General features: G+C 48.7%; 11 protein-coding genes and 1 non-coding gene across 18 annotated transcripts in view; 3 read left to right on the plus strand and 9 right to left on the minus strand.

The window, feature by feature from the left end:
* Positions 1–3,996: 3,996 nt before the first annotated feature.
* LOC104583359 lies at positions 3,997–6,874 on the minus strand. Its single transcript, XM_010235267.1, has 3 exons — positions 6,491–6,874; positions 4,661–5,149; positions 3,997–4,116 (listed from the first exon to the last, which is right to left on the minus strand). Exons 1-3 carry the CDS (start codon positions 6,872–6,874, stop codon positions 3,997–3,999), a joined length of 993 nt encoding a protein of 330 aa, XP_010233569.1.
* Positions 6,875–12,158: 5,284 nt separating this feature from the next.
* LOC106866174 lies at positions 12,159–13,006 on the minus strand. The gene is made up of 2 exons (XM_014898927.2): positions 12,928–13,006; positions 12,159–12,853 (listed from the first exon to the last, which is right to left on the minus strand). Exon 2 carries the CDS (start codon positions 12,799–12,801, stop codon positions 12,397–12,399), a length of 405 nt encoding a protein of 134 aa, XP_014754413.1. The 5' UTR covers positions 12,802–12,853; positions 12,928–13,006; the 3' UTR covers positions 12,159–12,396.
* A 7,928-nt stretch (positions 13,007–20,934) lies between these two features.
* Positions 20,935–26,229, minus strand: LOC100827150 (zinc finger CCCH domain-containing protein 62). The gene is made up of 10 exons (XM_003567299.4): positions 25,339–26,229; positions 25,081–25,154; positions 24,489–24,603; positions 24,301–24,359; positions 23,818–23,869; positions 23,589–23,724; positions 23,407–23,505; positions 23,197–23,324; positions 22,609–22,695; positions 20,935–22,437 (listed from the first exon to the last, which is right to left on the minus strand). The coding sequence occupies exons 1-10, from the start codon at positions 25,587–25,589 to the stop codon at positions 21,198–21,200; spliced, it is 2,241 nt and encodes a 746-aa protein (XP_003567347.1). The 5' UTR covers positions 25,590–26,229; the 3' UTR covers positions 20,935–21,197.
* Positions 26,230–26,263: 34 nt separating this feature from the next.
* LOC100832630 lies at positions 26,264–27,029 on the minus strand. Its single transcript, XM_003564763.4, has one exon. The coding sequence runs from the start codon at positions 26,833–26,835 to the stop codon at positions 26,497–26,499; it is 339 nt and encodes a 112-aa protein (XP_003564811.1). The 5' UTR covers positions 26,836–27,029; the 3' UTR covers positions 26,264–26,496.
* A 4,093-nt stretch (positions 27,030–31,122) lies between these two features.
* LOC100832940 (signal recognition particle subunit SRP72) lies at positions 31,123–35,642 on the plus strand. Its single transcript, XM_003564764.4, has 6 exons — positions 31,123–31,328; positions 31,417–31,553; positions 32,695–33,074; positions 33,369–33,465; positions 33,577–33,864; positions 34,440–35,642. Exons 1-6 carry the CDS (start codon positions 31,202–31,204, stop codon positions 35,406–35,408), a joined length of 1,998 nt encoding a protein of 665 aa, XP_003564812.1. The 5' UTR covers positions 31,123–31,201; the 3' UTR covers positions 35,409–35,642.
* Positions 35,643–36,068: 426 nt separating this feature from the next.
* LOC100833252 (DNA-directed RNA polymerase III subunit RPC4) lies at positions 36,069–38,924 on the minus strand. 6 transcript variants are annotated; one of them, XR_730995.3, is made up of 10 exons: positions 38,776–38,924; positions 38,081–38,148; positions 37,926–37,990; positions 37,768–37,822; positions 37,616–37,655; positions 37,349–37,449; positions 37,183–37,231; positions 37,010–37,099; positions 36,663–36,917; positions 36,069–36,572 (listed from the first exon to the last, which is right to left on the minus strand). XR_730995.3 is itself a non-coding variant. In XM_010234372.3 (10 exons), the coding sequence occupies exons 2-10, from the start codon at positions 38,132–38,134 to the stop codon at positions 36,423–36,425; spliced, it is 864 nt and encodes a 287-aa protein (XP_010232674.1). In that variant the 5' UTR covers positions 38,135–38,148; positions 38,776–38,921; the 3' UTR covers positions 36,069–36,422. The 6 variants fall into 6 exon arrangements, 4 of the variants coding, with proteins under 4 accessions (XP_010232674.1, XP_003564813.1, XP_010232673.1 ...); XR_730994.3 differs by having other exon boundaries at positions 38,752–38,906; XM_010234372.3 differs by having other exon boundaries at positions 36,663–36,881; positions 36,969–37,099; positions 38,776–38,921.
* On the minus strand, positions 38,363–41,059 carry LOC104583360 (SH3 domain-containing protein C23A1.17). The gene is made up of 2 exons (XM_010235268.1): positions 40,130–41,059; positions 38,363–38,374 (listed from the first exon to the last, which is right to left on the minus strand). The coding sequence occupies exons 1-2, from the start codon at positions 41,057–41,059 to the stop codon at positions 38,363–38,365; spliced, it is 942 nt and encodes a 313-aa protein (XP_010233570.1).
* Positions 41,060–43,976: 2,917 nt separating this feature from the next.
* On the minus strand, positions 43,977–45,133 carry LOC100833560 (probable NADPH:quinone oxidoreductase 1). Its single transcript, XM_003564766.4, has 3 exons — positions 44,913–45,133; positions 44,600–44,797; positions 43,977–44,506 (listed from the first exon to the last, which is right to left on the minus strand). The coding sequence occupies exons 1-3, from the start codon at positions 45,010–45,012 to the stop codon at positions 44,208–44,210; spliced, it is 597 nt and encodes a 198-aa protein (XP_003564814.1). The 5' UTR covers positions 45,013–45,133; the 3' UTR covers positions 43,977–44,207.
* A 5,691-nt stretch (positions 45,134–50,824) lies between these two features.
* LOC100833869 (LOB domain-containing protein 6) lies at positions 50,825–53,664 on the plus strand. Of its 2 annotated transcripts, none has more exons than XM_010234373.3 (4): positions 50,825–51,145; positions 51,481–51,939; positions 52,032–52,383; positions 53,350–53,664. In XM_010234373.3, exons 2-3 carry the CDS (start codon positions 51,517–51,519, stop codon positions 52,359–52,361), a joined length of 753 nt encoding a protein of 250 aa, XP_010232675.1. In that variant the 5' UTR covers positions 50,825–51,145; positions 51,481–51,516; the 3' UTR covers positions 52,362–52,383; positions 53,350–53,664. The 2 variants fall into 2 exon arrangements, with proteins under 2 accessions (XP_010232675.1, XP_003564815.1); XM_003564767.4 differs by having other exon boundaries at positions 51,484–51,939.
* A 2,349-nt stretch (positions 53,665–56,013) lies between these two features.
* Positions 56,014–56,087, plus strand: TRNAI-AAU. The gene has a single exon. It is a non-coding gene; the product is annotated as a tRNA-Ile (tRNA).
* Positions 56,088–57,866: 1,779 nt separating this feature from the next.
* LOC100834180 (rhodanese-like domain-containing protein 4A, chloroplastic) lies at positions 57,867–60,740 on the minus strand. Its single transcript, XM_003564768.4, has 4 exons — positions 60,042–60,740; positions 59,146–59,248; positions 58,694–58,948; positions 57,867–58,260 (listed from the first exon to the last, which is right to left on the minus strand). The coding sequence occupies exons 1-4, from the start codon at positions 60,665–60,667 to the stop codon at positions 58,207–58,209; spliced, it is 1,038 nt and encodes a 345-aa protein (XP_003564816.1). The 5' UTR covers positions 60,668–60,740; the 3' UTR covers positions 57,867–58,206.
* Positions 60,741–62,614: 1,874 nt separating this feature from the next.
* LOC100827464 (G-type lectin S-receptor-like serine/threonine-protein kinase At2g19130) overlaps positions 62,615–66,763 on the minus strand; it is a 4,606-nt gene continuing 457 nt past the window's right edge. Inside the window, exon 2 of the mRNA XM_024459748.1 lies at positions 62,615–64,978. Coding sequence (XP_024315516.1) covers positions 62,778–64,978 — 2,201 coding nt within the window. The 3' untranslated portion in view covers positions 62,615–62,777. The remainder of the gene's footprint in view (positions 64,979–66,763) is intronic.

The following is a 66,763-nucleotide window of genomic DNA, read 5'->3' on the forward strand; positions in this document are numbered from 1 at the left end:
CTCGCGGTGCGTCCGGATGCCTGACCCGTCAAGCAGAAGATTCGCCGGCAAGCACAGAAGCGCAAAGGCTTCATCAAGCAGGAGGTGGAGAAGCTTAAGGTTGCGGGAGCTATCAGGGAAGTTCTGTACCCCACTTGGTTAGCTAACCCTGTAGTAGTATCCAAGGCGGGAAATAAGCTTTGCATGTGTGGAGATTTTATTGATCTTAACCGTGCATGTCCCAAGGATCCTTTCCCTATACCCCGTATCGACCAAATAGTTGATTCCACTGCTGGGTGTGATTTGCTGTGCTTTTTGGATGCTTTTTCCGGCTACCATCAAATTAAGATGGCAGTCGAAGACGAGGAGAAAACGGCGTTCATCACCCCGGTTGGCTGCTACTGTTATGGATGCGTGCCTTTCGGGTTGAAGAACGCGGGCTCAACATTCCAGCGCGCTACGTGAGTGTTTGGGACCACAGGTAGGCCGCAACGTGGAGGCCTACATGGACGATATCGTCATCAAGTCAAAGCACGGGGACTCGCTGATTGATGACTTGCGGGAGACGTTTGATAACCTCCGCAGGATCAAATTCAAGTTGAACCCTGAGAAGTGCACCTTCGGTGTAGACTCAGGCCAGCTTCTGGGTTTCTTAGTTTCACACAGGGGGATATAAGCCAACCCACAGAAGATAGAAGCTATTGAGAAAATGGAGGCTCCCGCAAGGTGAAGGATGTCCCGTGCCTCAACGGCTGCGTTGCCGCGCTGGGCCGCTTCATCTCAAGGTTGGACGAACGCGCCCTGCCTTTCTTCAAGGTGATGAAGAAGAAGGGTCCGATTGATTGGACCCCCGAGGCCGAGGCGGCGTTCCAGGATCTCAAGCAATACCTGAAGTCGCCGCCCGTCCTCGTCGCCCCCAAGCCAGGCGAGCCGCTGCTACTCTACCTTGCGGCGACTGACCAGGTGGTTAGCTCGGTGCGGGTTGCCGAGAGGGAGGAAAACGTTCCGGGGACTGAGGCTGCGGGGCAGGGGGCTGAACGGCCCCCGGCAACCGCCTCGGACCCAGGGACCACCCCCGAGCCGGCAGCGTCAGCACCGCGCAACCGGCTCGTGCAGCACAAGGTGTACTTCATCAGCACGGTGCTACGTGACGCCCGTACAAGGTACTCGCAGGTGCAGAAGCTCCTGCTGCGGATTCTGCTCGCGTCCCGCAAGCTGCGCCACTACTTCCAGGCGCACCGCGTCATGGTGGTGTCGGGGTTCTGCCTTGAGCGAGCCCTCACCAACCGTGAAGCCACCGGGAGGGTGGCTGAGTGGAGGATGGAGCGGTCGGAGTTCGATCTGCACTTCACCAACTCCAAGAGCATCAAGAGTGCGGCCCTGGCGGACTTCGTCGCGGAGTGGATGTCGACGGGTGTAGAAGAGGAGGAGCCGGAGACCAGCCTGCCAGGCAAGCTGGACGAAGGCCACTGGATCCTGTACTTCGACGGCGCGTTCAGCCTTCAGGGAGCCGGCGCTGGGGTCATCATCGAGTCACCGACGGGGGATCAGTTGAGGTTTGCTATCCAACTCGATTTTCCGAACTCCACTAACAACACGGCAGAGTACGAGGGTTTGCTCGCCGGGTTGCGGGCAGCAAACGCCCTGGATATCAAGCGCCTGGTCGTTCGCGGGGACTCCCAGCTCGTGATCAACCAGGTCAACAAGGACTACGATTGCCCGCAGATGGCACCGTACGTGGAGGAAGTCCGCAAGCTAGAACGCAAGTTCAAGGGTTTGTGATTCGAGCATGTCAAGCGGAAGGACAACTTCGCGGCTGACGAGCTGTCCAAGATGGCAGCAGAACGCCGGAAGCCTCCGGTGGGGGTGTTCTGCCACAAGCGGGCGGCGCCTTCAGTCGCCCCCAAGCCGGTCGCCGGGGAAGCCCCTCCGACAACCGAAGGAAACCCCGCAACAGCGGAGGTCCATGCCGCTGACGTAGCGGCATGCGTTGGCAGGGAGACCCCTCCCTGGGCGGTGGAAATCGCCTGTTACCTGAAGGGAGAGGCCCTCACGGAAGACGACGTCGCGGCGGAACGAGTGGCCCGGCAAGCCAAAATGTAAACCGTGGTAGACGGGAACCTCTACCGTAGGCGTGCGAATGGAGTCAAGCTCCTCTGCGTGCCCCAAGACGAAGGGCGCGCACTGTTGGAGGAGATACATCGAGGCACATGCTCCCACCATGTGGCCTCCAGGGCGCTGTCCGGCAAGGCGTTTCGGCACGGTTTCTACTGGCCTACTGGCCCACGGCCCTGGCCGACGCGGAGCGGCTGGTGAAGACGTGTGAGGCGTGCCAGTTCCACGCGAAGAAGAGCAACCAGTCGGCGCAGGCCCTGCAGGTCATCCCATCCTCGTGGCCATTCGCGGTCTGGGGTTGGATATCGTTGGCAAGCTACCGAGAGCAGTTGGCGGCTACGAGTATTTGCTCGTGGCCATCGACAAGTTCTCTAAGTAGGTGGAAGTGGAGCCAGTTTGAAAGGTGACTGCCCAGGCGGCCATCAAGTTTTTCAAGGGCATTGTGTGCCGGTTTGGTGTGCCTAACAGCATCATCACTGACAAAGGCACACAATTGATGAGCGCGGTGTTCCAGGCCTACTGCGAGGGCATGGGTACCAAGATTCACTTCGCGTCTGTTGCTCACCCGAGGAGCAATGGGCAGGCGGAGAGGGCCAACGCAGAGGTGCGGCGGAGGCTCAAGACGAGAACCTTTGACAAGCTCAAAGGCCACGGGAAGCACTGGATCGAGGAGCTTCAGCCCGTGCTGTGGTCGATCAGGACCACACCTAGTCGGGCAACGGGCGATACTCCTTTCGCCCTTGTCTACGGGGCAGAAGCGGTGTTGCCCCTCGAGCTCAAGCACGGATCTCTCCGAGTACGCGCGTACGGCAACTCCAGCCAACACGAGCAAAGGGTTGACGATCAGAACTTCATCAAAGAGCTTCGATGCCGGGCTGCTGTGCGAGCCGTGCGCTATCAGCAGGGACTTCGTCGTTATCACGACAGGCGAGTCCGTCCCCGGGGGCTCGAGAACGGAGACCTTGTCATGCGCCGGATACAAGGAACGAAGGCCAGGAACAAGTTGACTCCGAAATGGGAGGGCCCCTTCCGGGTAGTGCAGGTGACCAGGCCGGGGGCTGTCCGGCTGGAAACCGAAGAAGGCTTGCCGGTGCAAAATAGCTGGAATATTGAGCACTTGCGCAAGTTCTATCCGTGAAGCGGTGGAGCCCGACCCTCAGGTGATGCCGCCGATCTATACCTCTCGAAGTAGTGTAGCCGGGCAAGCCCCGTTTGTAAACCACTAGTTGCTGTGAATAGAGATAAGTGCTTTTTCTCGAATTTCAAGATTGCCTCGTTTATTTGCAAGTTCCACCCCCTTCCGTCTCCTGCTCTAGGTGCACAGAAGTCTCTTTCCATACTTGGTTGTGAGAAGGGGCTGACGGAGCCTCGAAAACGTTAACCCGTTGCCGGATCACTCCGGCACAGGGCATGCAGTTGCCGGGCTTCCCGCAACGTGCATCACGCGGTCGCTGCGTCTGGGAAATAAAAGTGCTCACATCCAAGTTTGGCATCGACCCTTCTGTGCCTAGGGGCTGGGAGGCAAAAGAGTTATACATACTGCTCTGTGTTTTTGTGAATTTCAAAAAAAAATTGTAGCATTTCGGGCTTAGTAAGAATCTAATGTGCAGGGTAAAGGTGGAATCTTGCGCACTGTAATGCTCGTGGACCACCCACGGGCCGTGGCGTGTAGCGGCGCCTTGTGGTGTGGAGTGGCCGCATCACGAGGGACTCGCCGCACTTCGAGGCCCCTGATTCAGGACGAAGCCGCCACATGTGCCACAGCAACTTGGCATGCAGAGTGGCGAAGACCGTACCGCACTTCAAGGGGCAGGAAGCCGCGTGAGCTGCAGTGATTCGGCGTGCGCGGTGGCAAGCCCCTCCCCTGCGCCTGTAAAGGGGGCGTCCCGGCCATGGAACAGCTCAGAGCGAAGCCAAGGAAGAGGCTGCGAAGGCGAGCGGTGCCGCAGAGGCGCGATGGTGGTGCATTCCTCCCGCGCTCGTCGCCAGCGGGTGCACTGCCATCGCGATGGTGGTGCATTCCTCCAGCACTTGGACTAATAAGACAGTAATTGTTCAAACGGCACCAAGCGCCACACTTGCAGGGAACGAAAACAAAAGAAGATAACACAAGGAAACGGCAAGGGCCAGCAGGGGGCTGCGGCGACTAGTTGCCGACGTCCTCCGCCGGGGGCTCCGAGGACGGCTCGGGGTCTGACTCCTGCCGCATCCGCTCGACCACCTCGTCGACAAACCCACTCACCGCCTGAGTGTGGGTGGGTTCATCCTCGCTGTCTGACTAGACGTCCAGCAGCGTCTCGAAGGGGAACTCCGGGTGTCGGAGGTGCACCCTCGGAAGGATCGTCCCGGCAACCTCCCGGGCGCAGTTGGCGACCTCGTCGGCACCGAACATGGAGATCCAGACGTCGAGCACCGCGAACTTCCCCACCAAGTTGGAGAAGAACGGGATCAGCGTGGTGACGTCCGTGCCGTCCACCTCTGAGGCCTGCAGCTCGAACCGAGGCAGCAGGTCGCGCAGCGTTTGGGCGATCTTGAGCAGCTTCTCGGTCTCCAACTGCCGCTGCACAATCAGCGTGCCGTGGTGAAGCCGGGCGTCGAGCGCGGCCTTCTTGGCCTTGCGAACGAGGCCCGCCTGCGACACGAGCTCCGCGGCCTTGGCCGCATTGTCCTCACTGGCCTTGGTAAGCTCCTCCCGGACAGCGGCCCGCTCGGTCTCGAGCCGGGCCACCTTGTCCTTGGCAGCGTTGAGCTGGATCTCGTGCCGGGCTGCCGCGGTCACCGAGCTTTCGGTGGCCTTGGTCTGCACCTCCAGCTTGGCGCGCAGGCCCTGGATCTGGCCGGCGTAGCGGGTGATCAGGTCGCTCTTCTTGTCGAGGCGGGCTTGGGCCGTGGCGAGCGCCTTTCTGTGCTCCTCCTTGGCCTTCGCCTGCGCCGCCTTCAGCGCGCTCAGGGCGTCCTGGTGCTCGGCGCACTGAGCCTCCAACTGCAGGTGGAGCTCCTCCTCGGGGACGACCGGGACCGTGGCCTCGTCTTGGGCTTCCCGGGCGAGGCGAGTCTCGTCCCGCAACCGGGAGAGCTCTTGTCACTCCTTCTCCACGGCCAGCCGCACCTCGCCGAGCTGACTCATGGCGATCGCATGGTGCTCCTTCACCTGGTTGAAGGAGGTAACGAAGGCCAGCTGCGGGTCCTTGACAGCGTCAAGGAACCGGTGCCCCCGATCGAAGACGCTCGGATCCCAAGTGATGGGATTCCAAGCCACCCCGGCAAGCGTGCCGAGGTCGGTGCTGAAGGTGGCGGCCGACAATGACGAAGCCCCCGCCGCCACCGTATGGCTGGGCGGTGGGTCGTCCGCTTGCGGCGGAGCATCATGCTCCTCCTCCTCCGCAACCTCCCCCTCACCCGCACCTGGGGACTGCGGGGCTGGTGGGGTTGCCGTGCCCCTGGCAGGGGCCGCCTCCTGCTCGGTAGCAGAAGAATCCGCGCCGGCGCATTGTCGGACGCCGTTTCGGGGGCGGCGAGGGTCGCCGCTGCCGCTGCGGCCGGCGCAGCTGGGCTTGGCACGGGGGCTGCCTCCGACTCCTCTGCCGTCCCCACGACCTCGACGTCGGAGTTGAGGTCAATCACCGTAGCGCCCGCTTCCGGTGCGGGCGCGCTTGGGCCTGCAACAGCGGAAAGGGTGAGAATCGGGAAGCTAAATGAGTTGCCCGGAGGCAGACGCGGGGGCTTTGGATGAGTACCTTGCGGGGCCACTGGGCCTGCCGGGGGAGCCTCCCCCTCTTCCTTCGTCCCGGTAGGTGTCGCAGGGGGGTCTGTTGCGGGCGGAGCGTCGCCTGCGAAAAAGAAGGTACAGTTGCAGGATTAACTAGCAAATGGAAATGCAAGTAAGGAAGCGGGGAGGGTGATGTACCTGTTGCCGGCGCCACCTCCATCGGGGCTGGGCCGCGGGCACATGCGGGGACGGCACCGCTGGCCCCTGTGTCAGCCAGGTCGGTGCCTTCTTGCTCGGCGCGGCAGGCGGAGAATCGTCCCTCCCCCTTTTGCCGGCGCTTGCCGACAAATCGGCCTTCGGGGGGTTGCGTCGGAGCACGAAGCCCTGGAAGATCCCTCGCGCGGGTGGGGACGTGGGGGCCCATGGGTTTGCCACGGCCCGGGGCGCCGCGGGAACCATCGGCGGCCACTGCGGGTGTGGCTACCGCCGCGGCTCCGGCGACTGCTGCAAGGGTAGTCACCGCCGGGTCACGGGCGGTCGCCGCCGGGGGCGGGGCGACGCTGTGGCTTTGGCGACCGCGGCGGGGGTGGTCGCCGCCGGGGTGCCAGGAGCCGCCGTGGGGGCGGTTGCCACCGCAGCCGTCGTGGAGGTAGCCGCGGCCGCTGCGCACGCCCTTGATCTGCGCACTATCAGGGGCGTGTCGTCGTCGTCCTCCTCCTCCTCATCATCCACGGGGATGACCTCCCGGGTGGCGGCAACCCGGCCCACCTCGTCGGAGGAGGACGAGTCGTGGGGCTGGCCGGCCTCCGACTCGCTCCCGCTCTCCTCCTGCGCCTGCTTCCCGCGAGGTGCAGGCGGAGGGGAGCGCAGGGACTGAGTGGGGGAATCGTCCATCAGCCCCCACTCGTTGCAGGGTGGGAAGGAGCTGATGATGCTGCTCAAGTCAGGGACGCCGGCGTGGAGGGCGAAGACCCCCGGCAGCAACTTCGCAAAGGGAGCATCCTCGCCAGAGATCCCCCTCACCCACCCCTGGAGCGACTCCTTGTCCATGCCCTCCTGGCGGAGGCGCATCCTGTCTCCGGCCCCCGTGTACGCCCACGCGGGGAGGGAACGCCACTGAAGCGGCGCGATGCGTCGGGTGATGAAGACCCACGCCACGTCGAGATCGGAGAGCCCGGCTAGCCGAAGGGCCTAGATGTTCTCCACGATGGGGAGGAGGTCAGCGTCGCGGTGGTCCTGGTCCCGCCAGCCGGGGGCCTTCAGCGGCAACTCGATGGGCGGAAAGATGAACTCCTCGGGCTCGTCCACACGGACCTAGCACCAGTCCGTGCGCCACTCCTTCTCGATCTTCTTGTCCGACCGGATGATGAACTATGATTTCATCCGGTCGCTGGCACGGAACACCACCCCCGACGACATCTCTTTCTTGTTCTCGATGCGGGGGTAGAAGTAGTGCCGGAACAACACCACCGATGGCATCACTCCGACGAATCCCTCGTAGAGGAAGGAGAAGATGGCAAGGAGGTAGAGGAACATGGGGTGGAGCTGCGCCACCCACAGCCGGTACGTCTCCATGAGTGCGTGGAGGAATAGGGAGAATGGAGGCACCAACCCGGCGAGTATGAAGCGCGTGAACACCTGGAAGTCGGTGGACTGGACGTCGGCGCCGGCGGGGAAGATCAAGGTCTTCCCGTGCTCGTTGAAGTCCGAGGCGACGGCGTGCTGGAGCTTGCCCAGCGCCTCGCCGTTGTAGCCGGACCGAAAGAAGGCAAGCGTGGCCCGCATCTCCTGCTTCTTCAGCTCTTTCTCTTCGACGGCCTTGGCGGCCGCTGCGCTCGTGCTCTTCGAGGGCTTTGCCTCCTCCCCTTTCCTGGTTGTGGGTGGGACCCATGGGAGCGTGGGTGGGAGATTGGCAAGGTTCTCGGGCGCAAGATGCAAAAAGATGGAAGAAGAAGGCTGGGAGGCTAAGTGTTTACCCCTCAGCGCAGCAATGAAGCTTTATAACACTCCGCCGTTCGATAACGGTCGTTTCCGCACCCAGCGGGTGCGCTGGAATAACTACAGATCGTGGGGATAATGCGGTAAGTGGCCTTAACTTTCCTGTTTAAGGAGGAGGTTACGGCGGAAATCTCGCACCCACCCCTTCGCCCGTAACGGCGGGGTCACTTGAAGACGAAGAGACACGGGCCCGAGACGAATCGGGACCCACGCGTCGGTTGGGGCGTAGCCCGGCAACCGGCCAGGGAAGGGTTCTCTCGGGAACAGGTGCGACGCGTGGGTCGCATCGCTTGGTCCCTGGGAGGATTGCACCCCGGGCGGCAACGTGCAAGCTGCCCGGCAAGCTACCAGCCCGGCAGGACTAGCGGGGCTTCGGGGAATAATCTCGCCTGGGCGCTTCCCGGGAGGTAACTTGCTGAGAGGAGGCGTTCCCGGGCGCAGGTTTCTGCTGCGAAGGCGGGCCGAGGAAACAGAGCAGCAGCGCCACGTAGGCGCGCGGGCGCCCAGTGTGCAAGGTCACCGGGACGAGGAGTATAGCGCAAGACACATTTAATGAGCCGACAAGAGGGGGGTTATCCGTCTAGTCAGGCAAACAGTGGCTGCCCAGAGCTAGTTTATAGGGTATTAGACCCCTAGTCGCGGGGCTGGCGCTCTTGCATGTCTGCCAGCGCACCGAGGAGGAGATGCCCAAGCTCCCTGCTCGCCACTTGTAATCCATGCACCGTGGCACCTGTGGTATCCTTTTGGCTATAAAAAGAGGACCCCCGCTAACGGTCAAGGGGGTCGGTTTTTTCGTTGGACTAAGTCACTGTTTACTACTAGCCTTAGCCCAGAGTAGCAAGGAGCACTTAGCCAAAAAGAGAGCACCCGGGGACCCTCCCCCGGCAACTTGTAAACACTCAATCTTTCGATAATGCGAGCTCAGACAAGTAGGACGTAGGGTTTTACCCGGAGGTAAAACGTGCGTGCATGTGTTCATAGCGTTTTTGCAGGCCACGCATCGGCCCCGCCAGCGATCGCCGGAGCGATCCCCGTCGCCCTCTGCCGAACCTAAAAAAGGGGTGCCCGCACACCCCCGGTGTCAAAGCCTCGTGCTGCGACAACCCTGGTCTATAATACTCCCTCCGTTCCATTATTTTTGTCGAAATATTACATGTATCTAGACATTTTTTAGAAATAGATACATCCAATTTTGGACAAATTTGAGACAAAATTATGGAACGGAGCGAATAATTTTGTTTGAAGGAATAACAGTAATAAAAAGGCTTTGGAGTTGAGTGAAGGTCCTGTTTTTCCCTCCTTTTTTTCTTTTTTCTTCTGACCAATCTCTTTAATAAGTTTTTGGGTAGTTAGCCCGGAGCTTATGGTACCGGTCCCAGGAGCACAGATCCGGTGTCTTTGCAAAAAGACTATGATTTGGCATCGTGGTAGAAATTGGGAGCAGCGAGAGATAATCACGTGATTTACTAGTAATACAAAAGGTTTTATTAGATAGTTAGATAGGAATATTACAAGCGCTAGGCAGGACCGGAGCGAATAATGGCATGCGCATCACATGGTCGGGTTGGAAAGGATGGCCAAAGAACAAAGCGATGACGTGTGTACTATCCGAATCGGAAGCTTCCTCGTCAGTGTTCCACATGTATGGAGACACGAAACACTAAACATGGAGAATCCGTTCCGGGCGGGGATTGGGTGCTCCGTCAGCCAAGGGTGTAGTACCAGCATTTTTGCCTTGGATCCACGCGCACGACAGGGACTACAGCCTACAGCCCTACAGGTGATCTACTGCTGCTCAAGAATCGAATGGTAGATGGGCACGCTAACGTGCTTTGAGTACTAGGGTGACAACTTAGGTTTGGACAGACGGGCTCGAGCGGTTCAATACCATATCTGCATCCGTCATATCCGGTCGGCTACAGATTTCTACCAATTTACACACCCTTGTTTTTCTTTACCAAACCCAAATCTTAATCTGTACCCCGTGAGGTATGCAGGTACCGGGTACTCATTGAGATCCATAGTCATACGGCAGAGAACGAGAAGTGCCGATGCACTGACTCCTGAGCAATGCACATGTATAATTGCTATTCTCTCCGTTTCATAATTCTTGTCGAAATATTACGTATATTTAGACACATTTTAAGAATAGATACGTCCATTTTTAGGCAAATTTGAGAAAAAAATTATGAAACGGAGAAAGTAGTATCTTTACCAAGCACAGACAAACTTTGACTTTTTTTTGATGAAAATTTGACATTCTGGTAACTCCGAGCCGGCATGACCCTCAGTTTCGAAAAATAAACTGGCATCACCCCGCAAAAAAGAAAAAGAAAAAAATACTGATGACTCAGGATGGGCCTGCCCCTGTACATCTTTCCGCAACCCGGATCAGCCGTAGAGCGCAGGCGGTCCATGATGCGAACAAAGCTGTAAAGGCTGGACCAGATAGGGCCGATTCCTGATTGGGTCTGGTCCGGCCCTCCTTGCCTGCCTGACCCAACAGGCCAACACTGCGTGCCCGATCAAACTCACGTCACGGGCCAGCGGGGTGATGATGGCTAGCAGCGATCACCCCGATCCGCGAGAGGCCCAGAGCCCTTGTCTGCAGCTTTCCTCCATTAAACGAAACTTCAGCAGATTTGTCCCAAACAAAAAACAGAAGAAAAAAATGAAGCCATGCGGGTCTATGGTCTCTTCACCGCCACTGTTTTTATTAGGATCATCCGAGTCAATAACATCTGAAATCCTAAACCATGCACAGACGCACTGCTGAGGTTCACTGTTCGAACTGTGGTGAGTTTATTTGTCCTGAAAACAGCAGAGCTGTCACGGGAGACATGGACGGGGACGGGGGGAGGGGGGGCAAAGCCCAGGGAGAGAAGACATGGGTTTGTATTGATTCCATCTGCTCCATGGATCGAACGATCTCAGATGGTTCGCCAGTACTTATACTTACGTCTACGAGTACTCCCTCCGATTCGTTCCTTCTTCACGTGCGGCGCAGACGAGAGCCGAAAACCCAACGGTGTCCCTATTGTCCGTACCACCGTCGGGTTAAAATAAGCGTTCAAAGGAGCGAGCTGGCATGCATTCCTTTTCCCCGAGTTCCCAAAACGCAACTAACCTGTCTCCACGTCGATGGCATTTAGCAGCATGTTGTTTATCGCTCCGGAATAATATCACTGCCGGCTCATTTGCATGCTATAAATAGTGGTAGCGCGGTGCAGTGCTTGGAGTGGTACGAACAAGTCTGTGGTGCAGCGCAGCACGTACTGCTTGCATTTTGTCCGTGCTGTTTATAGACTCAAGTATATATAGGCATATACATATAGCAATGTATACAATCGAACAACTCCAATCATCGTGGCCTTATCGATCAGCTGTTGCCATGACGTAGTAATACCCTTACTAAAGTACTCCATATCAACTGACTTAAATTTGCCTAAATATGAATGTATATATGTCTAAAAGACGTCTAAATACATGTAATAAAAAGTCACTTAATATGAGACGGAGGGTAGAAAATACTCCCTCCGTTCCTAATTCTTGTCGTATTTAGATGTTTTTTTTAATAATAGATACATCATTTTTTGATAAATTTGAGATAAAAATTTATGAACGGAGGGGTTACCGCTGGATGGATTCTTCGGCTCGGGGATTGAAGATGCATGGACCGGGACCGCCCGGCACGTACTCCCAGTCCCTGGGCTGGGCACGAACCAATTCACCCTTTGATCGTGCAACGGCAATCCATTTGCATTAGCGCTTCGTTTCCAAATATATAAGCGCAGTATTTGGCATGCAGTTGATAAACAAACAATTTCTACAGCCAACTCACTGTGGCAGGATGCTCTGGTACCGGCGAGCCTCGAGCAGCAGAAATGAACATGTCCGTTCCTTGACGCTGTTTTATTGCAAATTATTTAGACTAACTACTGCTCGTCTCGGGCTCGTTAATTTCTGTTCCGCGCCACCGAGCACGAGCAGGACGTACAGTCAACCCTGTCTTCTCTGACGGCCTGACCACGCGCCTCACTCTGTCACTCATGTGCTGGGTGAAATGCATGCCAAATGCAAACCAAGCCCCTGGCTGGGCCTCCTATTAATCCCAGCCTTCATGCGTGTACAGCACGCGCGCAGACCATACAGCTAGCGATGCGATGCTATGCCACCTGCTCCACCATTGCATTGCCATTTTGACTGGCGGCTCCTCGAACGATGTACAATTGTACGGGAATGGAAAGAAGATAACTAAATATATGTTTTACTGGTAACCCGGTAGACTTTAGAAAAGCGTAGAATGATGAGTGTTGATCATGGACATGGGTACATATGGCATGTCAAGTGTAGTGGATTGGTGTCGATCAACCAGAAAACCCATTCTGCTTTGCATGCCATTTTGTATCGTCACATCGCCCGCAAGTCCCACAGATCGAACTAAAAACGGGCAGCAGGGACCTAAAAGAGATCACTAGTTGAGTGCTACTACCATTCAAAAATTCCAACACACGAAAATTCCTAGGGAAGAACTAACGAGGAAAGAAAATTTACAGCGTGCAGCAAGAGTGCAAAGTCGGCCCATCTCTCAGGAGTCACGACGCACCGCCACTGCCACTGCCCTCCCCTCGCTCCGTTCCTTCTTCACCTTCAGGCGGCTGCACTGCTGCCGCGGCGTCACCTTCTTCCACGCCGGCGGCCGCGGCAGGCCCGGTGGAGGAGAACATGCCGGCGCCGACGCACGTCCCGCACTTGCGCTCCACCCAGGCCTCCAAGTCGTGTCCGCCGCCGCCGCCTGCCTGGCCAAGCCCGCGGCGCCCGAAGCAGAGCCGCCCCACGGCCACGGCCGCCGCCGCCAGCACGGCGAGGACGGCTAGCATTGCGATCACCGGGCCGTACGATCCCTTCGCCGCCGTCGTTCCATCGGCCCCGCCGTACGCCGCCGGCACCATTATCTGCGGCGGCGGGAATGCCGGCGGCGGGGGGATAAGAGCCGACATTGCCGGCCAGAGCTAGCTATTTCCACGCCTCTACAGCGCTACAAGCCTACAGCTACAGGAGCAGAGATCGAGTGAGCGAGGCTGTGAAGGAGGGTTGCCGGGAGAAAGAAAGGAAAAGGAACTAACCTCACCTCACTGCCTGGCGGTAAACATTTAAGCGCTGTGCAGCCCAAGGCGAACTACTGGCTGGCGATAGCGAGCTCCGTAAAATGTCTCGAGTTTTTTTTTTTTTTTGGCTCCACCGCGAGGAGACCTTAATTTCCCCTGCGACGCACGGCTGTTTCTCGCGGTTCGTACCGTTAGCAAGCGTTTTTAACGTGCTGGGAGTACGTTTTCGTTTCACCTGGCACCAAGCATGAATGCATGGGCTCACACTTCACCGGGGAAATCAGCAATTTTCTCATGGACGTCCCGTCCCGGCAACGAGCGCAGGGTGGAGTACAGTCTTAACTAGCCGCGAGATACGCCCTCGGGATACGCGAGATCCTCGACATCGACGCCTGTCAGGGCAAGCTAGCTAAGCTAGGTGGGCATCCTCGCCTTGACCTACTGTGCAATCACAGGACCTGTCGACTGCCGGGCAGCGCCACTAGCTAGCCGATCGATGATGGCTAGTAGTAGTACTCCCCTTCTGAGTTCTGACGCGGGGCGCTTAATTACGTATCTCTGGGCCTGGCAACATTTCGGGGGCCAACCAGCTGCGTAGCGCTCATGCAGCGGGCGCAGAGCTAGCTAGCCATGCACGCTGACAAAGATCAAAGATGGGCAGTAGTACTGCGAGTAGCAGCAGCTGGGCACAAAGTTCTACCACCGTTGTGTTAAATTTTGGGTTAGCCCCGAGGCTCAGCCCGAAATTAATTTCTGTAAAATCTCGAAAGCCCATTCATGAAGTGGGACGAGAAAGTGGGAATAGTCCCACCTTACCAGTTTAGGAGGAGTTCGACCAATATATAAAATATGTTGGTTCTCACCTGTTGAGCAAATGAGAAAGAAAATCCCGACGCGCTCCTCCTCCTCTCGCCTCGATTTCGAGCTTATCTTTTTGGCAGTCGGAATCCGTTGCGGACGCGTAACAAATCCCGATAATTGCGGATTCAGTTTTGGGACCGAACCGAAGTCCGCCTGCGTACCTATATAATAAGACGACCGCGGTCTCCGGACAGAACACGCGACAACCCTAGCCGTCACGCCCATCTCGCTGTTCGCGTGGAGATCCCGCGGGTCAGGCTGCCGCTCTAGCTCAGCAGCAGCAGGCTGCACAACTCCAAGCCTAGGCAACTGCTGCTGCACCGGCAAACGCAGGCGCTGACAGCTGCCCAAGAGGTAGTCAAGGTGGCTGCTGCTCACAGCGTGAACATCGACGCTGCCGGACTCGTCACCGACCTCAACAAACAAACACAAGAAAAGAGTACAGCACCGTACGTAATCTGCTCTTTCTTGTTGATTTTGATTAGTAGTTCTATTATTCATGCCCTGACATTAGATGAGTTTTATTAATGTGCGTTGCTATTTATTTGTCTAGTTTGCATGATATAATATGCTACATGTTTTACACTTTTTTTTTCTGGACTAAATATTCATCGAAATTACTTAATTACTCAGCAATCCAAAAACCTTATACGTGTAGGCAATTTTCGATGTCTCAATTTGCTGTCGCATTGAAACCACCTGTGTTTATTGAACTGCACTTTAAGAGGTGGCAGTATAAATGTCATATGTGGCTCGTGGATATGGTCACATGATGGGCGGTACAACACGGGAAGACTCAAACAATTGCTCCTCAGCAGTTGTATGTTGAGACTTGTGTTGTAGTCGTCGGTGTGAACTGTACTGTGCTGGGAGATAAGCTCGTTGATGCTTATCTGCACTATCAGGATGCCAAAGAGTTGTGAAATGCGCTCGATGCTAAGTTTGGCGCACCTGACGCTGGCAGTGAGCTGTACTTCATGGAGCAGTTCTTTGACTATAAGGTGGTTGCAAACCGATCTGTAGTGGAACAAGCTCATGAGTTACTGACTATGGCTAAGAAACTTGAGCAATTCAAGCGTCCACTACCCGACAAATTTGTCGCCAGGAGCATCATCGCCAAGCTTCCTCCCTCGTGGAGGAACTTTACTACTTCACTAAAACACAAGAGACAAGAAATCTCTGTGGAAAACCTGATTTGGACTCTTGATGTTGAGGAGAAGGCGAGAGCAAAAGATGCTGGCCCCAAAAGCAACACACAAGAGGGTACGTCCACTGCCAACATGGTTCAGAAGAACAACCACAACAATAGTAACAACAAGGGAAAGGGAAAGGCATTCAACAATGCAGGTCCAAAGAACACCACCACTTTCAAAAAGAAGAAGAAAGGAGGCAACAAGGACAAAGATCCTTGCTTTGTGTGCGGAGGACTCAGCCACTGGGCGAGTAACTGCAAGGAGCGCAAAGGAGGACAGTTTCGGCAAAAGTTTGCTAATTTGACCATTGGCAACAATGAAAATGCAGGCGGGAATGATAATTTATTTACTGTATTTTCTGTATGCCGGTTCACCGATTGGTGGGTCGATACAGGTGCAACTATTCATGTGTGTGCTGATATTTCCTTGTTTTCTTCATAACAGGCCATCAACTCCTCAGTGACGATGGGGAACGGCATCCATACTTCTGTTCATGGTGTTGGCACGGTGGATATGAAGTTTACTTCGGGAAAGATCGTGTAGCATGTGCCCTCCATTTAGAAGAATCTTGTTAGTGGATCCCTCCTTTGCAAGGATGGATTTAAGTTAGTGTTTGAGTCCAATAAAGTTACTGTGTCTAAGTATGCACAGTTTATTGGTAAAGGTTATGAGTGCGGAGGCTTGTTCGCTTATCCCTTTCGGATTTTTGTAATAAGGTCGTGAACAGCGTCAATTCTATTAATATTGAGTCTAATGTTTGGCATTCACGACTTTGTCACATTAATTTTAATTGCATGATGCGATTAGCAAATTCGAGTTTAATCCCTAAAATCACTGTTGCTAAAGGTTCAAAGTGCCAAACTTGTGTGCAAGCGAAGCAGCCTCGCAAGCCTCACAAGGCTGCTGAGGAGAGGAATCTAGCACCGTTAGAGCTCATACATTCTGATCTTTGTGAGATGAACGGTGTATTAACCAAAGGTGGAAAACGTTACTTTATGACTTTCATTGATGATGCAACTAGATTATGTTATGTGTATTTATTAAAATCAAAGGATGAAGCATTGCATTATTTTAAGATCTATAAAACTGAAGTCGAGAATCAACTTGAGAAGAAAATTAAACGTTTGCGGTCTGACCGCGGTGGAGAATATTTCTCCAGTGAGTTTAATTCATTTTGTGAGGAACATGGCATAGTCCATGAGAGAACGCCTCCCTATTCGCCCCGGTCAAACGGGGTTGCTGAGAGGAAAAACCGCACGCTGACTGACTTGGTCAACGCCATGTTAGACACTGCTGATTTATCCAAGGCATGGTGGGGGGAGGCGCTATTGACTTCGTGTCATGTCCTAAATCGTGTTCCCACAAAAGATAAAGAAGTCACCCCATACGAGCTATGGGAAAAGAAGAGACTCACACTTTCTTACTTACGGATTTGGGGTTGTTTGGCGAAAGTCAATGTGCCAATTACCAAGAAACGTAAACTTAGACCAAAAACCTTTGATTGTGTCTTTCTTGGCTACGCACTTCGGAGTGTTGGCTATAGATTCTTGGTTGTAAATTCTGGAGTACCTGACATGAGCGTCGGTACAATTATGGAGTCCAGGGATGCTTTTTTCTTTGAGGACATATTTCCCATGAGAGATATGCATAGCACATCTAGAGAGGATCATGATGTATCTGCTGAACCCGTCACTTCAGAGGAACATCAGGATCATGGTGTAGCTCCTGAACCCGCCATCCCAGTGGAAAATCTTGAACAAACACTTGATGAGATTCCTGAGGAGTATGATAATGAAACCCCTATTAGGGGTAAGCGCTAAAGGATTGCTAAATCCTTTGGTGATGATTTCATTGTGTACCTTGTGGATGACACCCCTAAAACCATTAATGAGGCATTTGCATCTCCGGATGCAGACAATTGGAAGGAAGCCATTCGTAGTGAGATGGATTCTATCATGGCTAATGGTACTTGGGAGGTCGTTGACCGTCCGTACGGGTGCAAACCTGTAGGATGCAAGTGGATATTCAAGAAAAAGCTTAGGCCTGATGGTACTATTGAGAAGTACAAGTTGCGGCTTGTGGCCAAGGGTTTTACCCAGAAAGAAGGTGAAGATTTCTTTGATACTTACTCACCTGTAGCTCGATTGACCACAATCAGAGTATTACTATCACTGGCTACCTCATATGGTCTGATCGTCCATCAAATGGACGTTAAGATAGCTTTCCTTAACGGAGAGTTGGACGAGAAAATTTACATGAACCAGCCAGATGGATTTGTAATAAAGGGTCATGAAGGCAAAGTGTGTAAGTTATTAAAGTCTCTACATGGCCTGAAACAAGCTCCTAAGGAATGGCATGAGAAGTTTGACAAAACTTTAACATCTGCCGTTTTGTTGTAAACGAAGCTGACAAATGTGTATACTACCGCCATGGTGGGGGTGAGGGAGTTATATTTTGTTTGTATGTCGATGACATACTAATATTTGGAACTAACCTCAAAGTGATTGAAGAGGTTAAGATTTTCTTGTCGAAGTGCTTGGACATGAAAGACCTTTGTGTAGCTGATGTTATTCTGAACATTAAACTCGTGAGAGGCGACAATGGTGAGATCACTTTGTTGCAATCTCACTATGTGGAGAAGATCTTGAGTCGTTTCGACTATGCTGATTGTAAATATTCTCCAACTTCTTATGATCCAAGCGTTCTGCTTCGAAAGAATCACAGAATTGGAAGAGACCAACTGAGATATTCTCAGATTATTGGTTCGCTCATGTATTTGGCTAGCGCAACTAGACCCAACATCTCTTTTGCTGTGAGCAAACTGAGTCGGTTCAATAAGAATCCGGGAGATGATCATTAGAGTGCACTCGAGAGGGTCATGCGCTATCTAAAGGGCACAATGAGCTATGTTATACACTATACTGGGTACCTCAAGGTACTTGAGGGTTATAGTGATTCAAACTGGATATCTGATGTTGATAAGCTAAAGGCCACGAGTGGATATGTGTTCACAGTCGGAGGGGGCGCCGTTTCATGGAAGTCTTGCAAGCAAACGATCTTAACCAGATCAACAACGGAAGTAGAACTTTCAGCATTAGATACATCCACGGTTGAAGCCAACTGGCTTCGTGAGCTCTTGATGGACTTGCCGATTGTTGAAAAACTAATACCGGCGATTCTTATGAACTGTGACAATCAAACTGTGATAGTTAAAGTGAATAGTTCTAAAGATAACATGAAGTCATCAAGACACGTCAGGAGACATCTGAAATCTGTCAGAGCAATGAGAAATTCCGGAATAATAGCATTGGGATATATCCCAACGGCTAAAAATCTGGCAGATCCTTTTACAAAGGGTCTATCAAGAAATGTGATAGAATCTGCATCAAGAGAGATGGGGTTGCGACCCACGTGAGTTGCCATGGCGGTAAACCAACCTATGTGATCAGAGATACTGTTAATTAGGACCTGAAAAACAAGTCATTGGATAAATGAGGAGAGTGTACATTCTTTATCCCACTCTGTAGACGATGCATTACTCTCGTGTACTGTATGGTAGGTTGTTTAACTTAATGTGTTCTAATGCTTTGCATTAATTTGCAAGGGAGATACTATCCTACAGAGTAGTCTCTAAAGAACACACCTATATGAGCCTAACTGTTGGTCGCAGTCTATGAGATTTGGGTGGTTTCTAGTAAGCTCATGAAAAGGCTTGGAGAATGACTTATATGCTCCACACCGCGGGGTAGCATTCGGCAGTCCAGTACCAGACAACAATTTAGTGAAGCTCTAACACAGAAAACTAACAATTCAAGATTTGTCCATTGTTCAGTTGTGCGTGAGTAAAGCTATTTGTTTAGGTGGATATCAAAAACAGAGTCTTGAATCAACGGCAATTTTATGTGCTTATGAGATATTGTGGGGGATTGTTGGAATTTTGGGTTAGGCCAAAGGTCCAATTTGAAATTAATTTCTGGAAAATCTCAAAAGCCCATTCATGGAGTGGGATGAGAAAGTGGGAATAGTCCCACCTTGCTAGTTTAGGGGGAGTTGGACTAATATATAAGGTATGTTAGTTCTCACCTCTTGAGCAAGTGAGCAAGGGAAATTTCCACGCGCGCTCCTCCTACTCCTCTGCTCGCCTTGCCTCGCCTCGTCCTACCTGGGAGACGGTCGATAAGGTTTTTGGGAGCGTTCTCACGCGACTGCTCGCTTCTTCACGTCCCTATTTCGTCGGCATCTTCATCACCAATGACCGACGACCTCGGAGATCCCGCGGCTCAGGCTGCCGCTTTAGCTCAGCAGCAGCAGGCTGCCCAACTCCAAGCCCAGGCAACTGCTGCTGCACAGGCGCAAGCGCAGGCGCTGGCAGAAAGAGGTAGTCAAGGCGGCTGCTGCTGCCGGCGTGAACATCGACGCCGCCGGACTCGTCACCGACCTCAACAGACAAACACAAGAAAAGAGTACAGCACCGTACGTAATCTGCTCTTTCTTGTTGATTTTGATTAATAGTTCTATTATTCATGCCGTGAAATTAGATGAGTTTTATTGCTGTGCGTTGTTATTTAATTTGTCTAGTTTGCATGATATAATATGCTACATGTTTTACACATTATTTTTCCGAATTAAATATTCATCGAAATTAACTAATTTATCAGCACATCGTCGATCGAGCAGTGATGTTTCTGTTTTAAGTATGCTATACTACTAAGCTGAGGAGTGACAAAGTGAATGGTCCTGGTACATGGGGTTGATGACATCTCAATGTGGCTCGCTGAGTCGCCGGACGAGAGGGGCACCGACCACCGTCCTGTGTGGGGCTTTGCCCGTGGAGGTGTGTCGTGGGCGCGGCGAGCAGATGCTGGGCGCCCGTGCGACTGTGTCCGTGTCTTTCCAGCGCTCGCCCCGTCCTTGTTGCTGGGAGTTGGTTTCTGCTTGCGCGATTCGCGTCCTCCTGTTCGCCCATTTGCTCGTCCTTGTTTACGGCGGGGCTGGAGCGGTGGAGCCTGCCCGGCCGGCCGGCTGGTGTGCGGCGAACCATTGATTTGTCCCATCAAACGGATGCAGCTAATTCACGGCAGTTTTACCGAATGCGACGCTCATTCGGCACAAGCATGCACAGGTTCTTGGGCCAGAATAGTACTATTAGAGCATGTTCAATGCCTTAGGAGGTGCTTGCATAAAAAAACCAAGTTTTGTCGGTGCTTGTGTTTTACAGGACAGATGCTTAATTAGGCAACTTTAATATAAAAATAAGCACTGGTGTTTGAAAATAAACCGATTTAATTTTGTAGCACTACCTTAAGCACCCTGCATTCAAGGTGCTCTTAGGCAGTGCTCCTGATTGTTCCCCCAAAAAAGAAAAGAATAGTGCTATTACGGCGCTGAATCTGTTGAGACGTTTTGTTTCGTAGTGTCTATGAACAACAATATGTCTTAACAGAATACAAGAGTCCAAGCAAGGAAAAACCTTGGCCGTGTTTTTCGGAGGAATCTTCGATCTCTCATGTGGTTTTCCTTGTATGGCATTGAGAGGTAGAGTTGAGAGGTAGAGAAGAACACGGATCAATGTCTCACTTTTAATTATTATTTTTGTCAGGAAACGGTGACATCCTGACGGTACAAACATCATCGTCCGGAAGAATGATGTTTTGGGCTCGTACTCATCTTGGTTGGTGTGTGCATCATGGCCTACTTCATGAAGTCAATAGTTATTGCATCACGTATTTTATGTTTTTTGGTAATCTACATCTTTGATTTACTAACGGAGCAACTGTATCGTTGTTTGTCTTGCGAGGTTTGTGTCTTTGGACATGGTGCGTTCAATGGTCTTAAATTCCCACGTTCTGAGGTGGGATGGCTCATGTAGCTATTTGAAACCTACAGTATTGGGTTAGTCTAATTTGTGCAAAGAAAAACTGTTTTCATTTAATCTTTTACATGGTGGCTCTCGTCACAGACTCCATTCATATAACATAATCTTGAATCTAAGCACAAAAGGTCCTTATTTGATAGCCATCAATCTGCTATGTGAAGGTATCATCAAAATGTACAGAGATGATATAAGAGCGTGATAAACCAAAAGAGAAAAGCAACAAAGGATGCAACCACGTGTGGTTTTAGACGCTAACATAAGTTGACCGAAGTGAGCAAGAAAATTCTCAATTGTCACCTAAATAAGATTATGCACGAGGCTGACTGCAAAAACTATATTACTACCTCACTGAACATTCTTCAACTGCCATGGGAAAACTTGCAGTTTTCTTGGTAGGGACACCACAAATTTTGTTGATAGTAGCGGCATAGCTTCAGTCGTGGAACCTGTTGGGCATACTGGTAATTCTGATAATCATGGGGGAAATGGTTTTGGTTCATGCTCCAGCTATCCTGTTGGTTCTGATGATGGATCTGTTGGGGCTGATATTGGTCCTGAGCCATCTGCCTGCGACCATACTGATTCCAATGATGCCTCTGTTCAGTATGGTGTTGCTCTTGAGTCATTTGCCTGCGACGATGATAATCCTCACCTTGGTTTCTCGAGGAGAAATCCTGATTTTTTGGCCTGAGGGGCTGAAGTCGTTGGTGATCGGATTGCTTGTGTTGCTGTTGTTTCGCTCCTTGAGGCTGAAATGCTGGTTCATGATACTCTGTGTTTTGGTAAGTGTTATTCTGATGAGCAATGGACTCTACCCTATAAGTTCTCTTTGTAACCTCCTGCCGAAGAACTCCTCTCTGGTATTGATGTACTGGGGACTGCGGCAGGTTTTTGATCTGGTCTATAGGGGTAGGCTTTGAAGATTTCTGCTGCTGCCATGCATTTCCTGACACCCCATGTTGAACGCAAGGGGCTTTAACAGAGTCTGTGTTATGGTAAGTGCCATTCCGATGATCAACAGAATCTACTCTGCAAGTTTTCTTTGCAGCTTCCTCTAAAATCACTTCATTGCGGTGTTGATAGTTGGGGGGCTGTGCCTGGTTCATGATCTGCCGCACAGGAGTTGGCTTTGGAGATTTCTGCAGCTGCCTTGCGTTCCCTGGTCCTCCAAGATGAATCCCAGGAGCTTGACCAAGTATGCTGAATGATTTTGTTGTACCCTGCTGCAGGTTGTGTTGCTGACCATTGCCGTGTTCCTGTGGGGGCTTGAACATTTGCTGTGCAGGATCAGGCCTATGATTGTTTTGTTGCTGCGGGTGCTTGAAAATTTGCTGTGCAGGAGCAGGCCTTGACAATATCTGCTGTTGCCTTGTTTTCTCTGGTTCGCCCTGTTGGACGGAAGGAACCTGATGCTCGATGGACTCTGGCCTGGAAGTTCTCATTGCACCCTCCTGTGGAAGCACTTCATTGTAGTGTTGCCAACAGGGGAATTGTTGATTCACCAAATGATTGGCAGGATTTTGCTTTGAAGATATATGGTGCTGCATTGTGTTCCCAGGTTCGCCATGCTGCAGGGAAGGAATTCTCCCTTCATCGGATCTAACAGATTAAAGACATACATTAGGAACAATAAAGCAAAATTTCATATTTATGTGCTGAAGAATTCCCATCCTCCAATAGTAGGGATTCATTTTTTTTACCTGAAGGTAAATATACTAGCAACATCACACTATTCATGTAATAGAAAAGAATGGTAGGATTCAGAAATACCTTTGACAAACAGTATTGGTGGACACAGGCTTTTGAGATGATTTTTGATTTATGTCCTCTTTCCCTTTGCTCCTGTTCTCTTTAATCCTATTCACCAAAACCACATTTTGAGAAGTGTTATGTTGGACCAGACATATAAGACCTGCCTGCTACTGCCACAGCCAAGTCCAGGGTTGTAACAATGCAGGAGACTGAACTTGCTTAGGGTCCAAGAATGTCTTTAAATTAGGAAAGAACCTGGTTTGAGTGCATGTGCAATATTTTCAGTTTTTTTTTACATTCCAATTCCAGTATTCAAATGCTTAGCTACCTTCTAACTAGATTCAGCTCAAAACTGTGTTATTTGTTTACTTGCTTCTTTCAACTATGAAGCTTGGTATAAATTCCAAACTCAGGATAAGATGATCTGAAAGCAGCACACTCATTCCCCTGGTTTAAAAATAAATTATTTACCACTTCAGCCGTTAGTTGGGTGATATGCTACCACAGGTATTTTGAACACTCCTACTAGCCAAGATGCAAAAAATGAAGCCAAAGTTACACTCTGATTATCAATATCATATTCATGTCACAGTATTAGAGGCCTACCTATTAAATCTCCTCATCTTTTCTATCTCTTTGTCATGAATCCTGACATCCCTTGACTTACGTGCAATGAACCCTCTTGCATGTTTTTCTTGTAGGACTCTGCTCCTTTTCTGTTCATCAGGCCATGGCTATAAAGGGAGAAAATATACCAGTGTCAGTTCAATTGTAAGGTTCTCTTTACATGAAAAAGAACCTTGCTATAGAACAAACCTGTCTCATGGTCTTATCCTTGTAAAGATTTCTGCCCTTTATGAGGAGAGGATGTAGGGGAGGCCATGGTTTGTACCCTTCACTCCAAAGAATCTCAATCTATGTTGCAGATTTATCGGATGGTTAAAAATAGTATATGGAGATGATTTGCTTAAATATTGTACCTCAAGGCAAGAACTCACAGTGAATGTATGTTGTTGCTTCGCAGTGCCATAGCTTTCTTTGATTATTCGACCTGCATTCGTCCTCTTACCACATAGAGTCCTCTGACCACATAGACGACCCCTGTCTCCACGACCACGAGGAGCTCCCTTTTTCCTACAACAATACGCAACAAGCAGAAAAAACTATGAAAAAAGTATCATCATACCGATCACTACAGTAAATAAAAAACTTCTAGGTGTGTAATACCTTTTGTAAATATTTTGCTCAAAAATCACGACGTCACCTTTGCATGCATCACCTACAATAAATAATTGCTACATAAGGGTGACAAGAGTAGTACTTAAACGGCATAGCCAGGGAAAAAACTTTTTGTTGAAACTATACGCATAATTGGTCTTTGTTTCAAATTAGTACTTCAGAAGGGATCATGTAACTGCAATTATCTATCTATTATATAATTAAAACATAAGGACAGGAGGCCACCACATTCGTCCATACAGGCTAAATAATCTCCACCGTTAATCATTGTGGGGTCAGATCATAACGGCTTAGCTATAAGGATAGAAAAAAATAACAAGATATTCGGATAGAAGTCTACATATATATAACCGTGACACCTTATGAAGGGAAACCAATAAAAAGTTTAATAGAGATAAGCCAACTAATCTGTTGAAATTTATTCTCACAAATGCACCATGTTTTGTGCTAGGTTAGAAATAGCGTATTCACCTTTACAGTTCAGTACAAAGCTTGACACTGGATATTTCACCGCTCCATTATTTTTGACCCTGAAGAAAACTTAAGTACATTAATGGGCATAGGAAATGACGAAACAAAGCCTATAGCTCTCTTCATGGCATATCAATAACAAAAGTTGAGGAGTATTTAAGAGATAACATAAGGGATGTAGTTCGTACTCGATATGCTCTCTGATGCGACATAGAAGCACTTCCCTCTTGCCTGACAATCTCAACTTGTGCATCCTCAAGTATGCTTTGCATTCATACACCTTTAATTTCTCCGACTGACCATCTGCACTTTGCAATAGTACTCATATCATCAACTAGTACTATACAATGGCCACCGAGGCACAATAAAAATGAAAATTAGCACTTATGATCCATGAGATTGTAGGACTAAACACATTCCCTAAGATATGTTCCTGCAAATGACTTCTCTGTTTCTAGCTTACAATGAAATGATAGCTGAAGGTATACCTGAAACTTGGCCTTGTCAATCCTAAAATAGCTACGTATAATACAACACCCTTGTTCTGTATGCATGCCTGTGCTTATAAACATCAGAATTGAAATAAAGTTCATTTCCTGCATCTTTGCGTTCTCTCAACATGATGGGGTTGGTTGTTTCCTCACAATCTGTTACTCCCTCCCTTTTACCAAATTGGTAGTTTTTGCTCATGTCTCCCCAAATTTGCAAGGCCATTTTCGATATGTACACATTACTGGTAAGAGCACATAATGTGGTACAAAACAAGAATCGAGAACTCACCCCGCATCAGCTTGTCCACCATGACCAAAAGATCAGTATCCTCCTTTCCCATCTTTGGCGCCATGGATCCTTTCCTGAAATTGCAAAATTCGTACAGAAACCAAACCCATTCAACACCAACTAAAGCAAAATTCCACTCCTGGGAAACAGATTCCGCTGACCCAAGCAAGTAAGAAAGCGATCAAATTGCGAAGCAAACCCCAGTTTCTGTTTTGCGATCGCGGGAATCAGAGAAGAGACGGGAAACCATCCCCTGACCTTTCCTTGCGCGCGGAGATGGACAGCCGGCCCATCCCGGACCACAGCTTGGCCTCCCCCTCCGGACCGCTGTCGGCGGCGGGGTCGAAGGAGGGGTCCTCGTCGGAGCCCTCGTCGCAGAGGTCGGCGAGGCTCGCAGCATCCGACCCATCGTCGCTCTCCACCTCCTCCTCCTCTTCCGATTCCTCTCCCTCGAGCGGGTCATCCTCCGCCGGCGGTAGGTCGGCGCGGGTTGCAGCGGCGGTGGCCATGGCGGGTTGTTGGGCCGACCGTTGGGCGTTGGCGAAGGAACGGGAAGGGAGGAGGGTTTCCTTTCCGGGTTCCAGTATCTGCTGTTGCCTTGTTGGCCCAATCGCGTTTTGGTTTGAAAATGTGTTGACCTTCTTCGTGTCGTTGGGTCGGGATTTCTGCAGCTGGGGCTGTGGTGACCCGTGAGCCTTTGAACCCAAGAAAGATCGTTGGGGCGGATTAAGGGGAAATAAATTCTCATAATTTGTCGTGGAGAACTGGAGATGGATGGGTAAACAAAAAGTTAAGCGCAGATTTAGGTGATTTTCAGGCGATCAAGGCTTCCTTGGTCCGTCCGCCGACTGTGGTAATGCTGGCAATCGCTCCCAATGCAGCCTCTCTTGATCCAAACCCCCCTCCGTCTCCATGCCCACTTGCCCAGCAGCACGCCACGTACGCTGATACACATACCGAAGGCAACACATTTACACATAGGCGAGTGCACAAATACAACACGTAGAGGTCCTCAAGACACAACATTTGTTTTCGTTCGATAAAGTTGGAGACGTGGAGAACAATCGATCTGAGACGCCGCTACCATCTTGAAAAGCTATGAACACACCGGTACGTGCTATCTTTAGCAGAGTACCTTGTGGAGAACTCCATTCAAGTACCATCAGCCGGGACAGATTGAATCGAACACATGCACATCTTCATAAAACCCATGTACTATGTACACTTTGGTCGGACTACACAAAACACGCACGTACGCGCGCACTACACGAACTCTTCTACCCAACACTTGAACCTGAATCTTTCCACTACTCCAAGCACTTGCGCGCAGAATCGGCACGCACGCACGCCCGGAGCGCCCCGGACCGACACGCTGCGCAATCCTTCCATGGCAGCGAAGCGAATCAATCAACCCCATCACATGCCGCCGATGCAGGAGAAGATCCTGACGCTGCGTCCCCTCCGCATCGCGCCCGCCGGCCGCCAGTGCTCCGGCGCCCCCGCCCCGACCTCGCCCGCCAGCTCCTCCAGCGACCGGTGCCGCCGGTGCGCGCCGCCGACGCCACCATCGGCCTTCCGCGCCGCGGCGCCGTCCAGCTGCTTCCGCTCCCAGTCCCAGACGCCCTTATTATCGTCGTCGACGGCAGCCCCAAACCCGTGAAAGGGCGAGCCGCCGTTGTCGCTGCTGCAGCGGGAGTAGCTCCGCGTGCGCCGCTCCTTGATGGCCTTGCAGATGAACGGGATCAGCCCCTCCATTTTTCAGTTGCTCGCTCGGGAAGTCGGAAGAGGAGAAATGGTTGCAGTAACTAAGCTTGCTTTGGAATGAAGCGAGGCTGGGGCGGGAGGGAGAGAGGCGCCGTCTTATTATAGAGGGCGCAGCGCACTTCCCTGGCTGCTGCGCTCGTGCGTGCTTCGTTTATTGGTTTCAGTAGGGTTAAGAATGCGTTTGACTCGGGATTTTCATGGCGTGTGGTGGACCGGTGGTGGTGTTGCAATTGGGTTCCGTCTTTGGACTGGTTTGCTTGTGCCTAAATAAATGAACACGTCGATGTTGATGGATGGTAATAATACCTTGTGCTGAATTGATCGTGCCGTTCAGAGCTTCCGTTAGATGTGTCTAGCTGATGGTTTTAGTTGGGCGGCAGTCACCTGTTTTGCCCTGTCTTCGAGTTAGGAGTAGTTAGGTAGTTGCTCATGCCAAGAAGCACTTACTGGTAAGTGGCAACGTAATTCTATCGACCGGGTTTGAACCAACCCAAACTCCCTAAAATTTGGCGTCCCGAGATTAAGGCAATCTTTTCCAAAAATAGCCAGGGAACAAACTTTTGATTGACATGTGTTAATTAAAAAGTGATCAGGGGAAAGAATGTACAGTTAGTGACGGGACAAGTTAAGTCCGTGTGACTGTGTCCTCTTGCTTGTTAAGGCAGTTTTGATATGTGGCGAGATCAGCTACGTCCAAAACTAAAAGTCAGCTCAGCGAGACAACGATGTCCAATGTTTAGTTTTTCTAAAGGGTACATTCGAGGTAGGCTTGTTCTCTTGTCGCTGCTGCACAAGTTTGACCTGTACCTCACAGCATCACAAAGCCCAACGAGGATTTTAACAAATTATTTGATCATTTTTGTTTGATCCTATACGATCCAGATTTCCCGTGGATTTTCACGGAACCAGGAGGTGAAAACAAAAGGACTTTGGGCACTGAATGACTGAATGGTGGAAATCTCTTCGATCCAGAGCGTTATTGCTCCATGTACAAGTTCCACTTAATCATTGGTGCCGCAACAATCACGTGAAAACTGCTTGGATTGATGAAAATGCTGGCTGCTACGGCGGTCTCGCGATTTAAACAAACTCGGACCATGTCGTTGGATAAGATTGAAACACCTGATAAGATTTAAAAATCGGTCAATTGGCTATCAGCCTGACAAATACGCGAACTATTGCTGCTCTGACGTCCTGATCTGCGAGAACCGGTGACGTGCTGCCGAGCTGGAACTGAAGGGAGGCTTGATTTGCCACGGCAAGTATGTGCATCGAACACGCGGACACCATATAGAACGGTTCAGCAGTAATAGGCGGGCATGCATGGCACTCGTCTGAAACGCAGAAATTCCATGAGAAGTCTTTCCAGAGTCTTGTACTATCTGAAACACAAAAATCCTCCGTGAATTATGTGGAATTGTTGCAAAAAGTGCCTTCAAATTCTAGGTCCAAACGAGGCCCCAACAGGTCAAAAAAACATTTCGTTATGAAATGTATTCGGTATCTACTAGAGTTGCTCTAAATACAGTCTGGTCTCACATGCCTTTTGCATGATCACCTCACTGGAAAGCTTCGTTATAAACCTGTCGCGCTTTCTTCAGAGATAACTTGACCGGGCAGGTCACCTAACCCATTTTTGCCAAGAAAATTAGAACAGACTGCTTCCATAAAACCAAATAATTGAGCCATGTCTGGGAATCTATGGACCGGTTCTCCACGAACAGGTCAAGACGGAAGACGAACACCGTGGGGTTTCCATCGCAGCAGCAATGGGTGATGCTAACTGAAACGAGATTATCCGACCTCTCTGATCGTCTCCATTTTTTCGGCAGGGATTTTCAGGCACATGTTGCGTCATTTCCCCTTGATCAATACACTTGTTTTGGACTGATTGGTGCAATAATTTCCACATCGGTTGTAGTAGTCTGGACTCTGAAGACGGACTTGGCAGCGAGGCATCTACCTACGCATCCAGATAACGCCGAGAAACAACGTTAATTAACAGAAATTTAGAAAACATATACTCCATCGGTCAGGAAGCTGCCTGGCTAGCTGATGATGGCTGCTCCCCGCAACTAACGTGCAAGAATTTAAGAGGAAGTTGCCGTTGCCATCCGATCAAGCACCAGCCGTATAGGCCAATTGACCGAGATTTGGCAGTCACGCTTCTTCTACCCGGAAAAAAGAAAACCGCATGCCGTTCTCATGTTTTGGGTGCCCGGTTTAACGAGCTGGCACGCCGCCGCACGATAGACCGGCCACCTAACGCAAAGCAGCTAGCTGGATTAAACCCTGAAGGTGAACCTGCAGCTCCCGAAAATGGGTAGCTCGAGATTTTGCTTTCATCGGCATATGTTTTCCGGCGCCGGATCTTGTCGAATTCTTGACGGCTCACTTTAGTTAGTTGAGAATTCCGTAGAAAGTTTTTGGATTGAGTGCGTGCATGGCGTCTGAAGACTCAAGGGACTCCATCTCCATGTCGTTCAACAGCGTCCGTCAAAAGGTGCGAAGTGGAAGAGAATTCTCTGCCTGGCCTCGAGAAGGAGGTCGATGTTGACCGCCGGTGGAGAAACCTGTGGACTCCGCCGCCGGTTCGTGGCAAAGCAGTCTGCAGTATGCGTTGGCACGTCGAAAGTTCGGTTCGATATTGTTACGGCCTGCCGCCTGCGTCCATGTTCGAAAAGGAGGATGCTGGGCCCGCAATTTCTGGGCAGGCCCGTGGAGTAGTCGGTCTGTTGCTCGAGGGCCGGGCCATCAGAATACACTCGTCATCTCCCCAAGATATGTGGGCCATCGACATGGGCCATGGGGAGGCAATCTCAGCGCGGCTCACTTGCCTGATTGCCTCCCTTCCTGAAAGACTGGTTGTGGTCGCTGATGAACTGGCCGCGTCTGTACACTCAGAAAAAAAAGACGCTAAGGGCCCGATTGGAAGCCCGTTTTCAGGCCTAAAACCGGTGTAAAACTCGGAGCCGTAACTTTTTCCCGATGGCCGAAAGCTTCATTGGATTGCTGTTTTGGTAATCCTTTACCCCTGTTTCAGGTCCATTACATCTAGAAAACAATACAGACCTCTGGAGGCCCGGATAACCACACCGAGATGGATACACATAGAGAAATGACGAGATATTTACAAAAGTAATCCATCTTTTAAAAATATATACTTCCTTCGTGCAACAAAAAAGATGCATGTCTCAACTTTGACTAAATTTGAATACATTTATACGCTAAGTCATGTCTAGATACATTCAAATTTCGACAAACTTGAGACACATTTTTTGTTGGACGGAGGGAGTATGAAAGTTTGCTTAAAAACTAGTGACACCGGTTTCCCTATTTTTAATTAAAAAAAATCTAATGTAGGCTTCCAAAAAGTTAGCACCGAAATTTAACCATTCTTTTGGAAAGTGAAAATTTAGAGAAATTCTAAACCTAGCTTTTAACTTACTCCTTTCGAAGTTCCAAAGAACCTCAGTGAACTTCCGTGCGTCTACTTTCACACAACAAAAACCGTTCAGAATGGTAAACGGAACTGTGAGGAAATTGAAAGCTAACTTCCACAAGTTTGAAGTATCTTTTCTTACAAAATCAACACACAAAACAATTGAGATTTGAAATCTCCATAGTGGATTGAAGTCGTTCATCGATGAAAGAGCATGCATAGGGCCAATATTGGACGACTGTGAAGTGATGGTTTACATGGCAAACCCTAGGACGCACAACCGGATGCAAATGCGAAGGGGTTGCAGAGGAGACATGAGGATGGTGGACGTAGTGTCATGACTGGAAAACAAGATGTGCGGGAGGAGATGGATGATTTAATTTCAATTGTTTTGAGATAGAATAAACATATACTTCGGAGACATTAAGGGAAGGTAGATTGGGTAGATATTATAATTTCATCGAGAGCTAACTATCAAAGTGGATAGTACGAGAGATAGATGCTTTGTTTGTCCCGTTCGTTCTGGATGTGTTTGGTTTGTAGGATAAAACAAAGTGGAATTAAATGAGATGCTTCCACTATAGAAAATATTCTAACAGATTTGTGAAACCAACTCATACATACAAATCAGTGGAGATTTATAATTCATGTGTTTGGTTTGTATAAATAATAATTTCATTCATCAATAGACGACAGTTGATTCATCGGCAACAACATTTGGTTCTTTGGAACCATGTACGCAGACCAAAGGTAAATAAGCAGGTAAAAAAAGAGAGAAAAATAGAAGCGGATTCTACTCGAAGATGAAAGGACGGATTCGGGGAAAAGAAACAGCCCAGCTGAACGGGGTTTTTCCTCGCAGTCCTCGTGTCCTGAGCTGTCTCCTCCCCCTTCCGAACCACCTCCCGTGTCCCGATGCCGCCCAAATCGAAGGCGGCGGCCGCCGCCGCCGAGCCGGTTGCCGTGGAGGACCTGTTCACGGCGCTCCACCGCCACATCGAGGCCGGCGAGTTCCCCCAGGCCGTCAAGGTCGCCGACCAAGGTCAAGCACCCACACCTCCTACTTCTTCTACACGCCTCCGGCGTTCGGCCCTAACCAATACGCACTAACACGGCGGTTAATTCTGCAGTTCTCGCGGCTGCGCCGGGAGACGAGGATGCATTGCGATGCAAGGTGGTCGCGCACATCAAGTCCGACGCTATGGACAAGGCGCTCGCCGCGATCCGCGCCGCCGAGCGCCTCCCCATCGACCTCAGCTTCTACAAGGTGATGCAAGCGGATCCGTTTATATACTCGTGCGGTGGATCTTTATGTTTACTTGGTTTCCATGCCTTTGTGGGTCAGTAATCAGTAGGCTGCGGTTTTCGGATCTAGGGGTGGTCAGATCTGTTCGTGCCTATGCCGTAAGGTAAAATCTGGTGATCTGAGTGATGACTGATGGGATTTTTCTAGTACCCTATCACCTTCGATTTTTCTGCAAGCCACGATGCTTGCACCTGCATACATTTTTTTCTCCAGACATCGCACAGCGAATTTTGCTATAGAGGTTTGTGCACCCGCATGATTGCCAAATGCTGACAGAATCAGAGTGCACTTGTAAAATGTGATGCATACAGTTTGAGCCTTGGAGGAATAGATTGAGGGGAGGAAAGGTGAAGTCTAACCCGTCCTTTACTGAATACCGGGAAGAACCTATAGCTATGCAAGCCAAATATATTTTACAAAGTGTCTAGTTTTCAGTATGTTGCTCTAACTTAAATTATAGAATTTGAAGTTCCAGAGAGCGCAAGAGTCCATCATGCAGTTGTACACATTTTCTTATATTATATTTCTTTGTTCGTTCTGATACTGAGCGGCTGTAAACTATTCCTTAGATCAAATATGGTAGTGTAAATATAGCCTCTGGGGCCTTAAACATAGATGCCATCCAGCTTAAAATCTTGTTATTATCATTGGCTAGTTACATTGCATATGTCCGTATGACCTGTAGTACTTGTGTGAAGCATTAGGTGACTATGTTCTACTTACCAATGCCAAGCAGACACCCTGGTTGATAGCTACTCCCTCCGATCCATATCAATTGTCGAAATATTACATGTATCTATACGCTTTTTAGGCATAGATACATCCATATCTGGGCAAATTTGAGACAATTAATATGAATCGGAGGGAGTAGTATTTAGACACAGTCAGGACTCAGGATCCTGTATGATAGCAGTACACTGGTTGATGAACGAAGATCACTCAATTCTCTATTACAGCTGATGATTGGCATTTTTCTAGGTTCCTTCCCACTTTTTTCTTCTTTTTGGTTGTTTTATAAAATGTTATCCAAGACATTTCATTTCCTGTCAATAAAAGAATAACATGTACAGTTTTATTAAGTACTACTTTTATCTATATTCAGGCATACTGCTACTACAGACAAAATAAATTGCAAGAAGCTCTGGAGATATTGAAGGGCCAGGAAGAAACCGCTGCTGTTCTCCAGCTAGAATCCCAGATTTGCTATCGACTAGGAAGAATGAATGATTGCTTGAATAGCTACGAGAAGCTTCAGAAATATAAGATCGAGTCAATGGATTTAAAGATAAATATCATTGCTGCTCTGGTTGCTGCGGGGAGGGCTTCTGAAGTACAGTCTACCATGAAGGCGCAAAAGACAGATCTTACCACCAGAGCACTCAGAGATGCTCGGAGCTTTGAGCTTGCATATAATTCTGCTTGCACCTTGATAGAAATTAAGAAGTATTCAGAAGCTAAAGAGCAGCTGGACTTGGCGAAAAGGTGATTTCGTTTGTGAACTGATGACTCAAATGAATGCTTACTTTCAGTTTATTGAACTGGTATAATCCATTCAATGTAGCTGGCCACTCTCATTTGAATATTAGACGCTTGATAATCGGTAGAGGACAAATTAGTTCATTGGTTCAGTAGTTTCACTCTTTCCCAAAATTTCAGATATTCTATTTATGGATAGGCTGCTCAACTAGGAAAATTATGCAAGATCAGACACACCACTGGCCAGTATATTTAGTGGCTAGGGTTAGCTAGATTATAATTTCTTAATTTTTTCTGCAGAATCGGGAAAGAGGAGCTCATGGTGGAAGATTATGCAGAAGATGAGATAGAATACGAACTAGCTCCTGTGTCTGCTCAGCTTGCTTATGTACAGCAGGTACCGGAATCTGGTCTTGCTCTCTTGTCATTGAAGCTTTGTTGAAATATATTTACTTTTCTGTTTGCATTTTCAGTTACAATGTATTGACTTTTGTATCTACATTTTCAGCTACAAGGACAGACTCAAGAAGCTATGGAAACGTATGCTAACATGACAAACAAGAAATCAGGAGATCCCTCATCACTTGCTGTGGCAACAACCAACCTTATTTCATTAAAAGGTACAAAGGATGTTGCCGATGGCTTGAGGAAGCTTGACCGGCTTGTTGAGAAATCTACAGCTCCAAACCAGCCACAACTTATTGAAAGCCTTGAATTCAAGTTATCTCTAAGACAGAAAGAAGCGCTGTATTCTGCTCGCGTTCTTTTGCTCCTCCATGCAAATAAAATTGATCAGGTTTGCATTGGATAGTTGATCCATTTCCTGCTTTCTCTTTTTCTTTAGTTTTAGTCAGAGACATACCAATTCTGTATTTATTTTTGTTTTGCTGTGTTATTGTTTGCATCATTCCGCTGCTAAACTTTTGTGCTGTACTTCCGACACTTTTATATCCTTGTAGTAAGCTTATGAATTTTACCTGGTAGGCATAAGCCACATGAATCGGTTTCTTTTGACTCACAATTGTTTGATAAACTGTTGGACACCCTGGGCCTCTAACCCATCTTTAGCAAGGATAAGCCCTACAAATTACAATGTTTCAGTTCATATATTCTTATTTACTGTTGTGATTACCGTATGAGGGGTGCCGATTCAATTACAAGATCTGGCCATTTGTTAGGAAAATGAGTATGAGTATGATTATGATCGTCTCCTTTCATTCATGAGTCATCCGTTTTTAGAAATATACAGCCGGGCACTTACATTGTGGTTTAATTTCGTTGGAAAGTATCATGCTCCAGCCACTAATATCTCCTCTATTGCTCGCATTTTGTTTTATTGGACACTGATAGACAGTGAAAATGCTATTTCAGGCGCATGAGTTGGTCAGTGGACTGCTTGGTATGTTTCGAGACAGTATTTTCCCTGTTTTACTTCAAGCTGCAGTTCATGTGAGAGAAAAGAAGGTCCAGAAAGCTGAAGAAGTTCTTAGCCGCTATGCTGAAAAGCATCCTGAGAATTCTAAAGGAGCCCTCCTGGCACTTGCCCAGATTGCTGCCAATACCAACCATTTTCAGATTGCTGCCGACTCATTGTCTAAGATACCTGATATCCAGCACATGCCTGCTACGGTTGCTACACTAGTAGCCCTAAAAGAGCGCCTAAATGACCCTAATGGAGCCTCTTCTGTACTTGATTCTGCTATCAAGTGGTGGAAGAACGCCATGACTGAGGATAACAAGTTAGGTGTGTTCATGCGGGAGGCTGCTACATTTAAGCTCAATCATGGGCGTGATGAAGAGGCCTGTCAACTGTATGAGGAACTTGTAAAAAGTTCCGGAAGCACTGAAGCGTTGGCTGGGTTGGTGGCAACTTCAGCACGCACAGACCTTGAGAAAGCTGAGCAATATGAGAAGAAGCTGAAACCATTGCCCGGTCTTAAGGGAATTAATGCAGAGAGCCTGGAGAAGACATCTGGTGCAAGACATGTAGACCAAGCCATGAAGGTGGAAGTTCCCGAGGAAGTGAAGAAGCAAAAGGCAAAGAAGAGGAAGAGGAAGCCTAAGTATCCGAAAAGCTTTGATCCAGCGAACCCAGGGCCACCGCCAGATCCTGAGAGATGGCTGCCCAAGAGGGAGAGGTCGAGTTACCGCCCTAAGAGGAAGGATAAGAGGGCTCAGGTCAGAGGTGCTCAGGGTGCCGTGACTAGAGAGAAGCATGATCCATCTGCTGCCAATGCCGGTGGTGCCTCCTCGAAAGCAAGCCATGCCACCACCTCGGCGAAAGCTCCAGAACAACCGAAGGCCTCCAGCAAGTCACGGAAGAAAAAGTCGAGGTCTTAGATGACAAATTTGTTACATCACAAATTGACAATACAAAGGTCACTGTTCATTTAGTATCTTGACTTGCAATTTTTGTGTTATTTGCATTCAGTTGCCCTCCGCCCTCGCCTTCAGAATCATATTCATGGAGACTCAAAGTGTCTAGACTGGCAAATTTTGTTAAACCGTGGCAGTGATAGTATGGCATATCTGGTTGAACTTCAGTTTATTACATGTTCATAGCTTAGTTATTTACTTGTGGCTGCGTTTGAAAATAACTGAACCAGGCCTCTCCAGGGCTTGTTGAGATGATACATATCAGACCAAAATTTCCCTCTTGCGAAGGGACTTTACGTATTTGCTTTCCACTTCTTTGCATAAGGGTTACTACGTGGCTGTACTCGGGCTGCAGCGCTCTTGCACATTTCAGGACGGTAGATAACATACGGAGTGGCTGCAGCGCTCCAACACATTCCAGGACGCTAGATAACATACGGAGTTCATCTCCACGACCTCGCTCTTACTTCGTCGTCATTCTTCACATCAGCGACACGTACAAAAGACATAAGCATACATCTCAAAATGCTATCTTAGAGCTTCAGTTATCAGTAAGGCAGAGCAGGAAATAAGTTTACAAAACAAAAGAAAAAGGACAAGGAAGAACAACACTAGACGATCAACTTGATTGAAGAGCTGGCCATATAAGTTCTTCTCTGGCTTCCGCAACATTGTTTTTGATCTTGTAAGGACAAGAAATACACCTTTGCATGCATGTACAATATTAAAATTGGATTCAAATAATATTGATATCCATGCTCCTTCTACTGTAATGGTTAAGCTACAACATCAACACCTCACTGAGCACTCATCGACTACAAGCAGCAATTAGTTCTACACTACTATTGTACAAGTGCCACTAGAGCAATAGCTTTACCTTGTATCATGATTAAAATGCACAGTTCTAGCATATGCACACACATTTGCCAAGCTACTACAACTGTTCATCTAACAGACTGATCATTTGACAATTTACAGCTAATCCCTATTGTCATTTAACAGAGAGTCAACATCTGGCGTCACCACAACATGCCGATTCTCGATCTCACCAAGTGGGCAACAATGTTTCTCCCTGGTGTTGATAGCTACTGCATGCTGTGACATCCCGCATTCCGTCCCTGAGTTCACCTGCAATGGAAGAACCTAAGCTGTGAGCACCCATTCATATTGAAATCTTGCTAAATTGTGATGAAACAAATGACGAAGGGATGAACTAACATCAAACATGGTATCCCCCAACTTCATCTTGATCTTCCCGCTCTTGTATACCAGCATTTTGCCCATATACCCTCCTGGCAAATCATTGAGATTGTGCCCTTCTTTTGTCTCCTTGATAATGGCCTTTCCATTCCTTTGAACTACAGTGGATGATATTCTTGGCAAAGGAAGATATTTCGGCAATTTGAATAAGAACATTCTTGTTTTGTTGTCTTGTTCCTGTTGTTCCAAATTGTGAAGATATTACAGAATTGCCTGCAAATACAGAGGTAATTTTGTAGGGCTCACTGGCTCAGAGATTCATACGAGCAAATTCAGCTCTTTTGCTGGATGGATGGAAGATTCACATTCAGATGAGCTTGGCTGATTTTCCTGCAACTCAACATTGTCCTCATCCTCGTCATCGTCTTCTTCGTCCTCATCATCGTAGAACATTTCTAACACCAGTTGGTCATTCCATGAATATTCCTAGTGGAATGTTTTGGTAAAATAGTTGGAACTAATGAAGTCTCAAATTCACCTGGATTGGCAGCAACAGGAAAGGATCTAGGGATTTGAAGTGCCTTCTTCTGCAATAACAAATAGAAATAGGGGACATATTACAAGCCATGTGTCTGTTATGAAAAAGAAATTGCATGCTTTCTAAAATAGTAAGGTTGAACCGGATATATATTTGGTGAACTCACTGGTTGAACTTGCTTCTGCCCTCCTGACTGTGTCAGTGGTAAGCTAAAGCCAGTTTCAGGAGAAGGCATTGGGTGGGAACTCTGTGCTGCCGAGTTCTCCTCTGTGAATAGCAAACAAAGAGTATTATAGACTCTCACATGTTTAAGAAAGATTACTGATGAAATGCTTGTCTTATACGTGTTGTGCTGATTTAATTACAAAACTCCTTGCCTTGCCTTATAATTATATGTAAGTATACACGTAGCAGTCAATAAATCCAGACCAACCTTTTATAGCTGACAAAGTTTTTGCATCTCCTCGACCAGTCTGAAAAGAAGTAAGAACAAACAAACAATCAGACCTATAAAGAATGGAACAACTTTGTCCTGAGTAAAATCTGACCGTTATCCCAAGACATGACAACAGAATAATCAATTACCCTCAGTCTCTTCATTAATTCTTCATCAATTGGTAGTGTCTCTTCCAGTTGTGGCCTGAAAAAGCAGAATATGCTTCCCAATGAAAATTTCTAACACGCTAGGTGCACAAGTTTGGGAGTTGGATATTATTAGCAGCTCAAGTCAAGGATTACTGTACTTTTCTGCAGTTGATTTTTTCACTTTCCGTACTGGTACTTTGGGTTTGAACTTCAGCTTCGGTGGCTATTAAATTCAAGAACAAGAATTAGACGAACGCCAATCTCTTCTTGGAAATTCACCAACAATACAAGAAAAAGCAATCGGAGAGTTCACCATCTTAGGACGACGACCTGGACGGCCGCTCTTTGAGGTACCACCTGCATCCATTTTCTGCTTGCTCCCTATCAAGAGAATAACATGTGGACTTGCTCAGTGCGGTCATGGATGGTCACTACAGAAGATGCATGTTTTTCATTCAACTCATAACTGACCAACTTTTGACAGGATACTAACAATCAGCCACGGTTACTTAGCCTACTCTACGTCTTATCGGCCAAGTTCTCTGAAACCTAGTGGTGTCACCGTGTCAGAGCTCTTGCTGTTCTTGCTATGCAGCTAAAATTCTAGCTGTAGAAATGCAAACAAAGAGAGCCCAGATTCACACTTGTGGCCAAACACTTCCAAAAATACAGACACGCTATTCTCCGAGAGGAAAGGCATAAGAAATTCGAGGCACAGAAAAGGGGAGGAACCCCCAAAAAAACCCTCAATAACTGACCCTACCTAACTGGTCAGTAGAAGCAAGCAAAGAAACGGAATCGAGGCAAAAGAACACAAGGCATAACGAGCAAACCACGCGGGCTCAACGGAAGCTCAAACTCATCTGGCTAGCTCTCCGATTCGTCCTTCGGCTCGCGCATGCAGCAAGTGAAACCAAACGAACAGAATCCGCAGCTCGCCCAAGCATAATTCTAAAAAAATTCCCCGCTCACAAGCGCACATACCTAGCGCAGAAATTCCTCGCTCACCTACCAAGTGCGGGGACGAGAGCTCGAGATCTCCCGCTCTGGATAAACGGCTGCTCCCCGGAGCTGCGTCGCTACGCTTGCTGCTCCTCTTGGACTAGGAGACGTTTCCGGGGAAAGCTGGTGAAACATTGGTATCCAGTGGATCGAAGGTCTGGGCCCCATGTTCCAGTGAGAAGCAAACCGTGGACCCCGTCCACACACCGAGTGACCGAGGTGGAGAAAGGCCAGCGGAAGGATCGGGTGAGGCCGTTTCTTCGGGGTACACGGTGCGCGGCCACAGGAATTTCTAACGGGTAGGACACGTGTAGGCTAACGTGCAAGATGCAAACCTGGCGTTTGTTGGGGTAGTTATAGACGATCCAGGGGATTTAACGCGCGGTGGTGCCGGACTTGTCTATGCGTGAAGTCCGCAGCAGCGGGGAGCGAAAGGATGACGGGAGTTCCTGCCAAGTGGGTCCTTGGGGCCAGCGACCGGCGTAGCTGTCAACTAGCTGGTCTGGCTTTTTCTTGCACCCAGATGCGCATGTTGAATTAACAGTACTAATTAAATGAGTTAAAAAAACAGTACTTCTAATTAAATTAAATTTCAAAGATGCACGTAGTAGAAGATGCAACTGAGATACTCACAAGATAAACTGATAGGATAAAACCGAGATACATATGGCAGGTGAAGTAGTAATGCGGTATGCATATGTGACGGAGTATGTATCACATTGATGCCAATCAGAGCACAAAATCCTCTCTAAAAAAATTAGAGCACGAAATTGAAGCTCACACTATATGGAATGTAAGGTGATACAAAGTAACTGATGCGGCATGTGTATGAAAGTGTATCAAGCAGTATCTGTTTATTTCCTAGCAAATCTAATTTTTCCTTTTGGCAATAGCAAATCTAATGTTGATATTTGAATCAAGTATCCAATCCGATCCAAACCAATCAATCTACGTACTACTGGGTGTTGGTAGACGTCGCCCCTGAGCTCTGATCCGCTTCCATCACGGTGGAAGAAGTGGCGGCTGGCGACTGAACGTGCGGGGTCATGGTGACGCCAAAAATCCTTATGCTGCTCGCCGCTGGCACGGGTGCCTCAGATGGCAGTGCTAGCTGGAGCTCTGGCCCCTCCATGGCCATCGTCGACCCCTGGGACGCTTGCACGGCGGATGACACTGCCGCCGCGAGCTGTCCCGCCGACAAAGATTCTGTAGCAGCGCGCTTCCTCGGTATCACCTTGCCCATGTAGTGCTTCCTCTTGTGCCCGCCGAGCTTCGTCCCCGCGTCGTACACTAGGCCGCAAACGTTGCACGAGTGCATCCTCGCCGGCCTTGCGCCCGCGGCGGCGCCCGCGTCGCCGACTCCCGCGGCGGCGGCCTCGCTCATCTGCCTGTTCTTGTGGCCGGCCATGTGGCCGCCTAGCCCCTGGTACGTGTGGAACCGCTTGTCGCACCCTTCCTGCTTGCAGACCCACCAGCCTTGCTCGTCACGGACCGGCGGCGATCGAGCTGGAGGAGGCGGAGAGGGCTGCTGGGCGGTGAATTGCGGTGGCGTCGCCGGGGCGGGCTGATCACCTTGGGCCACGGCAGGCTGAGGATGGGCGCTGAGGACGGCCTGATCAGCCACGGGGGACTGGTTGTGGGCGACGAATTGCGGCGAACAGGACGGGTGCACGGCGACATTGTTGGGATTGGGAGGATTCCCTGCTGCTGCGGCAGCGATGGCAGTGGAGACATTGGGGTTGGCATCCGGCTCGACGCCGAAGGCGATGGGCGCGGGGTCCATGACGGGCTCCTCCCCAACCACGATCGCCATGGAGTCCACCACTTCCTCTTCCTCAGGGGAAGCAGACCTGCCACTGCCGACGAAGCCGCGTCTGCGCCTCACGGCCCAGCCACCGGCGACCGCAGGCGCCCGCGGCCGCGGCCTCCCCTGGCGCTCCTGCGGTTCGTGCATCCTCATGTGGCCGCTCACCGCCCTGACGCTCCCGAACTCCCTCCAGCAGATGGGGCAGGGGAACATGTGCGGTGTCCGCCCCTGCGCGCCGACGACGATGTCGCTGACGGTCCCGTCCGAGTCACAGTACTCGCTCGAGGGCGTGGGCGATGGCGGCGCATCTACTTGGCCTCCGCCGACCACGGGCGCCTGCTGCTCCAGGCGGGCCCCCTGAATCTCCGGCCGCATGTCGTCGTCGTGGTCGCGGGGGCTGTCGGAGCCCGAGTCGGTGGCGATCTCGCCCTCCTCGAGGTCGTCGCGGCGGCGGTTGCGGCGTGGGGGACTGGAGTGAGACATCGGCACTGGGGAAGAGAGCAGCAGGAACGAGAACACTACACACTGCTAGGGCTTTGGGAGCGGCGGTGGCCGGTGGGAGAGAGGGAGAGAGATTGGAGTGCTAGGGTTTGATCGATCTGTCTCGCCCCGCTGCAGGCGGCTAGTGTTGTGGGATGGGGTTCTTGTGGGGGGTGAGGGGTGGGTGACTAGTGGGAGGTCTCTTTATATGGCGCGAGGCGGCGTGCGCGCGCTGGACTGATCCCCGGTGGCGGAAAGATGAGCGAACAGTGTCTCCACTCAGCGGAGTCGATCGTACGGCCCCCGGAGACTCAGAAATTTGGAAGGAAACAGTATCACGTCCGGGTTAAACGGGATTACGCGGATCGGCACCAGAGATCGCTGTACTTGCCAAACAAATCAACAAACAACACATCTTCTTTCTTATCCAACGGTTCACAGCTGGCATGCTGTGTTTTTTTTTCTTGGCGATCAAGATACGTGAACACGGGCGGAGGACCCAGTAGGGCCTACCTTAATTTCTGCCTCAGTTTTTATAAAAAAAACTAATTTCTGCCTCAGTTCAGATTAAAAGGAGATGAAAGGGGAGCTAAAGGGCGGAATCAATTCCTTGGGTGATGGGAGGAAATGGCCGAGAGAGAGAATCGAAGGGGAGATCAACCTGTGGTGGAGACGCTCGCGAGAGGAGGAAGACAAGCTCCAGGGCTTGCGCGCTCGGCAGCGGTATGGGGTTGGAGGAGTGGCCACGGAGCGATGGGGAAGAAAATCCTACGAGACGCTCTAATTGTCCATCAAGTTAGACCATCTTTGCGATGGTTCTTTGTGTTGGAACCAGTCCACCCAGGTTCAAGTCTCACACTTGACATGGGTGCTCGCATTTTCTGATTTCTCCTTTCAATAGGAGCGACGTATCCGTCAACTACGAGGCGTCTGTGGACTGTGGTGACTTCGTCAATATCAAGATGATCGGCCGGTGGCTCAGTCTCTTGGAGGTGCTCATGCGTCTGTACTGTACTGTGTTTCCTAAAAAAAAAAGTTAAGACCATCTTTAGTTTCAACACTGCAATATTAATCTAAGAACATCCACATCCGTCCGCTGACAATACAACATAATTAATATGTTGCTACTCATTTCCGTATTTTATCACCGTGGGAAGGACGTGGATCTCTACTATGGACCGGTCCACATTGATCGATCAATTTTTTCCTCCATTGTATCAGATGGGATTTTTCTCTTCAAAGTAAAATTCGGATTCATTACATGATGAAACATTGAAGGACGGATACTTCTTTGAATCGCTTCATCTTGAAACAAACACCATGTCCGCCATTGAGACGCTAGTTAGCCGTTGCTTACATAGGAATTTCTTTCGAGCAAGGGGGCTAGAGCCCTCGGCAGCGAGATGGGGCAGATGGAGGGAGAGGGTTTTTTTCGAATAGAGGGAGAGGTTTATAGGCGGCCAATGGCCTGCTCCGTACCCATCCCCTAGGCTCATATATAAATGGGTCGAGCTGTGAAGGCCCACTAAGGCGGAAGGCTGGCGTAGGCATGGCCGACCAGCCTTGCCCATGTGAAAAAGAAGGTACTCGCAGGATTCACTTGATGTAAACAAGAATTTGTCGATTTTCCTCATCCTTTTAACCACAGCTCCTGAAGCGTTTCTTTTGTGACTTCTTAATCATGGCTCATGAAACATTTCTCGTAGGACATCCTCTTAGTTATTTTGGGTATATATTGTTGATGTCCATGTATGTTTGCTCACTATTGACTTAAATGTCCTTCTGTTACCCGCATTTCTTGCTTAATGACAGTAGATATGAGAATCATTATAAGATGGTGTATTTTTCTTTAGGTAAGTTATCAGAAGTTCGGATTTTTACATATCATGTTTCAGCTTGTGTAGTATTACTGATGATATAGCATATCTCTAGAAGTATGAAGAATAAGAGACACAAACAGTTACACAACTCAGATAATACATAAACACCGAAACAACTTGTGAAGTATATAATTTTATACTGTCAAAAAGCCTGAGTATTTAGATAGTAGACAATATATTATAAGATATTTATGATATAAATACATTAAAAAAACTGAACAAAACAAAAATATTAAAATATATTTTTGCAAATATAGAGAAAATATTGAATGTTATGTGTTCATTTCCAGCGGTAGGGTAGTAGTTTGATTCTTACCTAAAAAATTTTTGGCCTGCGCCGATGTGTGTGAACTTCAAACCTACATCTAAATTTGAGAAAAGAGTTGATCAGTCCCACGAGAAGATTTCATTCGCGCAACAGTAAACGGAAAACGAGCGCTAGATTTCCGATTTTGTTAGAAAAACATGAGCCTCCACTTGCAGGCTAGCCCGTCTACTGCTTACTGGACATGGCTTGTCTCATGCATAAGCTCGTTTCTAGTTCACGAACATTTTTCTGAAAAATTTATTCGCGTGTGTGTAACAGATTAAGATAAATGTTCATTATTTGTATAAAAGAAATAAAAACTGAGTATTAATTGGGCTGGCAAGATAGTCTCAGTCCAAATGGGTCATTAGCGTGAGGGTGAGGCGTTTACAGAAGCAGCGAGTTGTTGCCGGGAGTCCGGATCCGGCGGCCCCATCGCCGTTGCCCCACCCCGCCGATTGAACTTTTTACTCTATGTTTTTGCAAATTAAAAACAAGAAACTAAAAATAAAAAGCTAAAACCAAAAGTTCAAAAACTAAAAAGTTGAAAGAGAAAAAGCTAAAAAATTAAAGGTGCAAGAAAAGCAAACAAAAACTCACTTCGACAACCATTTTTATGCCGTCGGAATTCGTCCGCGCAATTTGATTTTGATGGTCATCCACGAATTAGTCCCCCGAATTATATATGCGCGCGATTGGGACATCGTATCCAGACGTAATAACACTAGTCAAATAATCAAGGTAAGAATATATATTTTTATTGGCGTCACTCGGTGGAGCAACTCTCAGGAGATTTTATTACACACACAGATACGTACTCTTCGTACTCCAAAACACTGAACGGAACTAGAGATACGTACTCCAAAATACTGGAAAGAACCACATATACGTACTCCAAAACAGTAGTAATATAGCACCAACACATATAAGGTGCCAATTCAAGTTTCTTGTCGGGCCAGTACTCTCACTTGTGGAGCCTGAGCGCGAAGGCCTGAAGCGACAGGAGCACCTGCCTGAGTCGGTCCCTGACCTTGGCGTCGGTGAGGTTACCGTCGTCGTCGAACTTGGGCGGATCTTCGTACGCCCTGACGTAGAGCTCCGGCTTGTTGATGAAGTGGATGTCCAGGAACACCCCGACCTGTCGCAGGTGGAACGCCGCCCTGCCTCCCCCGAAGTCGCCCCCCGCCGTCACGATCGCCGCCGCCTTGTCGCCCCAGCAGTTGCCCCCTCTGGACGCCCAGTCCAGCGCGTTCTTCAGCGTGCCTACATTCCAACAATTAATCGGTTAATTGCAAGATTTAGATCAGGAAATTATGTGTATAATCCAAGAGGAAAAAGGAAAGGGTGTGTGCGTACTGGTGAGGGAGTAGTTGTACTCCGGGGAGGCGAAGAGGAAGCAGTCGGCGTCGCGGACCCTGGCGCGGAAGGCCTCGACGTCCGGCGGGAAGCCGTGGCCGCCGTCGGTCTCGAGGTCCGGGTTGCACATGGGCAGGCCGGAGATGTCGACGTAGTCGATGAGGAGACCCGGGATGGACTCCTCGCACAGCTCCTCGGCTTCCTCATTCGAACAGAGATAAACAACAACACTGTCAGTACGTGCAGGTAAATGTACTAGAACCGCAAGCAAACTCGATCGGCGTCAAATTAACAAGCGATCGAGATATGATACCGGCGCGGATGAGGCCGCGGTGCCACGAGTCCTTGCGGAGGGAGCCGCAGAAGGCGGCCACGCTGAGGCTGGGCTTCGACGGCTCCGTCACTGATCCCATGCTTCCTCTCCCTCTCGTTTCCGGCTCTGGGTTACTGACGATCGAGGAGCTCTCTTTTGTTTTTGGCTACTGATGAGGAGATCAGTTGTTCTGCCTGGCCGTGGAGTTCGATCGAGGAGGGGACGTTATAAATAGGAGTAATTTGAATTTTGATCTCTTCCAAGGGTCAAGCGTGAACGTCAGGCTTGCTGACCGGCCGACGTGGCGTCCGTCGGTTTAGTGTTAAACAAAGGCAAAGCGAATCCAACTTTTTTAAGTACCACTACATGATCTACACCCGCAGTGGAAGTGTATCGATAAGAGCGTCATCGATGGCATCATATTTCCGCGATCACGGCTTAGAATAATCAATCTCGTAGACGGACGACAGCTAAAGTAGCTAGACAACCATATGAGGGTGATGATTGCTCCAGCAAAGTTCATCGCAGGTTCGTGTTTTGTCTCGTCTCTAGAGAAGCAACCACCGTTCCGCCGCCGGGTAAAGGCCAGCCGGACGTGACAGGCAGCAGCCGGCGTGGCCGCGTGGGGAGCCACCGAGCCAGACCTCATCGATGGCGTCAATTGCATTTGCATCACATGACATGGCCCTCGCCACACAGTCGCGGGCTTGTTTTTTCTTTAGGGGTCGCGGGCTTGATTAGGCCGTGTGCAAATCTCGGCCTTTATTAGTCGCGCAAAGGTAGGGCTCGCGGCCTAGGGGCATACTGGTCAGGCCCAGCCAGCCTTCCTTCACATGATCCCCGGCCCACGGTCGAAACAAAGGCAACATCGCTCGGTCGGTACCTCCACGCCACGGGCCAACAACACAACCGTGCAGTACCAGGGTTGCCTCGCCTACTGGGCACAAATCGGAGCCCATGGAGCCATGGAGGCATGGAACGAGATTTGTACGATTTGGTGGAGAGAGTTCGAGCAGTACCTAGCCCAGTAGCACATTCATACTCGTCGCTCTCAAGCAAATCCATGTTTATTCGTTCGGTTCTTTGGGCCACTCCCGGTAAGCGTGAGCGTGGGAGAAATTTTCCAACCGCCGGAATTTTAACCAAGCTAAAAAAAACTCCTCTCTCTCTCAAAAAAAAAGCTAAAAAAACTAATTAAAGTAAATTTATGGTGAAAGCAAAGCAAAACATTTTAACAAACTAAGATTATACCATGGTTCTAGTTTTGAAAACAACTTTTGATGAATATTTCATTCTGGTTCCATTTTCTTTTTGCAAGTATCATTTTGGTAGTGTGTGTGGTGGTGGTGGGTGGGGGGGGGGGGTGGTGTTTGTATTTTTTGGTGTCAAATGACATTAATTATTTTTGTCGAATGATGCCAGTAAAATTTAAAAGTGGTCCCAGCGGTGTATTTTTTTCTGACTTTGCCTGTCTGTGTGGGGGCCTATTTTTGCTTTGGTTTGAGGTTCTTCTTGTAAAATTATTTTGTCAACAATCTAGGGAGAAGCCTCATGAGAAGCATCTCTTGTGTGTAGTGTTGAAGTTGTGGGTACATGACTCCACCACCAGGATACCAATCGGTGTCGATTTAGTACATAATAAGTGTCGTCGATTTAGTACAAAGTTGTAATAAATCGGCGACACTTATTATGAATCAGAAGGAATACATGTTTTGTGCGCGGAAAAACTAATTAACTTAGTAGCATGTCGATTCATTTTTCATTGCCAATTATTCTAACACAAAACTTACTTTTTTCTCCTTCTAATCTACATATGCCCATTGGAGAAATGAGACTGGCAGTGCTTTCTCTCTCATTAATCGAAGGTACATTTCATCATATTTTTTTTCAATCTCCACCACAACTATTTGCTAAAATAACAAATATTTTAATACCGAGGTGTATAGCCACTACGATCTTTGCGTCGACAAATGTAAGCCAACTCACAGGAAGAGTAAGAATTAGAGAGAAACTCTCCAACTAAGACAAAGGCATGAAGTTCGTGCAGTACAGCGTCTCATGACTCATCTTGCATTCTTACCAGAGGTGATACTATATACGCAGACGGGCTACAAGCCTACAATATTTGGGCTGTCGTTCCACTGAACCGAACAGGGCAGGTCAACCCTGCAGCATCGATCGGAAAGGGAGTGTCAAAACGTGGACTCCGAGGTGCATTCCCCGCATTTACTACTCGGGGCGCGCAGGCAGGGCAGGCATGCGCTCGCCTGCGCCGCGCGTGCTGTACTCACACGCATTCTCGCGTACAATTCTTCAGGACCCGTCACTTCGAGTCAGCCTGTGTCCTATCTACCGCTGCCGCCCCGCCATTAAATCCCCCTCCTGCCGCCCTCTCCATCACTACACACTCCTCTCTGAACTCCCCCCAGGCGTGCGACGATGCAGACTGCAGACAGAGGGAGAGAGAGAGAGAGAGAGCAGTAGGATTTCGCCAACACGGAGTGAATGATCGAGAATGCAACAGGGGAGGGACGGGGGGGGGGGCAAAACGAGCTGGGGCTTTTCGGCGAGCAGCTAGCGCCGGGGAATGCAAGAACTGAAAGTACGGGGGGGAGAGAGCTGGCGTGCCCAGCGATGGATGGGGACGGCTCGATCCTGCGCATTGTTGCAATGGGCGTCGCATTCATTCTGATCTCACATCCCGAGGAGCTAGAGGAGGGGAATTCATCGGAGTGGGTGGCTGGGACTGGGAATGAGAGAGGACGACGACGTACTCCGCTCGCAGGCTCGCTCGAGTAGGCGGAACGGGGAATAAACCAAACCAACCAACCCGGCCCAGCAATAACTCCGTCATTCTCTTCGGTCGTCCGTCCCCCCATCCCCCCTGCCTGCGTTCCTTCCGTTTTGTCCCCCTGGCCCATCATCGTACGCGCGGTAGGGGGCCCAAGCGAAGTGGGCCCCTACTTGAGTCCATACCGTTCTCACCATGACCCATATGTGTGATGTGCAATGTCCTCGATCCGTCGAAAATCGAGGTGAAATACGCGGCGATATTTTGTCGTGCAACGTATAACCAAAACCTGTGTACTGATGGTGGCAGTAGTACTATTGCACGTATTGTTGGGATGATGATGATGGAGCTGTACGTAAGCGCACAGCAGAGGCGACGGGGGCGCTCGCTGCATGCAGCAGTGTACACCATTACACATGGATCAATTGATCAAAGGACGCGCGCGGATCCCGAGAAGTGACGAGAGAAAGAAAGGGATAGTCGGCCGCGCGCATTTCCTCCGGTCCGGACGAAGACAGAATGAGATGGCCCAGCGAGTCAGACTAACAGCAGGGCAGGCAGACAGAGTGGGAGGAATGGAGGATCAGTGTTACGCATAACTCCCCTGCGCCTTTGGACGTTGACAGCTCGATCGTCGCTCAGACCGAGGCGGCGTATACGTGTTGGTGTTGGTGTTGTTGTTGTTCCTGAAGAGCCGGAGCGCACGTACGCACATGATCGATCGAATGAAAGGCGTTTGTTCACATCATCTGTCACTCACTCTATCTCGTCACCCAGTCAAACAGAGACCAGAGCCACGGGTCGCTTGCGCACGCTCTTTCTCCCCGTTCCGCTCCCATGGTTTTCCCCATGGTTTTCCGCGTCACCGGCCGGCCGGCACTGTAAGTATGTAGGCGATTCGATCCTCTCCTCCGAGGAAATGGATCACCGTCTTTATACTAGAGAAGTCGATCGGTTCGATTGATTGCCACCGCGTCACGGTGGATAAGCAGTGGCCGGGCATATGTCGCAAAGCTTGAAAGCTAGATTATCCCTAGCTCCCCTGCAGTACTATATACGCACTTGATCGGCTTGGAATGAAATCACGTGGAGAAAACACTCGTATAGCCGAATTGATGGCAGAGCTAGAATTGGCAGCCGACCACCTGCCGCGCGGTCCAGCCCCCTCTCGATCGGTCCGGTGCATGCTGCTAGGATCATTTCGCAACTCTAGTAGTACTAGCCAGTCCATGACTAGTGACGGAGCTTGAACCATATGATGTATAGGGGGCAATGCAAGCATCAAGAGGATTTTGAAGTAAATATACTTGTAATACGAAAGAAACCATAAGATGCAAATATCACTCTAGGAGGGAGGAGGCCAAACACTATAAGCTCCCCGCCACTGATCGACCGTGACTACACAAAGCAGTCGACGTCTCTGCGTGACGTGACGACTAGCACATTGTGCATCGATTGATCCTGCCTCCATACATCAATCACCCAACCGTATTAAACTTAATTGAAGATCCATCATGTTGGTAGTACTAGCTACTTCTCCGAGTAGAAGCGTACTTAACATCTGCGAGCTAACCTTCGCCAATCGCCATGATGGGAGTTTGTGGATGCGTGAGTTGTGGCCATCACGGTATTCAATAGGAAGGGTCCTGAGAGAGAGGGACCCCGCGGCCATCCGGTGCTCAATCATGTAACTTAACATTCTTGCCGATATGCATGCATTCAATGTTTGATTTGTAGCCATGGCATGCATGGTTTTATTGGAATGGCAGAGGGCTCGGTACCGGCTGGACGGTGGGCTAAGTGTCCGTTCGGGACATGCTATTTGTCGTGGGAAGGAGGACACCATCATGCATGGGTCTTTCTAAACCTTGGACACAAAGGGGTCGATCGAGTGCTAGGGGCCAGAGGAATGTTTTTTAGGTGAGTCCACCATACTTAGGGGCTGCATTTGGTTCCACTTAAGATAACTAATTGGCTAGGTTTGCTAAGTTCCCCTAAAAAAGACTAGATATGCTAAGTGCTGACGAAAAGGAAAATAAGTTACATCAGCATGACCTTGATTCTGTTTTGTAATAAGATAACTAGAACATGCTTGACCTCTAGGTAATCCTACTCTCTCTCTCTCAAAGCATCTTTGTATCACCGCTCTTCACCGGCGATGCGACGGGTCACCTCCCCCTTCGCCACGCCGCTGCGGTGGCAGGAGGGGAGAGGGCGTGGGGATTGATGCCAGCCTTGGTAGCCAGGCCGCTTTGAGTTAAGGTTCGGTTTCTCGAAATCGACGCTATATATCTTCATTGTTTGCATATGGTCATGTTTCCTGGTGCTTCTTCCCCAGCCAGCGAGGTTCAACTAGTTTCAGCTTCATCACAGAGCTACTGATGTAATTAGGTACCCCTGAATATGTCTGGCTAGGTCAGGGGTGGCCATCCATCTCTGATACTTCGGTTTGTTTCATGGGTCACCGTCATATGCGTTTTCTGTCTCTGACCAGCGACTCCCCGACTTATATGACAACAAAGTTTTCCTAGATCTCCGACATGGTTTAGAGGTTTAGAGCGCCATTGAGTTTCGCACATGACGTGCTGCCCGCGAGTGCAAGAGAAAGACGGCATTGTTTCCCCGCAAGAGGTCGAAATGCGTGTAATTTATTTTTCTTTAAAGATGATTAGGTGTGGGTTCGACAAAATCAAGTGTGCTTGAAAGAAACTGAAATTTTACATATGACATTGTCATCGTAGCATGTCTCGTGGATGGGTCAATTGTAACGATTGCTTTCCATCCCTCTATGAGTAATGACAGAACTGTTGTTAATTTATCCTCATCGAAAGTAAAATAGTATTCCTCCAATCCTAAATTCTTGTCGTTGTTTTAGTGCAAATTTAAACTAAAACAACGACAATAATTTAGTATGAGAGTGAGTACTCGATCCTGACTTTGCTTCACGGTCACTGACATGTGGACCTGACCCCACCTGTCAGTGACCATAAAATCAGGGGATTCAAGTCCCATGAAGGGTGATCACGGATGCAAAGCTGCAATGATGGAGCAGAGGATCACCTATATTGACCTCGGAGGTCCAATCAGTAAGAATTCCTTCATTCCATTCCCCAGCCAGCAGTCTCTCTCTTCCTTAATATCAACCCATCCAATAAAGAACACGGATAGCAAATTCCATTCTTTTTTAACATCCCCTTCCCCTCCCCCGCTTCTCCTCCCCCTTCCTCGCAACATATACCACGCACCTCACCATCTTTCGGTGTTCCCTTCCTCTTTTTCTCTCTCTCCGAAACAGACAAACCCCCAAGCAGCGGCAGTGAGGAAAAAGAAAGGAAGGGAAGCTCCGTTTAAAAGCAGATCAAAGCGCCGGAGATCAGGAAGGCGAGGAGAACCGGGAGGCGGCGCGCGCAGAGATAGCGGAGGAGATCGTGCGCGCGCGCGGGTACGTACTTGCAAGTTCTCTGCTGTCTCTCTCTCTCCCACCCTGTCCACAGTCTTTTCGGCCATTGGGTTTCGAGGAGGAGGTATATATATGAGGTTGCTTGCTTGCTTGTCTTCATCCAGCCAGGGATGGATTAGTTAAATTCCCACCACTGATCCTCACACAAAGTTCTGGGATCCAGATCCGCCCTTGAAATCGCCGTTTCCTTTCTGCTTACACACTCTTCCTTTTCCCTTCCTTTCCTCGGTTCCATCCTTCCATTTTTTCATCGTTCCAACGACAAATCAAATCAATTCACTTTCCTTCCGTGCTTAATCATTACTCCTTTTTTTCAGCAGGCTCTGTCAGGGTAAAGAAGGAAAGGAAAGGATATGGCCTCGTCTTCGGCGTCGTCGGTGCCGGCGCCCGGGGCGGTGATCACGCTGGCGGCGGCGGCGGCGGCTGCGAACGGCGCCGGGGGCGTGTGCGGCACGGGGTCGCCGTGCGCGGCGTGCAAGTTCCTGCGGCGCAAGTGCCAGCCGGACTGCGTGTTCGCGCCCTACTTCCCGCCGGACAACCCGCAGAAGTTCGTGCAGGTGCACCGCGTGTTCGGCGCCAGCAACGTGACCAAGCTCCTGAACGAGCTCCACCCTTACCAGCGCGAGGACGCCGTGAACTCGCTCGCCTACGAGGCCGACATGCGCCTCCGCGACCCCGTCTACGGCTGCGTCGCCGTCATCTCCATCCTCCAGCGCAACCTCCGCCAGCTCCAGCAGGACCTCGCCCGCGCCAAGTTCGAGCTCTCCAGATACCAGGTACTATCACAATTAACTCACATCACGTCAAGTTTCGTCCTTTATCGATCGTGCTTAATTATAACGTCCTTGATTGATTGTTGTGTTTTTAGTCTGCGGCGGGGCAGAACGGGCAGCAGGCGGCGATGGCGGAGTTCATAGGCAGCGCGGTGCCGAACGGCTTCATCAACGTGGGGCACTCGGCGGCGCTCGGAGGATTCGGGCAAGATCAGCAGTTTTCGGCCGTGCAGATGCTGTCCAGGAGCTACGCCGAGGGGGAGCCCATCGCGAGGCTGGGGCTCAACGGAGGATACGAGTTCGGGTACTCGGCGGGGATTGCCGGGGCCGGGTCGGTCTCGGGAGGCCTTGGCATGCTTGGCGGCTCGCCCTTCTTGAAGCCCGGCATCGCCGGCACCGACGACAGGGCCGGGGCCGGGCAGTAGCTGCAAGGTCACTCTCTGTCAGGTATGGCTTTGGTTAAGTTGTTTTCAGTCTCTGTATAGCGCTGATCTAGTCGATCTTCCCTTCTGATCTCTCGAGTAAATCATCACGATCGAGCTTCAGCTTGCATGACACATGCAACCTTATGCTAGATCGACGGGTTAGTTGGTCACTTTGCTGTGTAGTGATCGATGCATGCTGCTCGACTAGGAGTTGTGTCTCGGATGCAATTAATTAATGTTGATGATTAGTTGCGTGTGTACTTTTGCATTCAACTTGTTCTAATCAATGTCAATATCCTGCATCTGGTTGCGCCGACTGTTTAGCTTTTACTCTGGGGTTTTCTTGTCATTGTCCATGCATTGCATGCACACTCTTGTTGTGAACAAATCCTTCAGCGTATATTTACGATAACTAGCTAAATGCCTCACCTATGAAGTACTGACATTTCATGTCTTCTGCGTGCAATCTCTCCTTCAAATATGCTGACATTGCTAAAAAGAAACTGTAGTGCAACGGAAAAGAACTAAACAACAACTTCTTGACTATTTTGTATTGCTTCCTCTGTACTGTCATAACTGACAAGTCACAATTAAACAACTAGTCTTGATCAGTTTGGTGCTGTGATACAATTGTAGCAACTCTGAGTGTCTATTCATGTGGTATGTGCGAAGGGGAAGAAATACTCGGTCTATGTCATCCTACATTAAGCGATGATGACTACGTACAGTCTGTGAACAGTTCGGTTGAGTCTTTCTGTAACTAGTTTTGTTGTAACATAACATGTCTCCTAAATTCTTGACTCAAATTTGCCTAAATATGGATGTATCTATTCTAAAAAAGTGTCCACATACATGTAGTATTTCGACAACAATTTAATATCGGAGGGAGTAGTACTACTACTGAAGCAGGAAGAACTAATTATTACACAGAAATTAAAGTAGAATTAAAAATAGGTGACCGCACATTGATATTCTAATTATTTTACAGGTTGCTGAGAGAGCCCGGAACACCCAAAAAGAGTCACCAATCAAGTTGTGCTGAGAAGACTGAAGTGGTGAAACGTCCTGAATTAATGTCCATCGTCTTGGGAGTGTTAATTGATTGTGTTTAGTCTGTTTTGCGTGAAGGATTAATGCATGTGTTTAGTCTGCTTTAATTTGCTTCACCCTTTAATTAGTTCCATCTACAATATATGCGTGTCTGGTTGTTGACGTGCTTCTGCATGCATGTTAGTCCTTGACTCCTGTCACTCTGATCGGACTTAATTCTCTCTTAATTCTTATATACCACTACTACGTACAAGATGTGGCAGACAAAGTTATATACTCATTCCGTCCTGAATTAACCGACGTATTCCGTCCTGAGTTAACCGACGTGGATTTGTATAAGAATTTTGGACGGAGGGAGTAGTCCGGCTTCCTAATTCTGCCATTGTGATCAATTTTCAAACCCATAGTTAAGCAGGATTGACCGGCCGGGCGGGTTAGGCTAGGAGTCGTATTAACTTTTCTTTGATCACAAATTACTCTATTAATATATAATTATACGACATAGAGGAAATATTTGGTTGCCAATAAAAAATTAGAACCGTAAAAGTACACTAGCTCTTCTCATTTGCTGCATGCCTGAGTTGACCTTGGCAAATGTAGTAGCTTCAGTTTTGCTCAGGTTCTTTTGATACTACTACTGGAGTAGGAGTAGTAGTATGTTCGTGTTGACTTGTGATCACCTCGCCTAGCTAGGTCACCTGTGGAGGGCTAGGATTGAACAAGCCATGCTAATGACCTAGTCCTACCCTGCGCTGCTCTGGGCGCCTGGGCTGCACACTTGTCTGTGGTGAAATATGCTGCATCATTGCATGAGATCCTCTGCAGGACTGGTCAGGTGGATGGATCGATCAAGTGGTAGCAAGCATTTACAAGCGCTATACTACTAGGCTAGCACTCTTCAATTCCTGCACTGCTTTGCTTGCACCACGGGCGAAATGCATGCATGGCTGGAGAAGAGGAAGCAGCTGGTACTCCCTAGCTAGCTAGTTTTGTTTTGGAAGGGGAGCAGTGCAAGAGTAATTGAAGGCAGGCATGCATGCATAGAGACCAGAGAGAGTAGCTTTGCAAGTATAGCGTCTGAAGAGAGATCCATCGCAAGAGATTTTCACAGCCTACAAGCTAGGCTGGCATGCAGCTGGTTCAATTAATTGACGCCTGGAGAGGTCACATCACATCTCGGCGAGGCATTGGTGATCAGTGCATGTAATATAGATAGCGCTATAGCGATGATCTTTTCGTGGGGGTGAACCCAAAAAGGATCACGGTACTGATCAAATACCGGCAGGTTTATTTGTGAAGAGCCTTTCCGGTAGCACATCTCCTACGTGCAGACGTTAATGAATTCGGCCAGGCCTAGTGCGTCTGCATTCTGCAAGCCCGTATGGCCATATAAATGATCCTTTTTTTTATCAGTACAAGGCTAGAGGCTACACGAGGTAGGGCATGCATGCAGCATAGCATGGGTGCGTAGATGCACAAACAGCGTTGCTGTGAGTGTGCTAGCCGCATATATGCATGCAAGGGCAATCGTGTGCGTGCGTCGTGGCTGCAGTGGATGCATGTCGTGCCACAAGCGTGAAAGGCTCGTTGGAAGAACCGGAGGTATTTTTAGACAGTGGAAGCTAGCGCAACCAGTGGGGGGGTATCGGTCCATCTCTGTTTTCTCGGTTGACCAAGGTCACATGCATGCATGGACTCATGGAGCATGTTCTTCGCCGTATATATCTTTTTTTTTTCTCTCTCCCTGGAATTAATCATCTCTCTGAAATTGGGGACGTACGCGCGTCGCCGTTCCAGGAGGCAGAACGCATGTTGCAGGCCGTGTGCCAGGCCGGACGAAACACGAGAGAAGAGAGGAAGATGGATGGAGAGAGAGAGAGATATTCAAAAATGTGGTTCTCTTCGATCTGCAGGAGATATTCAATGCACATCTCCCTGCATTCATGGCGGCATGCATACATACTGGCACGTTAGCATGCAGCACCAGTGTAGTAGGACGCACTGTTGCGTTCTCCCGCACACGCACCTACAGTATCATATTCTGTCCAATGTTCATTTTATCTGACTTACTACCGTACCATTAATTGTTGAATCTGCGTGGACCAATGATTAACACACCATAGCAGTGATGTTCGAGCGTGCATGCAGCTATAGACTTTATTGTGTGACGGACTGAAGGTGGACGTACACATTAATATTAATGTCTCCTCGAAAGATCTTAACTCGATTACAAAATGATGTAGCTTGACTGAGAAAATTGTTTAAATGGTAAATTTGCATGTTCTCGATCGGACCATTCCCACAGTTTACCACGCATACATGCAGATCGATCGACCATTGAATTTGGAGGTAGAAGGGCAAATCAAGCGCATAAGAGGTGGAACAAACCAATATAGATAATCAACTTTATCCATGGTGCAATTTTCTTTTTCCAGGAGGCCGAAGCCAGCCCTCACATTACTATCTTTAGAGAAAAATAAAATCACGCACAAACCTTAGAGGAAAACGACGTGCACTCGTCACTGGCGTGCCATGAGTAATGTTTAGAATACAACGATAAATAAAATAAAATATACAATTTGTCGATTTTAATTAATAAGTTGGCCTATTAGCTCAGTTGGTTAGAGCGTCGCTCTAATAAGGCGAAGGTCGCAGGTTCGAGACCTGCATGGGCCACTTTTTTATTATCTTTTCTTCTGCATATGTTTATTTTTTAATTGTTTCTTGAACTTCAAATCCGCAAATAAGTATTTTTTTTTACAGGGAAATCCTTGGAAAATTCCGCAAATAAGTATATTTTTTACAGGGAAATCCTTGGACAAATCCGCAAATACTCATCCACAGAATTAGCAAGATGTCATTTGATCCCAAACTTGGTACTGCACGCCCGTTCCCTTGCTTCTGCGAAAGCACCATGCCCAGCCCAAATAGCATTCGAATTTAAGCAAAACCAAAACCTGCTAGTCATCTGTCCTTAGCAACAGTCGATCACACGCCAACGCACACACCTCCCGGCCGCGAGAGGCGATGTATATACACGCTGCGCCAATGCCACAGTGACACGCTCCTGTGGAGTGTCTAGCAGCCATCGTCCCCTTCCATTAATACGGGGCGATGGGGAGATCGGCCGCAGGGACCATGGATCCATCAATCGACGGAGAGGAACAAGAGAGGGCGGCAAAGCGAGGCATGTAGCGGGTTCTCTTCGCGCAATGATGGCCCGCCCGGGGGACGAAACGAAACAACGGCAATGATGACGACGGTGCGGCGGCAGCAAGAGGGAGAGAGATTTGCATGATGTGCTACTAGCGGCTGCTACTTCCATATCCTCCTGCGCGCCGCGCGTTAAATGCGAATGCTTCTCCGCTTGTCTGTCGCGCTCGGCCCCGGCCGGCGTCGCCCACGAGGCCCTGCTCTACTGCTGCCTGCCTCTGCGCGCGGCTGCCGCTCGCGATCCCCGTCACGTCTCCACGCGCCCTGTGGGCATTAAAATGCAGCCCCCAACTGCCCAAACATCTTCCAAAAGAAAAAAAAAACTGCCCAAACAAACAACCGTCGTACTCGCTCGGCCGATCGGCCGTCCTTTAATTCTTCGACCAATTAAGCTCGCGGATTTGACGACCAGAAAATCATCGAAGCCGGCGGCCGGAGGATCCGGATCGACGCGCGCCGGCCAGCGCCTTTTGTTTCACTTGACAGGCTAGAACAACGTTGAGTGCTAAGAACAAAAACAATAAGGTGATATAAACAGACTATATGTTAGCTAAAAATGACATGGCAAAAGCTTATAGCGATATCTTGCTGTAATCCTAGTGTAGGACTCTGCAATGGCGGCGGCCGGCCCGAGGGCAGAGAGATCTCAGATCTTCATCGGCATAGGCATGGAAAGGACGCGCGCGCACACGTCGCGTCTCGTCAGGGAATGCATGCATTCCCCCGGCGTACGGCGGTGATCGGATCGGACAGGGTATATGACCTGATCATCAGACTGATCTGCATCGCGTGGTTATGGCCAGGCGCCAGGCGCGCGGCGCAGCTATTCTGCAGTTCCAGGAACCGACTGATGGAGAGAAACGTGGTGGGAACAAAGATGGCCGTGGTGCTGAACTACTGCTAGATAGTAAGAGTTACTCCGCAATGTCGTCGCTGACGGTGTGATACATGTATGGGACGACTGTTTGAAGTTCTGCTCCCTGTGGCTGATGCAAGGCGGTCAAGTCTTTGTCAAGTTTGCGCCTGCAGGATCGCACCCTCAGCAGATATCCTACCAACCGCCTTCAAAATATTCGGAAAACTGAACTTCACAAGTCCATAGAATTAGCAAGATGTCATCTGATCCCAAACTTGGGACTGCCTGCTCTTCGAAACAACAGCCCAAATGCATCTGAATTCAACCAAAAGGAACCGAGTCGGCAGGTTGAGATCCATTCATCAGAGATGTCTGCACTGCAGCACTCGCTAAAACATGCAACCAAAATCCTCAAAATCAGGAGTGACGGTGGCAGTACAACATCACAAAGTACTGTCTGCTGTTTCGTCCGCAGCAATGTTTTCAAGCCAGTTCAATATACATATAGTAACGAATAACAGCAAACGGGGGGAAAAAGTTCAGCATTTACACAGAATGTAAGCATGCACCATGCTACCAATAACATCTTCTGATGGCGACAATGTGGCCCTGCTGCATCGCGAATCGATCGCCTCTATATCCATGGGTTAAACTGTACCAAAATGGTGATTGCAGAGAAATCTGCATATGACTTCTTTAAGTCTCCGCATCAATAGCCCTCTTGCTTTACATTCCTGGCTTGGATGGCGTTGGAGATGAAGGCGGCTTCAAGTCATGGTACTGCATGGCAAATTCATTGCATGTAAACGGATTGGTAAAGATAGACATCTAAAATACACTGGATATTAACTAACTCACCTAGTTAAATGGTGGAATGTTAACCTGCCTATTTTCCTGCTAGTACAGAGCAAAGCACCTCCTTCCGTTTTTAGGAATTAACTACTTAACTGATACACGCTTAAGGCTTTACATGGCAATAATATGTGCAATCAGAACGTACTCTAGTTCATACTGTGAGAGAACATACTCACAGTAGGATTCTGCAACGGGTTTTTAACAGGATTCTGCAGTTAACCTAGTGTGCATGTGTCGAGTCTTTACTATTTTGAACACAATGTTTAACTGCCTATTAGCTAGTTAGAAGTTTGGCAAAAGATAGAATCTAGAACCTACTGAATTACTGTTTCGTGATGATAAGGCAATGGGATCGTACATTTGGATATGGTGATAATGGTCTCCTTGTTGCATGCTTCGCAGCTGAAGTACTTCCATTTGGCTCTTCATGACCATCCTTGGTTCCGTTGCTTGTGTTGACTAAAGTGCTGCTAGGAGAAGTTAATAGTTCTCCATTCCCCTCCTGCTTATCATCTGTTCCTTCAGTGCTCACATCTGTGTGTGTTGAATTTTTGCTCTTCTTTTTCCTTGGAAAAACATGAACAGATGGGGGAAGATAGTTCTCTTGAATTTCCTAAGAAAACAGTAAGATTTAGCACTAAAACAACAAGGTATTACACTACTGTTTGTTTTTACAATTAATATTACTCCCTCCGATCCATAATAAGTGTCTCAGATTTAGTACAACTTTGTACCAAGTTAGTACAAAATCTGAGACACTTATTATGGATCAGAGGGAGTATTACTTCAAACCACAATGTTATGACTAACCTGCCAACCTTCTGGGCCTCTCAGTCCCCCTTTGATTGCATAGGCTTCCTTGAAACCATTGTTGACCAGCAGCTCAGCCACTTTCATTGAATTACCATCAAAGCTACCTTACACAACATAAACTTAAGTCGTAACAGATTGCAGCATCAAGACATTTAAATATTTCTACGATAATTTAAACAAAATTTGCTTTGGCATGATCAAAGTACGCAGCAACATCAGCATTTTCAGTGTCAAAGCAAAACTGTCATTATCTTAATTCAGAATCCAAAGCAACGGCTCCAGGAGACAAAATTCACACGACTTTCATTTTTCGGGGCCTGGCAGATGTACTACAACAGGACAATAATTTTTCATATTTATTTATTTATCTATTTTATTGAGTCAGACAATTAAATAGGAGTAGATAAAATAGGAAATCATATAAGAATGAAGGCTTATCTTCTGTATTTCATTGTCTCAGAAAGACTGAAGACTGATGTACTAATAACTAGCACATATGCCTGTATATATACACGGCCACACGTACCAGCAATGCTAAACTGAGTCGGATTCACAAACTAATCGAACTCAAACTAGCTAAACTACGTGACCAAACCGAAGACTCAACCTAGACACCTAGTAGTGTTCGGACAGCACAAGCCGTGTAGCATACATGCACATACCGATTACTAAAACTTGCCTAATTAATAAACCTAATTAGACTCGTACAAGATTATGCTAACACTCTGCCCTCAATAAACATCTATCTATATGCACATTGATCCAATGAATCCTAATTCCTGGACATTGCATCTGATTCTGAGGCCAAACCTGAATCCACATAATTAAAGCATTCAGTAACGCAGGCACACCATCCACAACACGCAAGAATCGAGGTTCCATGAAGCACTCACTTGTCAAGGACGCAGACGACGGTGTTGGCCGGGTCCGGGAACCGCGCCAGCACCTTCCCGACGAACCCCTTCTCGTCTTCCTCGTCAAACTCCACCTGCACGGCGTTCTTCTCGATGAGCCTCAGGTTGGGCGACGGCATGAACTGCACGCTCTTGCCCCGCCTGATGTCGAGCAGCTGCGCCTCCGGCGTGTCCCGGAGCTTGCGGAACGCGTCGAGGGCGCCCACGGCCTTGTACTTCTGGAAGTACTCCTGCGTCAGCGGGATCACCACCAGCCACACGAACACCACCCCGGCCACGAAGAAGGGGTTCCGGTTGTTGAACTCGTCGATTGCCACCACGATGGACTCGAGGCTCACCCTCCCGCCGTCCGCCTCCGCCGCGAGCGCGGGGAGCGGCCAGGATGCGGCGGCCACGGGGGGCAAGAGGAGGAAGAGGAGCTCGCCGCGCCAATTAGGCGCCGCCGCATTTGGCGTCGAGACTGCGGAGGAGCTGTGAATCTTGGTCGCATTGGGCGGCGAAAGTTGGTTCCTGCGAGGGTTTCTCGGGGGCTTGAGGAGATTTGGGAGGTGTGAGGTGGGGATTCGGAGGAGGGAGCAGTGTTCCTGGAGGTGGAGGAGAGCCATGCAAGCAAAGAGGCCTTGAGCTCCGAGCAAGGATAGAAGCGGAGCTATGCAATCTCCTTGGGCTCTATCCGATACATCCTTTTTCCGTCTTCAGAAAACAAAATTAAATCACTAAATGCCAAGGAAAAAGAAAGGAAAACAGAAAGATACGTGGGCTTTTTTAGACGAAAGATGCATGGGCTTTTGGGCTGCAAATTTTCACCTGGCCAAGCTTTTGGGCTGTTGTGAAGCTGTCACCTCTGCCGTAGCGGCGTGTGTGAGAGCACGTTTGTTCGGTACCGCATCTTGGCGAACGTAGATGTGCCTACTGCGTCTTGGCCCTTGGGAAACCTGTTGCCTAATCCGACCTCGCCGATGAGCAGAAGCAGCTATGTGACCAGCGGAGCTCCGGCCGTCCCAAAGCTGAAGTCGACAAATGTCGATCAATGTCCCACCAATTCCGAGATCGCTCGTAGTCCTGACGGACCAAAGCGAATTATGTCAAGTTCTTTTCTGAATTGCCATCGGAATGAGGTTGATTTCTGTCAAAAACCACTTGGCAAGCATGTTGTGTTGCGAGGGAATTTTGCTCGTTGTAACATATGGCTAATTAACTAATCCTCTCTCCAGCGGTATTTTTCTAAGATACTGAAAGATAGGCTTTGTTGAATTATGTGTCTTAATAAAGTTGCGGTGCCCTCCTGCATATATAAAGAGGGAAATCATCACTCTCTTAACCCTGTTTGCATTTTTATCAGAGCAACTCTAGCGGTTACCGAATTTTCCGATCCGAAAAAAACCCGGGTATTCGGTCTACCGATCTCGTATTTTTCGGTTCCAATTTGACCCACGCGGACCAGATCCTGAATACCTAATCCGTAAAACCGAATCTCTGCACATGGCCCGTCTCTGGCCCATCTAGCCCAGCCCCCAACGCAGCTCATGTTCGTCTTCCTCATCCCACACGACAAGAACATGCAAGAACACTACGCATATGCATCTTTAAATCTCCATCCAATCTTCAGTTCCAAACCGTTTTTTCTCAAATTAAAACTTGAGATTCGATCCTCATCAATCAACGAGCCGATTGAGGAAAACGATTTGCCGGATGGAGCTCTGGATGGGTGCGGTCGGGGGCGGCCAGGGACGATGGAGGCTGCCAGGGCGAGGTCGGGGGCGGCCAGGGACAAGGGAAGCGACCAGGGGCGACGGAGGCGGGCAGGGGCGAAGTCGAGTGGGGCGGCCAGGGACGAGGGAGGCAGGCAGGGCCAAGGTCGGGAGCGGCCAGAGACGAGGGCGGCGGCCGCCCGGGCGAGGGACTGACCGTCGGCGGCCGTGTCGGGGACAGGCCGGCGGGGGTGGCTCCGGCGGGCGGCGGCAGGAGAGGAGGAAGACGATGCGAGAAGGAATAACTACCGCCAATCGTTTTTTTTCGGAGTTCGGGTGGCTTTCGGGTCGCGTGGGACACTGATGATATCCACGCTCGGCGTTGGTATTCGGTTGATCCGATCTTTTTTTTTACGGATTCCGCAAATCTCCGGTATCTTTTCGGGTCGTTTTTTGCGCCCAAAACCGAAAACTGGCGGTTATTTCTCGGATCGGGGCTCTTTTTGGTAGCTGCTAGAGTTGCTTTCAGGGAATCTAGACCTCTTGTCCTGTTTGTGTATTTCATCTGCACCTAAAGAGAAATCTACCGCACTAGTAATTTCCAAAATGTTTTGAATTCAGTTTCTACTTGCCTTATAGAGTACAAAGGATCCATCCACAAAAATAGAAGAGATGTCTTAAGAGCCCCCCACACGTACATTTCTTGTACATGTCCTATCAAAAATGCATTTGAATCTACTAATAATATCTGCAAATTTGCATAAAGATTGCCCGTCTAGTTCAGCAAACCATATCCACAATGCGGAAAAAATTACTCAGCAGAGAGAGGATTAATTAGCCATTGATCTTATTGACGACGAATGCAACATGGCATGCTGGACATTTTGTGGTACACTGTAGTAGCTTACAACATGGCTAGCAAGTACGGTAAAATTCACCGGAAACACTACACGCAAAATTGAGCCATGTGAACCCAATCTCATTCTGACGACAATTTCTTTGAAAAATACTTTCCACAACTAGCTTAAACCGTCAGGAATTTAAGCGATCTCGGAACCGGCGGGACATTGACCTCAAAAAGCCCCTCAAGAACCTGCACGACCGTCGCCATGGCCGGCCTAGCACCCTCTTCGTCCTGAATGCACCAGCATGCGACCGTGCAGACTCTCTCCACCTCAGCCAAGTCTACGCCGCTGTCTAGTTCCAGCCGGCTATCCACGAGGCAATTCAGGTTCAACTCTCCTTCGGTGTTTGTTAGAATTCTAGCAGCCAATAATGGGAAGAAATCCATTTCGCTGTCCTCCTGTCGCTGCCTCGCGTTCCTCTTGCCCGATATGATCTCGAACAACATCATTCCGTAGCTATAAACATCCGCCTTGGCTGAGATGGCTGTGCCAGTTATCCACTCCGGTGCGAGGTACCCTACAGTGCCCCTCATTGTCGTAAGGACACGACTGAAGTCTCGTCCCATCAGCTTCGCGAGCCCGAAGTCCGCAACTTTTGGAACAAACGAATCATTCAAGAGTATGTTCTCAGGTTTGATGTCACAATGTATGATGCAGTCCCTGCATTTCTCATGGAGATAGTGTAATCCCCTGGCAATTCCTAGTGCAATCTGGTACCTCATGCCCCAGCTTAGGACTAGTTGATTGCTCCCAAAAAGACACCGGTCTAAGGAGGTGTTTGACATGTATTCATAGACGAGAAGCCTCCTCTTTCTCTCTGAACAAAACCCAAGTAGTCGAATTAGGTTGACGTGTTGAATGGTGCCAATTGTGCTCACCTCTGCCCGAAACTGCTTCTCCCCTTGACGAAATCCTTCGAGTTTCTTCACAGCCACTAATGTTTCATCAGGCAGTGAACCTCTGAACACTGAACCAAAGGCGCCTCCGCCAAGCTTATCGGAGAAGTTTTTGGTCAGAGATTGCAAATCACGATATGTGAATGCCATCAGTGAGCCCTCGACTTGTTCCACTCCCTTGAACCTTCTTCTCAAAAGGAAAACTGAAACGACAACAATTATTAGTGCAGCAGCACTAGTACTAGTAACAATGGCAGCGATCTTGACACCGGTGGCCAATTTCTTTGTTCTGTCAGAGAACTCGGATGCAGCCAAGCGAATTAGAATAGTGCTGCCTTTAATACCAACATTGCTCAAATCTTGTAGGTTAATGAGGTCCCCGTACCAAAGGAAGCAGATGCCATTGAAGGAATAAGCGGTGCATGAACTGTTGCTTAGACATGCAACCTCACAGTTTTGGGTGCTACCTGATGCTGCTGCAGCTATGGTGTTATGTGCATTGATTGGTAACTTCACATTCACCATGGTGTAGAACCTATCATTCCATGAGCTATTACCGCTGGTCTGTAGAGCAACATTTCTTCGGCACCCTTGAGTGTGATCACCATGTGACCACTGGCCCTGGTATTGCTCACTGAAACCACAGAGGCAACTACAAGATGCCAATGCATTCTCGGTGCAAACACCAAATGGCCCACACAACGCGTACACGTCGCATTGCGCCTTGGGTTGCGAAAAGAACAACATCCAGTTCTTGGTGTCATCTACCCACGTGAAGACATGAATCTGCCCCGTAGCATCCACCACAAACCTCGTGATGACCGTTTCGTCGTTGCTATTATACATGAAGTAGCTCTCGTTCACGCTGTCGACATAGTCAAATGTGTAGACCTGGCCATTGGTTTGTGTCATCTCCGGCACGTCGGTGAAAATGCGGCCAGTCCAGTTGCCGCTAGTCCAGTACTGCTTCGTACTATTCCACATGAGGAGGTACTGACTCGTACCATTTGGGTCCAACACAAGAGAGAACAACCCTGGAGTTGGGTCATTGAAAGTCTTCCATGCGACTAGACGTGTGCTCCCACCAGTGAGCTTGCTGCCACGTCCAACCTTACCGCCGGGGAGCCACGTGTTGCCGAAGTGGTCGAAGCTTTGCCACAGGATGATAGAGGTGTTGGACGTGTCTGCTAGGACAAGGTTACCGTTGTCGAGGATGACACCAACCGTGGAAGTGGTGATGCCCGTCATGTTGGTGGACCAGATTTCCCCCGAATGGTCGAGTAAGACTATGTTGCCATCCGTTGATATAGTCAGTTGTGACAAATCTGGGTTGGAGATAGGAGAGATCTTGTTTGCCACCCAGACTGATTCTTTCTTTGGGACTTTGTTGTGCCATATACCGATGTACCAATGTTGTGAGTTATCTGTCATTCACAAAGACAGAGTCAATAATTGACTCCCACATCATTTGGAGTCAACAATAAAATAAATCATATGGTTAGTTGCAACTTAATCAGACTATATACAAATTGTTAGGAATCTGTGTGTCCCACTCAACTGTGTATGCGCTACTCTGATTCACATGAGGTTACCGTTTATGTCACTTTTGCACCAATGCAACAAGAGTTAAAGCTCTTGCAATGCCCTATGCAAAGAGGCACGTGTTCATCTACTTGGTGCACAATGAATTTACATTGGTTAAATTATTATAGTATATGGCACACCGTATTGATTTTGACTTTTTGAGGACCAACTTCAGGATATCATGGAAGGTTGACATTGTGATTAACAAATATATTTGGCATCTGTAGAAGACGCAAATTTCTTGCTATGAAAAATCGTAAACAAGTTATATATTTACTCCTATAAAAAACAGGATCCGCAGCGTTGATCAGTCACCATTGACTGATCAACGCCGCCAATCCAGTTTTAACACGGAAGATGGGCTCTTTACGCAGTGTTTGGTGACAGAGTGAGGTGGAATTGACCGGAACAAGCAATTGGTTGTTTCGCCAGCGAAGAATCAAGCATAACAAAAAAAATCGCGGTTATTTAAACATGAGGGAATAAACCTGCATATTCATGTGTATAGGCTAAATTATGTCGATCCTTGATTGTGGTGGGTCAATTGTGAAAGGAAAAACGTCATCATAATATATAGTTTGTCTAGCCGCGCAAATGTGCGGGTCGTCCAGCTAATTTTGGTTGAAAACGAAAGGACAATAAAAAAAGTAATAAGAAATTTATTTATTTATTGAGTATTTCAGTAATACCATTGAAAATTATTGGAATTTCAAAAATAAGAATTTAGAAAACCTTAAGTAATTTACCAAATTCCATGGTTTCTCGCAATTTTGGTTGTTAGTTGTTACTCGGATATTTATGTATATCACTCTTTTTTTATTTCTCCTGTTTTTCCTGCTTTTCTGAAATGTTCTAAATGAGAGGTTAGATGTGCAAAACTGATTTTTGTGGAGAAAGACACCGACGGTTTTGGAGTTGAGTGACGGAACTTGGACTAAGGGACTAAATATGTACTTACAACTTTCATAGATTTAGTGAGAAAAGAAGTTAAAAGTAAGTTTTACACAAGAAAAAAGTTCCGTAGTTTCGGGATAAAACAGTTCTAGGTAGGGGTGGGCGTAAAAAAGGGAAATCGAATCTTAATTAACATGAACCGAAATTGAATTATCCGAAACCAAATTAACCGTTACTAATTTCAGTGACCAGTGACAAAGTGTGATGAGCCGAATTTAATCCAGAGAATTATGTTATTCACCTTGGTTAACCGAATAAACCGAGTTAATGATAAATAGTCTAAAACCTAAGTCCTTATGAACTTATATTTATTTTATTATATATTTTGTATGAAGTGTTTCTGAACTTTGATTCAACTTTAAGCATGCAAAACTTTCGATTATGTCAAAGTTTCTCTGTTTGAGACTTTGAGTCATATATGTATTGGAAATTCGGCTAAAATTCATGATTTGATGTTGTATATTTTCATGTCAGTTCAGAAGTTCGGTTATATCGATTTAAACCGGAAACCGAACCAAAATTTATTGTTAAACGAATTCTCGGTTAGATGAAATCAACCTTATTTCAGTTGACATTTTTCGTTAAATTATTGAAAAACCGAAAACCGAACGGGATTCTTAAAACCGAACGTCCAGCCCTAGTCCACCCCTAGTTCTATGGATGAACATATC

Source organism: Brachypodium distachyon, chromosome 2, assembly GCF_000005505.3.
Source record: "Brachypodium distachyon strain Bd21 chromosome 2, Brachypodium_distachyon_v3.0, whole genome shotgun sequence".
Taxonomy (NCBI): Eukaryota; Viridiplantae; Streptophyta; class Magnoliopsida; order Poales; family Poaceae; genus Brachypodium; species Brachypodium distachyon.

Bases quoted from the DNA above. Each gene is read 5' to 3' on its own strand.
- LOC100833869 (XM_010234373.3), top strand. From the start codon at position 51,517: ATGGCCTCGTCTTCGGCGTCGTCGGTGCCGGCGCCCGGGGCGGTGATC. The intron at 51,940-52,031 runs GTACTATCACAA...TTGTGTTTTTAG, and splicing joins TCGAGCTCTCCAGATACCAG to TCTGCGGCGGGGCAGAACGG.
- LOC100833252 (XM_010234372.3), bottom strand. From the start codon at position 38,134: ATGGATGCAGGTGGTACCTCAAAGAGCGGCCGTCCAGGTCGTCGTCCT. The intron at 37,823-37,925 runs GTACAGTAATCC...CTGCTTTTTCAG, and splicing joins AAAAAATCAACTGCAGAAAA to GCCACAACTGGAAGAGACAC. The intron at 37,100-37,182 runs GTGAATTTGAGA...AACTGGTGTTAG, and splicing joins TCCTGTTGCTGCCAATCCAG to AAATGTTCTACGATGATGAG.
- LOC104583360 (XM_010235268.1), bottom strand. From the start codon at position 41,059: ATGTCTCACTCCAGTCCCCCACGCCGCAACCGCCGCCGCGACGACCTC.
- LOC100833560 (XM_003564766.4), bottom strand. From the start codon at position 45,012: ATGGGATCAGTGACGGAGCCGTCGAAGCCCAGCCTCAGCGTGGCCGCC. The intron at 44,798-44,912 runs GTATCATATCTC...CGAATGAGGAAG, and splicing joins CCGCGGCCTCATCCGCGCCG to CCGAGGAGCTGTGCGAGGAG. The intron at 44,507-44,599 runs GTACGCACACAC...GTTGGAATGTAG, and splicing joins GTACAACTACTCCCTCACCA to GCACGCTGAAGAACGCGCTG.
- LOC106866174 (XM_014898927.2), bottom strand. From the start codon at position 12,801: ATGTCGGCTCTTATCCCCCCGCCGCCGGCATTCCCGCCGCCGCAGATA.
- LOC104583359 (XM_010235267.1), bottom strand. From the start codon at position 6,874: ATGCGCCTCCGCCAGGAGGGCATGGACAAGGAGTCGCTCCAGGGGTGG. The intron at 5,150-6,490 runs GTGCGCAGATCA...TTGCGGGACGAG, and splicing joins ACGACGACACGCCCCTGATA to ACTCGCCTCGCCCGGGAAGC. The intron at 4,117-4,660 runs GTGCAGCGGCAG...CAAGTGCTGGAG, and splicing joins TTCACCACGGCACGCTGATT to GAATGCACCACCATCGCGAT.
- LOC100832630 (XM_003564763.4), bottom strand. From the start codon at position 26,835: ATGGAGGGGCTGATCCCGTTCATCTGCAAGGCCATCAAGGAGCGGCGC.
- LOC100832940 (XM_003564764.4), top strand. From the start codon at position 31,202: ATGCCGCCCAAATCGAAGGCGGCGGCCGCCGCCGCCGAGCCGGTTGCC. The intron at 31,554-32,694 runs GTGATGCAAGCG...ATCTATATTCAG, and splicing joins TCGACCTCAGCTTCTACAAG to GCATACTGCTACTACAGACA. The intron at 33,466-33,576 runs GTACCGGAATCT...CTACATTTTCAG, and splicing joins AGCTTGCTTATGTACAGCAG to CTACAAGGACAGACTCAAGA.
- LOC100827150 (XM_003567299.4), bottom strand. From the start codon at position 25,589: ATGGCCACCGCCGCTGCAACCCGCGCCGACCTACCGCCGGCGGAGGAT. The intron at 22,696-23,196 runs GTAGGCCTCTAA...TTTGGTGAATAG, and splicing joins AAGATGAGGAGATTTAATAG to GATTAAAGAGAACAGGAGCA. The intron at 22,438-22,608 runs GTATTTCTGAAT...TTAATCTGTTAG, and splicing joins ACCAATACTGTTTGTCAAAG to ATCCGATGAAGGGAGAATTC.
- LOC100834180 (XM_003564768.4), bottom strand. From the start codon at position 60,667: ATGGCTCTCCTCCACCTCCAGGAACACTGCTCCCTCCTCCGAATCCCC. The intron at 58,949-59,145 runs GTTAGTCATAAC...CTGTTTTCTTAG, and splicing joins GAGGCCCAGAAGGTTGGCAG to GAAATTCAAGAGAACTATCT. The intron at 58,261-58,693 runs GTACGATCCCAT...TTTGCCATGCAG, and splicing joins CATTATCACCATATCCAAAT to TACCATGACTTGAAGCCGCC.